General features: G+C 46.6%; 4 protein-coding genes and 1 pseudogene across 14 annotated transcripts; 2 read left to right on the top strand and 3 right to left on the bottom strand.

Annotated features, from left to right (window-relative positions):
• Positions 1 to 9421: 9421 nt before the first annotated feature.
• LOC139835512 (uncharacterized) lies at positions 9422 to 10203 on the bottom strand (annotated as a pseudogene).
• A 10501-nt stretch (positions 10204 to 20704) lies between these two features.
• LOC139835046 (uncharacterized) lies at positions 20705 to 24431 on the top strand. 11 transcript variants are annotated; one of them, XM_071825017.1, is made up of 8 exons: positions 20705 to 21055; positions 21146 to 21214; positions 21737 to 21835; positions 21941 to 22083; positions 22219 to 22378; positions 23272 to 23339; positions 23431 to 23716; positions 24235 to 24431. In XM_071825017.1, exons 1-5 carry the CDS (start codon positions 20837 to 20839, stop codon positions 22307 to 22309), a joined length of 621 nt encoding a protein of 206 aa, XP_071681118.1. In that variant the 5' UTR covers positions 20705 to 20836; the 3' UTR covers positions 22310 to 22378; positions 23272 to 23339; positions 23431 to 23716; positions 24235 to 24431. The 11 variants fall into 11 exon arrangements, 9 of the variants coding, with proteins under 9 accessions (XP_071681118.1, XP_071681117.1, XP_071681115.1 ...); XM_071825014.1 differs by having other exon boundaries at positions 20707 to 21055; positions 22203 to 22423; XM_071825015.1 differs by having other exon boundaries at positions 20707 to 21055; positions 22203 to 22378.
• A 23950-nt stretch (positions 24432 to 48381) lies between these two features.
• Positions 48382 to 49154, bottom strand: LOC127299077 (uncharacterized). Its single transcript, XM_051328972.2, has one exon. The coding sequence runs from the start codon at positions 48972 to 48974 to the stop codon at positions 48471 to 48473; it is 504 nt and encodes a 167-aa protein (XP_051184932.1). The 5' UTR covers positions 48975 to 49154; the 3' UTR covers positions 48382 to 48470.
• A 7687-nt stretch (positions 49155 to 56841) lies between these two features.
• LOC127303303 (uncharacterized) lies at positions 56842 to 57658 on the top strand. The gene is made up of 2 exons (XM_051334048.1): positions 56842 to 57258; positions 57587 to 57658. The coding sequence occupies exons 1-2, from the start codon at positions 56842 to 56844 to the stop codon at positions 57656 to 57658; spliced, it is 489 nt and encodes a 162-aa protein (XP_051190008.1).
• A 5808-nt stretch (positions 57659 to 63466) lies between these two features.
• Positions 63467 to 64315, bottom strand: LOC127299075 (uncharacterized). Its single transcript, XM_051328971.2, has one exon. The coding sequence runs from the start codon at positions 64171 to 64173 to the stop codon at positions 63667 to 63669; it is 507 nt and encodes a 168-aa protein (XP_051184931.1). The 5' UTR covers positions 64174 to 64315; the 3' UTR covers positions 63467 to 63666.
• Positions 64316 to 71463: the final 7148 nt, after the last annotated feature.

The following is a 71463-nucleotide window of genomic DNA, read 5'->3' on the forward strand; positions in this document are numbered from 1 at the left end:
TAGGCTTAGGCCGATCTGGCCAAATGGGTTCAACTACGGTCGGGGCGACGTGGTCTGGCGTCTCCTTAGATCGTCGGCACCTGCAGTCTTGTGCCTAGACTGCCCCTTTCCTCTACGGCCAACCCAACATGGAGGCAACTGGCGGCATGGGGGCCTACCGGTTTTGCGAATAATGGTGGTGGTCGTAGGGTTTATCCTCCTGTCAAGATGAAGACCTACCGGTTGCCTAACCTCACTGATCTGGCTGCAGTGGCGTGTTCCGGAAGGCTCTGTCGGCGTACACCACCGGAGATTGCTGGATCGGGTGGGACTCGGTCGTGCGCCCCCTTGTTTTTTCTGTGACCGTTTGGTTTTAGAGAGAGCACTTTGAAGCTCTGCTGACTGTTAATATCACGGGGTTGACGGAGCATGTCATGGAAGCCGAGATCTTAGTACTAACGATGGAGGTTTGACTACGGGAGACGATTAGGAATTGACTTGGTGATTCGTGACTTAAAGCAGTGACATGCTAGTGGGGGTGACTACACAAGAGAAGTTCATAGTCTTATGTTTCAGGATGAAAATCCATGGTCCGATCTTAATTGGTTGTGTCTGACAATATCTTTGTTGAAGACATTCTTTTGATAGTGAGGACTTTGTTGGGCTTTTTGTGTTGTCTCGGTGGTGTAAGTTCTGCTGCTCCAAGGATTATATCACTGTAGCTGGATTTTTCTGTAATTCTTCTCCTATTTTTGGTTGTGTGCATCGTAATGCGTCTACGGCAATACATTGTCGCAAAAGATATTAATATATGTTCTTTGTTGAAAAATATGACCTTTGACCAGTAGAGAGATAGTGTGATTGAGTAGAGGTGGGTCCTCTGGTTAGAGACGATAGAGCCCTATATATACATTCTTGCCCAAAATTGATTGAGTCGTGGATATCTCATACAAAATATGACCTTTGACCAGTAGAGATAGCGTGATTGAGTAGAGGTGGGTCCTCTGGTTAGAGACGATAGAGCCCCTATATATACATTCTTTCCCAAAATTGATTGAGTCGTGGATATCTCATACAATATCATGACTTGATTTGGTGGTCAAATTAAGCGGTGGGTCAAGTTAGTGCACGTGGTTCTCGGGAGCTACTAATCAAGGAATATTGTAACTGTAGTATAATCAGTCGAGTAACGGTGTACGCGTGGGTGGCTTATTGGTTTGCAAGTTCTTTAAGCATAATGCATAGGCAACACATGTAGTCATGTACTAGTGTTTGAAGTTCTGAATAGAAATTGATGTACGTTCCCTTTAGAAAGATTTTTTGTTTCATGAACACGTAAGTATAACGAGGACTTGACTATTCTCTACTGTGCACAGATAATGCTGAGTGAAGCGGCAAGGGAATTAAGTGACGCCAGCTAACAAAATGGTTCTTCACTAGTAGAAAACTGACCTTTCGTTCAGGTCTTTTATCCCGACCCAGTTTGAAGCCATGACAAATAGACCGGCCACGTCGCCCCGAAATCACCGGGTAGCTACGGGCCTTTTATCGCGGTTCTTTAAGGCCTTTTGTCCCGGTAGGAGCCTCAAACCGGGACAAAAGGGTCTGAGGCCTTTTGCGGCCTGCTGGCAGCCCTTTTGTCCCGGCTGGAGACACGAGCTTGGACATAAAATCCAACCATTCGTGCCTGCATGGAAACCGATTCGTCTCGCCATTACTGATCGCACACGGAAAACAGAGGACGATCGACTTAGGAAGTTGCATCGCCGCCGGTGCCATTGATCCCTGTTGGCTGGCCTTTTCGCATCCCTCCCCTATATACATGCTTTGTTCTTCCTCAGATCTCCAAAGTCACCAAAACTGCACCATTAGCCACACCTCTCTCCCAAAAAAGAGCCCAGTCGGCACCGGCCTCTCTCTGTTGAATGCTTATGCATAAAAGAGGAGTCCATTATCTGTTGTCTATGTTGTCCCGGTATGGATGTCTAAGTTGAGAATAATCAATAGCGAGAAATCCGATGCGAGCTTTCTCCTTAGACCTTTGAACAGGCGGCATAGAGGTACCCCTTTGTGACACTTGGTTAAAACATGTGCATTGCAATGATAATCCTGGTAATCCGAGCTAATTAGGACAAGGTGCGGGCACTATTAGTATACTATGCATGAGGCTTGAAACTTGTAAGATATAATTTACATAACACATATGCTTTATTACTACCGTTGACAAAATTGTTTCTTGTTTTCAAAATCAAAGCTCTAGCACAAATATAGCAATCGATGCTTTCCTCTTTGAAGGACCTTTCTTTTACTTTTATGTTGAGTCAGTTCACCTATCTCTCTCCACCTCAAGAAGCAAACACTTGTGTGAACTGTGCATTGATTCCTACATACTTGCATATTGCACTTGTTATACTACTTTACATTGACAACTATCCATGAGATATACATGTTACAAGTTGAAAGCAACCGCTGAAACTTGATCTTCCATTGTGTTGCTTCAATGCCTTTACTTTGAATTATTGCTTTATGAGTTAACTCTTATGCAAGACTTATTGATGCTTGTCCCAGAAGTACTATTCATGAAAAGTCTTTGCTTTATGATTCATTTGTTTACTCATGTCATTTACCATTGTTTTGATCGCTGCATTCATTACATATGCTTACAATAGTATGATCAAGTTTATGATGGCATGTCACTCCAGAAATTATCTTTGTTATCGTTTACCTGCTCGGGACGAGCAGAAACTAAGCTTGGGGATGCTGATACGTCTCCGACGTATCGATAATTTCTTATGTTCCATGCCACATTATTGATGATATCTACATGTTTTATGCACACTTTATGTCATATTTATGTGTTTTCCGGAACTAACCTATTGACGAGATGCCGAAGGGCCGATTCTTTGTTTTCTGCTGTTTTTGGTTTCAAAAATCCTAGTAAGGAAATATTCTCGGAATCGGACGAAATCAACGCCCAACATCTTAGAATCCCCGGAAGCATCCAGAACACCCGAGAGTCGCCAGAGTGGACCCACAGGGGGCCCAGGAGGTAGGCCGGCGCGGCCCAGGCCCTGGCCGTGCCGCCTTATGGTGACACCGCCTCTTCGACCCTCCGACGCCGCCTCTTCGCCTATAAGAAGCCCCTCGACCTAAAACCTCGATACGAAAAAGCCACGGTACGAGAAACCATCCAGAGCCGCCGCCATCGCGAAGCCAAGATCTGGGGGACAGGAGTCTCTGTTCCGGCACGCCGCCGGGACGGGAAAGTGCCCCCGGAAGGCTTCTCCATCGACACCACCGCCATCTTCATCACCGCTGCTGTCTCCCATGAGGAGGGAGTAGTTCTCCATCGAGGCTCGGGGCTGTACCGGTAGCTATGTGGTTCATCTCTCTCCCTATGTACTTCAATACAACAATCTCATGAGCTGCCTTACATGATTGAGATTCATATGATGATGCTTGTAATCTAGATGTCATTATGCTAGTCAAGTGGGTTTTACTTATGTGATCTCCGGAGACTCCTTGTCCCACGTGTGTAAAGGTGACAGTGTGTGCACCGTGTGGGTCTCTTAGGCTATATTTCACAGAATACTTATTCACTGTTATGAAGAGCATAGTGAAGTGCTTATTTATATCTCTTTATGATTGCAATGTGTTTTGTATCACAATTTATCTGTGTGCTACTCTAGTGATGTTATTAAAGTAGTTTATTCCTCCTGCACGGTGTAATGGTGACAGTGTGTGCATCGTGTAGTACTTGGCGTAGGCTATGATTGTGATCTCTTGTAGATTATGAAGTTAACTATTGCTATGATAGTATTGATGTGATCTATGCCTCCTTTCGTAGCGTGAAGGTGACAGTGTGCATGCTATGTTAGTACTTGGTTTGGTTATGTTGATCTGTCATGCACTCTAAGGTTATTTAAATATGAACATCGAATACTGTGGAGCTTGTTAACTCCGGCATTGAGGGTTCGTGTAATCCTACGCAGTTAGTGGTGTTCATCATCCAACAAGAGGGTGTAGAGTATAGCATTTATCTATTTATTCTGTTACGTGATCAATGTTGAGAGTGTCCACTAGTGAAAGTACAATCCCTAGGCCTTGTTTCAAATACTGCTATCGCTGCTTGTTTACTGTTTTACTGTGTTTCTACTGCCTGCAATATTACCACCATCAACCACACGCCAGCAAGCACTTTTCTGGCGCCGTTACTACTGCTCATATTTATTCATACCACCTGTATTTCACTATCTCTTCGCCGAACTAGTGCACCTATTAGGTGTGTTGGGGACACAAGAGACTTCTTGCTTTGTGGTTGCAGGGTTGCATGAGAGGGATATCTTTGACCTCTTCCTCCCTGAGATCGATAAACCTTGGGTGATCCACTTAAGGGAAACTTGCTGCTGTTCTACAAACCTCTGCTCTTGGAGGCCCAACACTGTCTACAAGAATAGAAGCACCAGTAGACATCACTTGCTCACACAAAGCCATATTTTTTTATGTAGACTTCTGTCTGGTTGGTCTGTAGACTTAACCAAGAATGCCATTGCCAACTGTTACTGCTATGACCTCCAATTTGTCATTGTTAACCTATTGATTACTGCATAACATGATTTTATTTTGTTGCTCAAGTATTTATTCTCTGTATCTTCAACAGGCCCTGTCGAAAACCATGAGATTCAACGTCATGAAGATCATTCCAGCTGGAACCACTGGCGGCGGGAAGAAGGCTTTCATTGCTGCCTAAGACTAGACTCTGATTCATGAGTAGTTCGTAGTCCGAAGTTTTTTGCACTTAAAAAGACCTATCAGGGTGGTGTTTCGGTATTTGGCTCCATATCATATTAACATGTTTGTGAAATCTATCTATCATTAAGAGTTTTGTTTGAATTGTACTGTGGTATTATATGCGGATATTCCACCGCTTTGCTGTGATGCTTCAACCGAAATTTACCTATGTTATTTCAACTGAATTTTCTCTATGATTAAGCAATCAGCAGCATGTTGTAACTGAAATTTGCCTGTGATTACTTGAGAAATCAGCAGCATGATGTGCATCAGTAACTACAAGCAAAGTGTGTATTCACGTTTTCGATACATATTGTTAGTTGAGTTCTTCCTTCTCCTACTTCTGTAGAAGCTACACTGATATGAGAAGTGAAAAACAAAATTGCGTAAGATCTGTGCCCGCCATTTGCTTCTACCACGTTGTGAAGTTGATTTGCTAAGCTTTGCAGGGACGAGTCTACTTTGAATTCTGAAACTTGAGAACTTTAGAGTTAATGGCTCTGTGGCTCTGTTCTATACTTTATTATTCACCTCCATTTTTTTTGCATTTCAAAATGTAGACAAGAAGAAAACACTTCTACTGATCTACATGGGCAGCATCAACTCAGAATTACAAATGCCTCAGAAGCTGGGCCGAAGTACTCACAAAAGATGCAACAGTATCTGAAACGCTAATGCTCCTGTCCATGGTCTCCAAACCTCAACTTCTTTTGTTTCCAATCGCTGTGAACCACTGCTTCTTCCGTTTGCAGTCTGATGTCACGAACCGATGCACCTAGAATGAAACCTCAGTGGGTGTATGAAATGTTAGCCTGCGGCATATCTCCACAAGGTTCTCACCGGCGTATGAGCCGAGTGGGGTAACACCAAGGAATTACCGGTCATATACAAGGGTACAGAAGGGGCCAGGAAGCCGCCAGCAACAACTATCCATCTGCTGTGGAGTCGGAGCAGCATCAGTTTGGCGGTATCAGGGGTGTCATAAGCTGCGCCATCTGCGTTCTTCGGTGGTGCGAATTCCTCTTCGCGTGACACCTGAATGTTAAGATATGCAACAGTGAGTATCTCGATCTTTTAACAGAGAAACAACAGGAAAAGGGATGAAGCGTAAGATGCATATCAAGACATGTGGCTGAGAAGTAGAACCTCCAAAAGTGTTGTGAATGGGGAGTAACTGGATGCGTTGAATAAGAAAATAAAGTATGCTGATATTTTATTGTTCTTTTTACACAGTAACGACAGACAAATATACTATTCTTCAAACCAACCAAACAAAAGAACCAGAAAGCAAAGAAAAATAACCAAAGCTCACATATCAGGTTGTCCTATTAAATTCAATAGAACTAATGTGTTAGATTAGTAAGTGCTCGGCTCTAAAGTAAATGATAGAAATAGAACTAAAAGCTACATGTATGATTATTTTACCAAACAAAATGGACAGCTACACATTATCTTGATTTGTGCATGCATATTATTTGGAAAGCATTATAGCTCAACAGAGAAGATTCATTTATCCCTTTCCTTTTTTATGTTCTCAGTCGTGTCAGGTGGAAACAAATAATCAAATATAAGGAAGTTTCACAAATTCCTCCTGCAGAAACAGGCAGAAAAATACTCTGCTGATGCCTAAGAAGCCTACAAAGCAGTATAGGTTCATCACCAAAGATTCCTCCCGCTACATGAAGTGCATCAAGCTAGAGTTTTTTTAAAGGAAATCAAGCTATTTATAAATTGTTTGTGAGCATTCGTACTAACTGAATTTCCAGCAGCAACATGTCATGTTCTAGATGGAAATCGATACAAACACTAACTGAATTTTGATAGAACATCGAGAAAACCGCAGAGGATGTTCTACTAAATTTTGGTCTGTCTTGTTCCGAGCTAGATGAGGAAGACAGCCTTACCGGAGATCTGAAGTTGCGCCGCCGCCCGCTCCTTCCTCACCTAGCTCCGTTGCCGCCCCGTGTCCTTCAAATCCAATGCTGTCGCCGACATCCCGTGTCCTTCAAATCCAACGCTGCCGCTGCTGCTGCCAAGCGCTTCTCCCAGGTCTAGCGTGCGGCACTCGATCCATGGAAGGGCTGAGCCCACCCGGACAACGGTTCACCTCCTCCAGGTCCAGCCTCGCCGAACTCGATCCCGTAGCCATCTGCCCGTCTGTGTAGAGAAGAACGGCGAGAAAACGGGGCAGCAAGAATGGGGCCACAGTGGAAGGAATCCGAATTTCATCCCTCTGCCTCCATGCTGCTCTCTCGTCACAGATATCGACAGGAGGGGATCGCCGGGAGAGAGCAGAGGATGAATGGTGAGAGAGACACTGAACGTGAGAGAGAGAGAGAGAGAGGATAATTACGTGAGACAGAGGATATGTTCAATTGCTTTCAGATTCGTGAAGTATCATCTGATGCTTCAATCACGCAAAAGAACGCTCGTTTTTTATAATTTTGGCAAAATATATTATAGGTTCCGGTCCCATAGATTTTGGTTCCGTTCCTATATTTTTAGTTTCGTCAGTGTGGTTGCGTCTATTCACCACCGTCAGATCGTAGTGGATGGACGGTTATTAAAAATGCCAATTACCGTAAAACTTGTACTTTTTTTAATGTTCTGCATGTTCTCTTCTACCTGATGATGGGCATGTTTATGTTGTTGCTCTAGACATTTTACTTTTTCAAAATCTTGTATAGTATTTTCTTTATTTATAAAATGAAACGTAAGCATATATTTCAAAGGTCAAGTTCATTAAGTGAAAACTTCAAGTTCATCCATGATGCACCATGGAATATGAACCTTTGAAGTCAAATGAGTCCTTCGTAACTCGTAAGTTACGCTAGCTCTAATTCACAAGTAAGTTATGTTACAGAAATAGAGTTTAAAAATGTGTGATCAGCATTGCCATGGTATTATTTTGGAAGTACAAATTACAAGTAAAGTTAGAGTATCATAAAATACTTTCCGAGATGAATATGCATATATGATTATCGATTTTTGAACTAAACAAAGACAATACTAACAATCAAATTTTTGATTTTTTTTTTCAACGTAGGTTCAAAACGTATATACGTGGAGATTGAGGAACCATGGCCTTTGATTTATGTTAATCCAAACAATTGGGGGGGGGGGGGTATCCAAGATTTAAAAACGAAAACTAGATAAATGAGAAAGCAGTTATGATGCCAAATCTAGGAGTGCATGGAGTAAATTCACGCAAACTCAAATGTTTGAAATTTGATTGAAGTGCATACTCGAATCAGAGGCCGGCCAAAAGACATAAAAGCTCCCATTGACCATTAATGTATAGTAAATTCCACTTTTTTTTAATCGCGCAAGGTGCATTTGTGACAACTATTACGTCATTTAGTGTAATTTCTATTGAAATATTCCATGCGGGAAACCTTGAACATGGTTTAGCATTTTGCTTTCTTTTAGATAGTACCAACATGTCACTTCGATAAGGCATGGAAAAAAGTGTAAAGATTAGAGGGCGGCATTGACAACCATGCCCAAAATTTTGCACTAGAAAACCTTGCTTAATGGTCATGCACTAGAAAACAAGGATCCAATATTCTAATAGAGGTAATCTAGTCGAATTTTCACTTGACAAGTTAACTAGTGGCCCTACAAATGCAAAACTAGAGGGAAAAAATGAAATTATTTCTTTTATTTTCAAATATCTGACAAACCCAAACACACAAGGGTCAGAAATCACAATAGGTCCAAAAGAGTGGTGAAAGGAATTAAATTGGTGGAAATCCACTTTCACTCGATGCACCCACTATCTGAGCCACATATATTATGATGCTAAAAATATCCGAAAAAAATGTCAGCTGTGTATCTAAACATTTTATGTTTGTTCGCTAATTTTCGTGTGGCATGTGCACAAAGATAACTTTTGACGCTCAAACAGCTTTTCATTTGACAACTTACTAGAATTTGTACATCCAAGGATATATTTTTGAAATTTTTCAACATTTTAATATGTATTTTTTTATAAGATGTACTTCCTCCGTTAAAAAAGTTTCTCAACTTTATCTAGATTCGTATGTATATAGATATATTTTAGTTATAGATACATCTTTATCTAGGAAAAGTTGAGAAGATTTTTTTTTGGAAAGAAGGGAGTATATCTACATGCGAGCCAAAACACTTTGCGGAGATCGGTAAACTCGGGGCATGCCCCATGGATCCATGTTGACACTTTGCAGTTAGTGGACCACAGAGTACTCGTACCGAGATGTATCAAAGACAGGCGTGACAGGCCTGACGAACTACGTAAGAGCGCACACCCATATCAATGCATCATAACCACAAGTTTCTCAACACTCAACCGACTCGTGTCGTGTCGTACTGCTATGCTTCTAGTCTTCTCTTCTAGATGAACGATACAAGTACACGACTACTGCCATTCCGCTAGTACGTACGCAGCCACGTGCATAAGTTGACAGTGAAATATCCATCAGGGATAAGAATCCCATGACGTATATATATTCTCTGTATTTGTATTGTCAAACGCATGTGTTGGAAATTCCCAAGCATTTCCAGTCAAAACACATGGTCCTGAAGTCGGACAATTCGACGTCTGATCGATACGGATGGTTATGAACGCAGCCATGGAAAAGATTACCTTGACAGTAACGTGCACAAGACCAAATGGTGGAGGCATTTGAAACTTGGGATGCCTTGGTACTACTTTGAACAGGTTGGGATTTCTCTCGTTCTTACAGCTTTACATGGGACGAACACATAGCACGGTACTACGACTGCTTAATTACTACTCCACTGAGTAATTCGTAGCAGCAATAATCTAAAGGGAAGCGAGCAAACGAACTTGAAAACCTCGCTTCAGATCGACATGCAGCTGTGCTCGTTGTTGACACAGACACGCACGGCAGTGGTACATGATGCTTAGCTAGCTAGGTTGATGACGACGCGGTTGCGGCGGTGGAGTGGAGCATGGTGGTGAGCTCCTTGGAGGCGACGATGGACTTGTAGATCTCCAAGATTCCGTTGCGGCATTTCTTCACTTTTTGTAAGCGTGCATATGACCTTTGACTTTTTGTAAGCATGCTTCCGCCTTGGTACCCGCTTGGTCCACATCCCGTCGCTAGGCATCGCCGTGACCGCCGCCTTCCTGGCCACCGTCAGCATGCCGCCCACGTACGCGTCCCGCATCCGGCACAGTAGCCGCCCGGGAATGGAGACGACTGCGCGGACAACGCGCACGCGGCGGAGGAGCAGCCCCCGCAGACGAACGCGCCACCCGCCGCTGCCTCGCCGCGCGCCACCGCCGAGGCGCTGGGTGTTGCCTCTGGTCGACCTGCCTTCGCCGTTCTCGAGGCGCTGGTACTTGCGGCGGCGCCAGTGGGAGCGGATGCCCTTGGTGAACCCTATAGGAAACGCCTCAACCTCCATGACCAGCTAGCTAGCTGCCGTTCGTCGCTCCCTTCCGGACGCTCTAGAGGCGCCCTCCCACCTCTAACCCCCGCCGCCTCCACCCCCGCCCACTAGCCGCCGCCGTTGCTCTGGCCGGCAGTGGCAGCGACACCCTCTGCGTCAAAGACGGCGGCTGGGATGGCGAGGTGCGGCCCGTCAGGGTTCCTCGGGAGATGGGAAACTCCGATAGGAGTACAGGGCGGCGCGGCTTTCCGGTCGGGGCCTGAGGCCCTCCGTCGGTGCGGCAGCGACGAGGCGGTGGTGCGTCCCTAGCGAGTTTTGGATGAGCATGGTGGCGTGCTAGATCATCGGACCGGGATCTAGGCTTAGGCCGATCTGGCCAAATGGGTTCAACTACGGTCGGGGCGACGTGGTCTGGCGTCTCCTTAGATCGTCGGCACCTGCAGTCTTGTGCCTAGACTGCCCCTTTCCTCTACGGCCAACCCAACATGGAGGCAACTGGCGGCATGGGGGCCTACCGGTTTTGCGAATAATGGTGGTGGTCGTAGGGTTTATCCTCCTGTCAAGATGAAGACCTACCGGTTGCCTAACCTCACTGATCTGGCTGCAGTGGCGTGTTCCGGAAGGCTCTGTCGGCGTACACCACCGGAGATTGCTGGATCGGGTGGGACTCGGTCGTGCGCCCCCTTGTTTTTTCTGTGACCGTTTGGTTTTAGAGAGAGCACTTTGAAGCTCTGCTGACTGTTAATATCACGGGGTTGACGGAGCATGTCATGGAAGCCGAGATCTTAGTACTAACGATGGAGGTTTGACTACGGGAGACGATTAGGAATTGACTTGGTGATTCGTGACTTAAAGCAGTGACATGCTAGTGGGGGTGACTACACAAGAGAAGTTCATAGTCTTATGTTTCAGGATGAAAATCCATGGTCCGATCTTAATTGGTTGTGTCTGACAATATCTTTGTTGAAGACATTCTTTTGATAGTGAGGACTTTGTTGGGCTTTTTGTGTTGTCTCGGTGGTGTAAGTTCTGCTGCTCCAAGGATTATATCACTGTAGCTGGATTTTTACGTAATTCTTCTCCTATTTTTGGTTGTGTGCATCGTAATGCGTCTACGGCAATACATTGTCGCAAAAGATATTAATATATGTTCTTTGTTGAAAAATATGACCTTTGACCAGTAGAGAGATAGTGTGATTGAGTAGAGGTGGGTCCTACGGTTAGAGACGATAGAGCCCTATATATACATTCTTGCCCAAAATTGATTGAGTCGTGGATATCTCATACAAAATATGACCTTTGACCAGTAGAGATAGCGTGATTGAGTAGAGGTGGGTCCTACGGTTAGAGACGATAGAGCCCCTATATATACATTCTTTCCCAAAATTGATTGAGTCGTGGATATCTCATACAATATCATGACTTGAGTTGGTGGTCAAATTAAGCGGTGGGTCAAGTTAGTGCACGTGGTTCTCGGGAGCTACTAATCAAGGAATATTGTAACTGTAGTATAATCAGTCGAGTAACGGTGTACGCGTGGGTGGCTTATTGGTTTGCAAGTTCTTTAAGCATAATGCATAGGCAACACATGTAGTCATGTACTAGTGTTTGAAGTTCTGAATAGAAATTGATGTACGTTCCCTTTAGAAAGATTTTTTGTTTCATGAACACGTAAGTATAACGAGGACTTGACTATTCTCTACGTACCTGAGATAATGCTGAGTGAAGCGGCAAGGGAATTAAGTGACGCCAGCTAACAAAATGGTTCTTCACTAGTAGAAAATCTGACCTTTCGTTCAGGTCTTTTATCCCGACCCAGTTTGAAGCCATGACAAATAGACCGGCCACGTCGCCCCGAAATCACCGGGTAGCTACGGGCCTTTTATCGCGGTTCTTTAAGGCCTTTTGTCCCGGTAGGAGCCTCAAACCGGGACAAAAGGGTCTGAGGCCTTTGCGGCCTGCTGGCAGCCCTTTTGTCCCGGCTGGAGACACGAGCTTGGACATAAAATCCAACCATTCGTGCCTGCATGGAAACCGATTCGTCTCGCCATTACTGATCGCACACGGAAAACAGAGGACGATCGACTTAGGAAGTTGCATCGCCGCCGGTGCCATTGATCCCTGTTGGCTGGCCTTTTCGCATCCCTCCCCTATATACATGCTTTGTTCTTCCTCAGATCTCCAAAGTCACCAAAACTGCACCATTAGCCACACCTCTCTCCCAAAAAAGAGCCCAGTCGGCACCGGCCTCTCTCTGTTGAATGCTTATGCATAAAAGAGGAGTCCATTATCTGTTGTCTATGTTGTCCCGGTATGGATGTCTAAGTTGAGAATAATCAATAGCGAGAAATCCGATGCGAGCTTTCTCCTTAGACCTTTGAACAGGCGGCATAGAGGTACCCCTTTGTGACACTTGGTTAAAACATGTGCATTGCAATGATAATCCTGGTAATCCGAGCTAATTAGGACAAGGTGCGGGCACTATTAGTATACTATGCATGAGGCTTGAAACTTGTAAGATATAATTTACATAACACATATGCTTTATTACTACCGTTGACAAAATTGTTTCTTGTTTTCAAAATCAAAGCTCTAGCACAAATATAGCAATCGATGCTTTCCTCTTTGAAGGACCTTTCTTTTACTTTTATGTTGAGTCAGTTCACCTATCTCTCTCCACCTCAAGAAGCAAACACTTGTGTGAACTGTGCATTGATTCCTACATACTTGCATATTGCACTTGTTATACTACTTTACATTGACAACTATCCATGAGATATACATGTTACAAGTTGAAAGCAACCGCTGAAACTTGATCTTCCATTGTGTTGCTTCAATGCCTTTACTTTGAATTATTGCTTTATGAGTTAACTCTTATGCAAGACTTATTGATGCTTGTCCCAGAAGTACTATTCATGAAAAGTCTTTGCTTTATGATTCATTTGTTTACTCATGTCATTTACCATTGTTTTGATCGCTGCATTCATTACATATGCTTACAATAGTATGATCAAGTTTATGATGGCATGTCACTCCAGAAATTATCTTTGTTATCGTTTACCTTTCGGACGAGCAGAAACTAAGCTTGGGGATGCTGATACGTCTCCGACGTATCGATAATTTCTTATGTTCCATGCCACATTATTGATGATATCTACATGTTTTATGCACACTTTATGTCATATTTATGTGTTTTCCGGAACTAACCTATTGACGAGATGCCGAAGGGCCAGTTGCTGTTTTCTGCTGTTTTTGGTTTCAAAAATCCTAGTAAGGAAATATTCTCGGAATCGGACGAAATCAACGCCCAACATCTTAGAATCCCCGGAAGCATCCAGAACACCCGAGAGTCGCCAGAGTGGACCCACAGGGGGCCCAGGAGGTAGGCCGGCGCGGCCCAGGCCCTGGCCGTGCCGCCTTATGGTGACACCGCCTCTTCGACCCTCCGACGCCGCCTCTTCGCCTATAAGAAGCCCCTCGACCTAAAACCTCGATACGAAAAAGCCACGGTACGAGAAACCATCCAGAGCCGCCGCCATCGCGAAGCCAAGATCTGGGGGACAGGGAGTCTCTGTTCCGGCACGCCGCCGGGACGGGAAAGTGCCCCCGGAAGGCTTCTCCATCGACACCACCGCCATCTTCATCACCGTTCTTGTCTCCCATGAGGAGGGAGTAGTTCTCCATCGAGGCTCGGGGCTGTACCGGTAGCTATGTGGTTCATCTCTCTCCCTATGTACTTCAATACAACAATCTCATGAGCTGCCTTACATGATTGAGATTCATATGATGATGCTTGTAATCTAGATGTCATTATGCTAGTCAAGTGGGTTTTACTTATGTGATCTCCGGAGACTCCTTGTCCCACGTGTGTAAAGGTGACAGTGTGTGCACCGTGTGGGTCTCTTAGGCTATATTTCACAGAATACTTATTCACTGTTATGAAGAGCATAGTGAAGTGCTTATTTATATCTCTTTATGATTGCAATGTGTTTTGTATCACAATTTATCTGTGTGCTACTCTAGTGATGTTATTAAAGTAGTTTATTCCTCCTGCACGGTGTAATGGTGACAGTGTGTGCATCGTGTAGTACTTGGCGTAGGCTATGATTGTGATCTCTTGTAGATTATGAAGTTAACTATTGCTATGATAGTATTGATGTGATCTATGCCTCCTTTCGTAGCGTGAAGGTGACAGTGTGCATGCTATGTTAGTACTTGGTTTGGTTATGTTGATCTGTCATGCACTCTAAGGTTATTTAAATATGAACATCGAATACTGTGGAGCTTGTTAACTCCGGCATTGAGGGTTCGTGTAATCCTACGCAGTTAGTGGTGTTCATCATCCAACAAGAGGGTGTAGAGTATAGCATTTATCTATTTATTCTGTTACGTGATCAATGTTGAGAGTGTCCACTAGTGAAAGTACAATCCCTAGGCCTTGTTTCAAATACTGCTATCGCTGCTTGTTTCTTGTTTCTTGTGTTTCTACCGCTGCAATATTACCACCATCAACCACACGCCGGCAAGCACTTTTACGGCGCCGTTACTACTGCTCATATTTATTCATACCACCTGTATTTCACTATCTCTTCGCCGAACTAGTGCACCTATTAGGTGTGTTGGGGACACAAGAGACTTCTTGCTTTGTGGTTGCAGGGTTGCATGAGAGGGATATCTTTGACCTCTTCCTCCCTGAGATCGATAAACCTTGGGTGATCCACTTAAGGGAAACTTGCTGCTGTTCTACAAACCTCTGCTCTTGGAGGCCCAACACTGTCTACAAGAATAGAAGCACCAGTAGACATCACTTGCTCACACAAAGCCATATTTTTTTATGTAGACTTCTGTCTGGTTGGTCTGTAGACTTAACCAAGAATGCCATTGCCAACTGTTACTGCTATGACCTCCAATTTGTCATTGTTAACCTATTGATTACTGCATAACATGATTTTATTTTGTTGCTCAAGTATTTATTCTCTGTATCTTCAACAGGCCCTGTCGAAAACCATGAGATTCAACGTCATGAAGATCATTCCAGCTGGAACCACTGGCGGCGGGAAGAAGGCTTTCATTGCTGCCTAAGACTAGACTCTGATTCATGAGTAGTTCGTAGTCCGAAGTTTTTTGCACTTAAAAAGACCTATCAGGGTGGTGTTTCGGTATTTGGCTCCATATCATATTAACATGTTTGTGAAATCTATCTATCATTAAGAGTTTTGTTTGAATTGTACTTTGTGGTATTATATGCGGATATTCCACCGCTTTGCCGTGATGCTTCAACCGAAATTTACCTATGTTATTTCAACTGAATTTTCTCTATGATTAAGCAATCAGCAGCATGTTGTAACTGAAATTTGCCTCGTGATTACTTGAGAAATCAGCAGCATGATGTGCATCGGTAACTACAAGCAAAGTGTGTATTCACGTTTTCGATACATATTGTTAGTTGAGTTCTTCCTTCTCCTACTTCGTAGAAGCTACAACGATATGAGAAGTGAAAAACAAAATTGCGTAAGATCTGTGCCCGCCATTTGCTTCTACCACGTTGTGAAGTTGATTTGCTAAGCTTTGCAGGGACGAGTCTACTTTGAATTCTGAAACTTGAGAACTTTAGAGTTAATGGCTACTGTGGCTCTGTTCTATACTTTATTATTCACCTCCATTTTTTTTGCATTTCAAAATGTAGACAAGAAGAAAACACTTCTCTTGATCTACATGGGCAGCATCAACTCAGAATTACAAATGCCTCGGAAGCTGGGCCGAAGTACTCACAAAAGATGCAACGATATCTGAAACGCTAATGCTCTGTCCATGGTCTCCAAACCTCAACTTCTTTTGTTTCCAATCGCTGTGAACCACCGCTTCTTCCGTTTGCAGTACCGATGTCACGAACCGATGCACCTAGAATGAAACCTCAGTGGGTGTATGAAATGTTAGCCTGCGGCATATCTCCACAAGGTTCTCACCGGCGTATGAGCCGAGTGGGGTAACACCAAGGAATTACCGGTCATATACAAGGGTACAGAAGGGGCCAGGAAGCCGCCAGCAACAACTATCCATCTGCTGTGGAGTCGGAGCAGCATCGGTTTGGCGGTATCGGGGGTGTCATAAGCTGCGCCATCTGCGTTCTTCGGTGGTGCGAATTCCTCTTCGCGTGACACCTGAATGTTAAGATATGCAACAGTGAGTATCTCGATCTTTTAACAGAGAAACAACAGGAAAAGGGATGAAGCGTAAGATGCATATCAAGACATGTGGCTGAGAAGTAGAACCTCCAAAAGTGTTGTGAATGGGGAGTAACTGGATGCGTTGAATAAGAAAATAAAGTATGCTGATATTTTATTGTTCTTTTTACACAGTAACGACAGACAAATATACTATTCTTCAAACCAACCAAACAAAAGAACCAGAAAGCAAAGAAAAATAACCAAAGCTCACATATCAGGTTGTCCTATTAAATTCAATAGAACTAATGTGTTAGATTAGTAAGTGCTCGGCTCTAAAGTAAATGATAGAAATAGAACTAAAAGCTACATGTATGATTATTTTACCAAACAAAATGGACAGCTACACATTATCTTGATTTGTGCATGCATATTATTTGGAAAGCATTATAGCTCAACAGAGAAGATTCATTTATCCCTTTCCTTTTTTATGTTCTCAGTCGTGTCGTGGAAACAAATAATCAAATATAAGGAAGTTTCACAAATTCCTCCTGCAGAAACAGGCAGAAAAATACTCGCCGATGCCTAAGAAGCCTACAAAGCAGTATAGGTTCATCACCAAAGATTCCTCCCGCTACATGAAGTGCATCAAGCTAGAGTTTTTTTAAAGGAAATCAAGCTATTTATAAATTGTTTGTGAGCATTCGTACTAACTGAATTTCCAGCAGCAACATGTCATGTTCTAGATGGAAATCGATACAAACACTAACTGAATTTTGATAGAACATCGAGAAAACCGCAGAGGATGTTCTACTAAATTTTGGTCTGTCTTGTTCCGAGCTAGATGAGGAAGACAGCCTTACCGGAGATCTGAAGTTGCGCCGCCGCCCGCTCCTTCCTCACCTAGCTCCGTTGCCGCCCCGTGTCCTTCAAATCCAATGCTGTCGCCGACATCCCGTGTCCTTCAAATCCAACGCTGCCGCTGCTGCTGCCAAGCGCTTCTCCCAGGTCTAGCGTGCGGCACTCGATCCATGGAAGGGCTGAGCCCACCCGGACAACGGTTCACCTCCTCCAGGTCCAGCCTCGCCGAACTCGATCCCGTAGCCATCTGCCCGTCTGTGTAGAGAAGAACGGCGAGAAAACGGGGCAGCAAGAATGGGGCCACAGTGGAAGGAATCCGAATTTCATCCCTCTGCCTCCATGCTGCTCTCTCGTCACAGATATCGACAGGAGGGGATCGCCGGGAGAGAGCAGAGGATGAATGGTGAGAGAGACACTGAACGTGAGAGAGAGAGAGAGAGAGGATAATTACGTGAGACAGAGGATATGTTCAATTGCTTTCAGATTCGTGAAGTATCATCTGATGCTTCAATCACGCAAAAGAACGCTCGTTTTTTATAATTTTGGCAAAATATATTATAGGTTCCGGTCCCATAGATTTTGGTTCCGTTCCTATATTTTTAGTTTCGTCAGTGTGGTTGCGTCTATTCACCACCGTCAGATCGTAGTGGATGGACGGTTATTAAAAATGCCAATTACCGTAAAACTTGTACTTTTTTTAATGTTCTGCATGTTCTCTTCTACCTGATGATGGGCATGTTTATGTTGTTGCTCTAGACATTTTACTTTTTCAAAATCTTGTATAGTATTTTCTTTATTTATAAAATGAAACGTAAGCATATATTTCAAAGGTCAAGTTCATTAAGTGAAAACTTCAAGTTCATCCATGATGCACCATGGAATATGAACCTTTGAAGTCAAATGAGTCCTTCGTAACTCGTAAGTTACGCTAGCTCTAATTCACAAGTAAGTTATGTTACAGAAATAGAGTTTAAAAATGTGTGATCAGCATTGCCATGGTATTATTTTGGAAGTACAAATTACAAGTAAAGTTAGAGTATCATAAAATACTTTCCGAGATGAATATGCATATATGATTATCGATTTTTGAACTAAACAAAGACAATACTAACAATCAAATTTTTGATTTTTTTTTTCAACGTAGGTTCAAAACGTATATACGTGGAGATTGAGGAACCATGGCCTTTGATTTATGTTAATCCAAACAATTGGGGGGGGGGGGGGTATCCAAGATTTAAAAACGAAAACTAGATAAATGAGAAAGCAGTTATGATGCCAAATCTAGGAGTGCATGGAGTAAATTCACGCAAACTCAAATGTTTGAAATTTGATTGAAGTGCATACTCGAATCAGAGGCCGGCCAAAAGACATAAAAGCTCCCATTGACCATTAATGTATAGTAAATTCCACTTTTTTTTAATCGCGCAAGGTGCATTTGTGACAACTATTACGTCATTTAGTGTAATTTCTATTGAAATATTCCATGCGGGAAACCTTGAACATGGTTTAGCATTTTGCTTTCTTTTAGATAGTACCAACATGTCACTTCGATAAGGCATGGAAAAAAGTGTAAAGATTAGAGGGCGGCATTGACAACCATGCCCAAAATTTTGCACTAGAAAACCTTGCTTAATGGTCATGCACTAGAAAACAAGGATCCAATATTCTAATAGAGGTAATCTAGTCGAATTTTCACTTGACAAGTTAACTAGTGGCCCTACAAATGCAAAACTAGAGGGAAAAAATGAAATTATTTCTTTTATTTTCAAATATCTGACAAACCCAAACACACAAGGGTCAGAAATCACAATAGGTCCAAAAGAGTGGTGAAAGGAATTAAATTGGTGGAAATCCACTTTCACTCGATGCACCCACTATCTGAGCCACATATATTATGATGCTAAAAATATCCGAAAAAAATGTCAGCTGTGTATCTAAACATTTTATGTTTGTTCGCTAATTTTCGTGTGGCATGTGCACAAAGATAACTTTTGACGCTCAAACAGCTTTTCATTTGACAACTTACTAGAATTTGTACATCCAAGGATATATTTTTGAAATTTTTCAACATTTTAATATGTATTTTTTTATAAGATGTACTTCCTCCGTTAAAAAAGTTTCTCAACTTTATCTAGATTCGTATGTATATAGATATATTTTAGTTATAGATACATCTTTATCTAGGAAAAGTTGAGAAGATTTTTTTGGAAAGAAGGGAGTATATCTACATGCGAGCCAAAACACTTTGCGGAGATCGGTAAACTCGGGGCATGCCCCATGGATCCATGTTGACACTTTGCAGTTAGTGGACCACAGAGTACTCGTACCGAGATGTATCAAAGACAGGCGTGACAGGCCTGACGAACTACGTAAGAGCGCACACCCATATCAATGCATCATAACCACAAGTTTCTCAACACTCAACCGACTCGTGTCGTGTCGTACTGCTATGCTTCTAGTCTTCTCTTCTAGATGAACGATACAAGTACACGACTACTGCCATTCCGCTAGTACGTACGCAGCCACGTGCATAAGTTGACAGTGAAATATCCATCAGGGATAAGAATCCCATGACGTATATATATTCTCTGTATTTGTATTGTCAAACGCATGTGTTGGAAATTCCCAAGCATTTCCAGTCAAAACACATGGTCCTGAAGTCGGACAATTCGACGTCTGATCGATACGGATGGTTATGAACGCAGCCATGGAAAAGATTACCTTGACAGTAACGTGCACAAGACCAAATGGTGGAGGCATTTGAAACTTGGGATGCCTTGGTACTACTTTGAACAGGTTGGGATTTCTCTCGTTCTTACAGCTTTACATGGGACGAACACATAGCACGGTACTACGACTGCTTAATTACTACTCCACTGAGTAATTCGTAGCAGCAATAATCTAAAGGGAAGCGAGCAAACGAACTTGAAAACCTCGCTTCAGATCGACATGCAGCTGTGCTCGTTGTTGACACAGACACGCACGGCAGTGGTACATGATGCTTAGCTAGCTAGGTTGATGACGACGCGGTTGCGGCGGTGGAGTGGAGCATGGTGGTGAGCTCCTTGGAGGCGACGATGGACTTGTAGATCTCCATCACCAGCCGCTTCTCGAACTCCGACGCGCCCTGTTGCGCCGCCGCCGCCCCGGGGAGCAGCAGCTTCTGGTGCTTCCGCCTTGGCACCCGCTTGGTCCACATCCCGTCGCTGGGCATCGCCGTGACCGCCGCCTTGCTGTCCTTCTCAGCGAGTGGCGCGACCCGTACCTTTGTTTGGTTTCGGTGGGTCTATCACGTGCGCGGTGGGGGAAACGGAAGCCCAAAGCCAAAGCGATCCCTGGTGCGCCTTCCTGCTGCTCACCAGACACAGACACAAACAGTCAAAACAAATCCGCGCTCTATTCTTTCTTTCTTTCTTTCTTTCTTTCTTTCAAGAAGAGGAGGGAGAAAAGAAAAGAAACGAACGAATCTCCAGAGTGCAGAGGAGTATTACTCTACGTACTGTATTATTTTCCTAACCGTCCAGTGCCATCCATCCATCCAACGCGCCTCTTTCACACACAAGGAAGGCATCCAACCCTAGCTGCTCCTCTCTACTCCCATTCTCTCCACCGCCCGCGCCGCCGCTCTCCCACCCACCACATCCATGGATCCACCTCCAACTCGGCGGACCATACACCAGTCGCCGCCCTCGATGCTCGTCGACGGCACTCTCCCCGCGGCCGCCGCCATGGAGGCCAGGGCTTCGACCGGCCCAAGGGAACAAGGGGACGCCGACGCGGCCGGCGCACGCGTCCACCCCCTTCGACTACCTCGCCGTCCGCGGAAACTAGAGCTCCGGCGACCATCTCCACACAAGCTGATGGTATGAACCGATTCTCCCCTTGCAAAATTTCTTCTCTTTTTTTCCCCAAATTATTACGGGACTCAAATATGCTGCCTCTTTCTTCACCAGCCGGACGACCACGACTCCTTCTGCACCACCAGCACATTCTTCTGCTCCGACAAGGCCGTCCTCATCAAGGTCCTTCCTTCCTTCCTGCACCTCTCCATGCCTCCACTAATTTCTTTAGCCTATCTGCACCTCAATACTCTTGTTCTTTTTGCTCACACCGAAAACTCAACCATCATCTATCCTGCCTTGCACGGTTGATGCAAATCTCGCAATTAAATCGGGGAATACATCCGTCTACTCTAAATGCTCTACCTCTAATTTGTACTACATAACTTGACCTTGCTGTGTCTGTATATGTCGCTGACCATGACGTCAACTTCTCTGTAAAATGCTCTACCAATTAATTAGTAGTACCACGATACGATACAAGTTACCTTGTGTGGTAAATACCTTCCTACCTCAGCCTTTGAATTGTTCAGCTTTTACATTGCTTCTGTTGCACGGTTGATGCAAATTTCCTTAATTAAGGAAACTACGTAATTCAGGGAAGAATACATCCATCTCTTGCATAACTTGACCATTAATTATATCTTTCTTGCTGTTGCTTATGCATACATATACTTGAGCATGACATCAACTTTTCCATCTCAGACACTGCTTGCATCAAGGACTGCAAATGCTTCCAGTTTCTCCAAAACATCAGTGTCGTTGCTGGGAACCTCTGAAGGACCTGCAGTACCATTGATTCTGGTAAATACCCTTCCGACCTCAACCTTGAATTAATGCTTCAGCTTTTACATTGCTTGTCTTTCTTGCCCTCACCACCCTTTCCATCCTCCCTTTTTCTGCATGAAGAAACAGACACCATTCAAGCAGCCCTGCAATGGGTTCGTTCATGTCACTACTTGGAATCATCTAATTTCCATCCTTCTTGTCTGTATCCTTCTCGTGGAGGACGGGTGGTGGCCCATGGAGACGCCGTTGAGCCCCCGCAAAAGGTCCGTTTCCCACCTCGTGTGCCCCGTAATTCACCCAGCTGCAAATATATCTACTGTACATCGTGTGTCCGCATCCTGCTTATTAGCTGACCCGTGGTAATACTCGTGTTTCTATGCAGCACCATGTGTGTTCAGCAACTTAAACAAACATGTTTGTTGCTGCTGCTGCTGCCAAGCCCCGACAAGGGCATCCAGGTCTCAGTCAAGAGCAGCGCCAACTCATTGAGTACCTCGCCCAGTTCTTGCCTCGACTCCGGGTACACTGCGCCGCAACGTTGCCTCCAAATACCCTCTGGTGAGCTCCAGTCCACTACCCACTCTGCTCGCCTACTCGTGGTTGGTAAGAGTTACTTGCGTTCTCCGTGTCAGCCGGTTGTCGTGTTCATTCTCTCGTGCAGCGATGCCATCTGCAGCTTCCTCTTACTGCTTATTACCATTTTTGAGTGTTGTTTTCCCAGCGGGATGCAGTTGGTCGTGATCTGCTCCTATTGCTTGTTATTCGTTCTGTAACTGCGTACTGTTTCAGGGAGGTACCGTCAGTTGGTGCAACAAGCCTCTGATGGTCTCCCTTTTATTGCATCTTGAGCTTACAGCTCCTTAGAAGTTGTGTTATATTTTGTCAAAGCCGAAGGCCACAAGATGACTCTTAGTCACTTTGATGTGTTCATTGCAGTGTTGTGCTGTATTGCTTGCTTTTCTACTGATTGCAAAAAAGCACAGACTGTAGGTACTCGTGATCTGCAGGTCCTTCTTATTTTGGAAGCGAGAAAGGATTTTTCAACTGCTACTTGCTGATTAGGTAGAGGGGGGTGCTGTTACTGTGTTGTGCTCCAGATCAATCGAACTTACATTTTGTAACCATTTGTCACTTCTCCTGCTTGCCACATCTTGTGCTCAAGCTCAAACTTGTACTCTTATTTTTGTGCGAATCGTTGGGGGGAAGTTGTACTCTTTGTTGCAAAAGTTCGGAAATGATATACATTGGTTTGGCACCATGCCTTGTTTGGGATTTGAATTTGGCCAATTCTGTATTTGTGCCGATGAGTGATATCTTGGAAAACAATGTGCCTATGAGTTTAGCACCATGCCTTGTTTGGCACTTGAATTTGGCCATTTCTGAATTTGTGCCATCTTGGAGAACATGGTGATATCTAAAACTTTTTGGCTTGCTTTCTCTTGACTTGATAGGGCCATGATTTGGTGGTCGAGCGGATGTCATCCACTGGTTCCACTCAGCAGTGCAGGCCAGATATAAGGTAAACTATACTATGCTTTTAGAGGCCATAAGATCCTCCGATTTTTTGGACTGCGTCTGATAGCTGAGTTCATATCATGTGTTGGTTGCAGTTTGGGGACGAGCAAAACGGTGCGACGGTGGCGCTCGGCAATGACAGGAGGGAGGCTGTAGTAGTTCGCCGCGGCACAGGAATGTTGGTGGTAGGCACGAAGGGAGAGCTGGTGGTTGCCTGCCTGAGCTGCAGCTGCCCACCACTTATCCAGGGACATGTGCAAGGCTGGCTAGGATAGCTTCAGCATTGGAGCCAGGGGTGGCAAGGTGTCTACCTCACATGACCAAGCCCATTCCAGATTGCGATGCTTGCGGTTGCAGATACATTGCAGAACAAGCAAAAAAGTATTTTTTTTTTTTTGGCTTTGCTTCACTTCATTTTTCAACTGAATGACTGATTGAGCGTAGAGACTACTGTAGCATTTACTTGATTGGTTGACTGCAGTAGCAGAATAGGACTAATTCCGGTGGTGTGGGGGCACTGACTGTAGTAGTTTTCCCGATCTACATGTGTTGCTTCTTTTGAAATCGGATAGTATTTTCAGTTGCTACTTGCTAGAGGGAAGGATCTCTGTGGCAGACTTTATGACTATGTGGGTGCATATGTGATCTTTTCTGTTTGCTCCCCCGATTTTGCATTATTATGCTTTATGAGAAGAATAGTAAGCTAGCCTGCAAGCTCCTTCATGCTTAGAAGCTCAATTAGAACTATCATCTCTACTTGTGGTTATAATTATAGCTATACTATGATCTGTTTTTGTTTCATGCTTTGAAATCACTTCTACTTGTGATATTGATTTAATTTTTAATGCTACGACATTTCCTTTCTTGTACTACTCATACTTCATGTTTCTTAATTGCAGGTTTAGAAGCCTGTGAGCATAGGAGGATGCTGTCTGGTTCATGACTTAAGGGTGGAAGAACGGGAAATGGAAGCTGAACTCTGCCAGTTTGCGTTTCGAGTTTATGTTTGAAGGTTTAGCTTCGTTTGTATTGGTGGTGGACCTGTTATTTTGGACTCATATCCTGGACTGTTAATGATCTATTGTGATTTTTGAAATCTGGAGTCTAAATCTTAAGTTGAAATCTGCTATATATGCCTTAATATCGTTTTGATGATGAATTGATCGTGCTATATTATTTGCTATCTGTCTAAAGATTTGCGAAGGGAATTTTTTAACACTCTAGCTACTAACAATTAAGATGAACTGCTCATTCTGGAATCAACAATTCTTTACTTTTCTCAAAGATCTTTTTTCCTGCTACGTAATTCTCTTTCATTAATATTTGGGAATTGCAGAGGAGCATATGGGTGCTCCCTTCACTGCCGTCTCTGCATCACATCTGTCCCGGGACAACTACAATAATTTGGTATTGATCTTTCAATGTTTGTCGTGCCATTTGGCTCGTATTTTTAGGCTAGTATTTTTCCCAGGCTCATTCTTAAGGCTCGTAATTTTTCAGCCTCCGTACCATTTGGCCCAGAGCTTTCAATGTTCTGTGCTATCGATTGGTGAAATGGTCAATATGGCAGTCGGAGGTAGCTGTTTTGGCATAGTTCTTTATTCTAGCTGCCATCCTTCTTCATTATTTCAAGCGACATGATATCTTCTTTATTCTAGCTGCCATCCTTCTTCATTATTTCAAGCGACATGATAAACCCTGCGTCTGATTTTGAAGCTGCTAATCTTGTTTGTGCTTGTTAATTTAGCTGCTGCTCGTGATAGCGTTTGCTAATTTAATACTAGTAGTTCTTCTTATTGCACATCTGGTAGTAGTGCTCCTTGTCTAGCACCAGATAAAATGGTGTTGCACTATTAATGCTCATGACTAGTACGGGTCCTAATTCCACATCAGCTCCTAGATACTGCCCGTAATCTCATATCCAAGTGTTCCTCGTAATCGTGGACTACTAGTGCCTAGAACATGCATTCGTCCTGTGGTTTCTTGCTTGATTGCATCGCCGCGTGTGTCGCTTGGCCGTGTGAAGCTTGAGACACACGCTAACGCATCGGTGGGAGTAGTGGGACCAACCCTATAATGCAAGCTCAGGTATGTGGAGACGTTATTGCCATGTATCTATATACCTAATAATAAAGGAGCTAAGGTTTCTTGGTTTCGTCCGTTGTTTGCGCTTTCGTCCACGTGATTAGGCGCCTTTGACCAATCCGTCGTGAGTTGTCTTAGCTCCGATGTTAGGGATTACGAAAATAAAACTACTGAACCGGGCCGAGTATGGAGTCGAGTCCAGCTGAAACCCGATCAAGCGTTCTCAAATAGCTAACCATTGTATCGTAAAGCACGTACACGGCAGGACTCAAACTTCGTTTGCCTCAGCGTATCTCCCCAGTCCCTCGATTCGACTACTACACACAAGCGTCGAACGAGGACGTGGTCGGGCTGCTCGACGAGTCCAAGCCGGCGGTGGTTCGCGCGCCATGGCTTGATAGCCAACCACAATGTTCTTTACGTCGAGATTGGAGACGTCCAAATATCTCGGATCAGAGCGCGCCTCTGCCGGGTCGAGCTGGCGCCGGCGTTGGCTTGCTGATCTTGCCTCGTAAGGAATAGGAAGCGGCCAAGGCGGCCTTGCCGTATGTCCAGCACCGTAAGGCCATACCACAACATCCCTAGCGGTGACGTCCGGACGAGGTACGGCAGAACAAGACATGGCCTCGGTTGGGAGGATCCTGACGCTGTGCAGCTCCTGTGTTGACGGCCGCGGCGAGGCCAGCAAACGGCGGCGTCGCTGGTGTAGCATGACGTGTTTCTTAATTCTTATCGTGTGGAAAGTTCACATGTCATCCTGCTCACGCTGACTCCTTCAGCATGCAGGTCATGGTCACGGGCGCGACGACGAACTCCGGCCACGGTACAGGTCATGTTCACCGGCGCCACCAACTATCCAGTGCTTGGGCCGATTCGATGAGGAGATGGACATGGGTTGCAACTTGCAAGCTTTTGCTGGAACGGATTGGAGCAACTTTTAACCCGTTCATTGGAAGGCTACGGAAGCGGACGACAAGCTGGTACCAAAAGAAGCAATTAGGAGAGAGATGCAGCTGGATATAGTTGTCCTAGAAGCAGTTTAATTTTCAGTCGGAAAGATGGTACCATCGACTGCATGTCTCATTTGGCAAGTTTACGGCGGGCATGTTTCAGAGGACATGCAGCACTATGCTTGCGGCAGATTTGTAAAGCTACATGCTGCACACCCGGCGTAGGATATAAATCCAATGATCACTGAAATATGGTAACGTTCCTATGTACAAATTTGATGCCCATCAAGCTTTGTCTGCACTGAAAATTTTATTATTCATTCACCTAAGAGGAAGAAAGAAAAAGACACAGAATATCAATTCAACCGGGAAAAAGAGTTACTACGTGTGTACATGGTTGACTCCTAAGTCTCACAATCGTTTTAGAGGAATACATCAATTCATGTAGATATGAGTTGTTGCTGACAAACGATCTATGCATTTTCTTGATAATTTTAAAATAAATCTAGAGCTTCGAAGCATCAAGTAATTTTTAAAACTAAATCAATTTATCAATTTGAAATTTTCAGGAATGCTTTCCGGGACTAATATCCTCTCATTTGTTAGAGTTCTTTGCATGATTTTGATTTGTTTGATAATATGTGAACCCAGATTGCTTATGTTTTTTTTACCTCTGTAAAAGATAGCATGCATACTTTTATCTTAAGGCCGCCTTTGTTCCCGTTAACAACGCTCATCCAGTTAATAAAACTGATTTTTGATAGTGAAAGTCAACCGTAGCAAGCTCGGGTATAGTTATGATATTACATCTTTTGGTATATTTTTGTGATATCACCATGATGCTGCATTCTGTATTTCTCTCCTGGTGCAACGCACCGGCATTTTTCCTAGTTGTGAATAAAATCATTTTTTGCCAATTTGTTATTGTTTTAGTAGGCCCATCTCAAGGCATTCTTGGGCCGTTGATTTATCGGAGAGGGTAGCAACCGTGAGCCAAAAGTTCGGGTTAATGAATATTTGCCGTTTTAAAGCCATTTGGTTTACCGTAGTAGGCATGCATGCATAATTGATTATAGCATGTAAATGTCATGGCATGATTTACGTGATGCCTGAACCGTTTACTTTGAAGCCACCAGCATTTGTCTGTTGCATGTACCTTTTTTTTGAGAGAATATGACACTTTATTGATCAAATAACATCATTACATAGTTCACCCCGACTGTAACCCGGAATCACACCTACCGGAATATTAGAAACCAGGGGCTCAGCAGATCGAGCAATTTATGTGCCACTACATTCAGTCCACGACGAGTGAATTTAAACGTACATGATTCGAAATCCGACGCTAGAGATTTGATGTCAGCTATTATCGTACCAAGAGTAGAACGATCAGGTTGTCTTGAGGCAATGCGCTGTATCAGAGAGAGGCAGTCCGAGACCAAAACAGCCCTGGAGACACCATGTTCCTTGGATATGGTTAGTGCCCTCCTTACCGCCAACGCCTCGGCCCCGCAGCCCATCCGACGCTCTCCCGGAAACAAAGCAGTGTCGATGTTGATGCAGATAACACCCTCAGGCGGAGCAGCCCACCGGAGGCCGGACATACGTGGTCGCCCTTGGTGTCTCGTTCGGCTTGCCCATATGTGTGAGAACCATATCCACGTTCGGCTTGCTCATATGTGTGAGAACCATATCCACATACGATAACACCTATGTTGCCACTCTGGATGGAATAGCCATGGTGCCATTATTCCGGCTAGCTTGAACTCTGTGTCTGTCTCAGCGATAGGCTAGCTCGCCAAGCGGACGGGACGACGTGTGAGCAACAAGAATGTTTCCTGAGTCGCCCGTGTCCCGCACGCTGCAGATCAAGCATAGGCGATAAAGGCGACTCATTGCACTGACTACCCGACGGTTGGAGTAGATGAAAACAACACCACGTCATAACAAACATGCTACTCTCGCCATCGGTCGAAGCCATCTTAGAGCATCTCTAGTCGCATCCCCTAAATCGCGTCGGCCGATCGAGCGTTTGGGGCACGTTGTTGCTTGGTGCCACGTTTGGAGCGCTGCTGCCACCGCGTTTAGAGGCCTCAAATCAATAAAGATGCATGAAAATAAAAATATTCATTCAAATTTGATTATATTTTACAAGTTTGAATGAAAACGGCTAGATCATCTAACCCTAGCCTACTAGCCGCCCGGCGGTGCATTCGACGACCTCATCGCCTCCCCTCCGCCGCTGCTCATGCGCCGCCTACCGCCTCTCCCTACAGAGCATGACGAGAAGACGCCGGTGTTCGTTCGTCGTTTCGTCGCCTTCCCTCTGGGGTTGCTCCTTCCGGAGGGAGTGTTCGACGCCATGGTGAACCCACGCATCGTTGTCCTCCTCGCGGGAAGGAGCGTCATCCTGCAGCTTATTCTGCGATTCAAACAACTCGACGATCGCCCATCGCCACGCCGCCACCTCCTCCGGGTCTGGCCCATCGTCGTCGGGCCAGTCGAAGTCGTCGTCGTCCTCCTCCTCCACTTGCGCCACCGCTGCCGCCAACGCCTCCGCCTCCTAGGCCGCGGCTTCCGCTGCCACCGCCTCCTCCCCTAGCTGCTGGTCAGCTCCAGCAGCCACAGCCGCTCCTGTAGGTCCTCATTGTGCCGCAGCTCCTACAGCTCGTCCGCACGTCGCCGCAGCTCCAGCTCGTCTGCACGCCGCCACCGCTGGAGCTGCTCTGCATGCCTCCGCTCACCCATCTCCTCTGCCGGGCGGAGGCGCGTCTCCTCCTTCGTGGTGGCGTTGAACTCCTCTATGGTGGCCGCTAGCGCCGCCTCCTCCCACGCTTTGTTGTCCGCCAGCTCTGGGTCGACGTCGAACTCCGGTGGTGGTGGAGATGGAGGTGGAGGTGGAGACGGTTGTGGAGGCAATTGGCCATCGATGGCGCGGCTCATCATTGTGTAGGTGGTGTGCGGGCGACGAGGCATGTGTCGCGGCGGATAGAGGGATGCCATCGGCTGTGGTGGCGTCCATTGAGCGAAGGAGGCCTTTTATAGGCACCGACGAGGCGAGAAGAGGCTGAAAGAAAGCGCGGGAAGAGGCCAGAAGCCGCGGGAAGAAAGAGCGGGAACGCGCGGTGGCGCACGAATGGCGGCGACGTGTGGAGGAGGCGCAGCGCCAACGTGACGTCTCATCTGCCACTCCGTCACCATTAAGACAAAGTTGCGACGCTTCTTTCGTGTGTCAATGAAGTGTCGGGCCCGTCACTCCCCGCCTCGCTTCGCGCTCTGTCCAGCGCGCCCGAAGCGTTCCCTATGAAGCGGGGATGGGCTCAGGGCACCGGACAGCGAATTGGACTGCGCCGGGCGGAAAGGGCCTTTGGGGCGCGCGACTACGGCCAATAAAATGTCCGGCGCACGAAAAATCTTTGGGGGCCTTTTTTGGGGACGCGACTGGAGATGCTCTTAGACCCCATTACCCTCCTAGGCATCGTCTTGACCTATGTATATGCCCCCATATACTAGGCTCTCAAACGGGACTAAATTCGTGTAAATATTAACCCTTAGTTCATGTGCCGTTTCGCTGCCACACATTATTATTTCATGCTAGGAGATAGTTATTACATATCATTAAATACACCATTTCGTTACCACGCCATTCTTCTATGCCATAAGAGCGAGTTATTAACTACCTGTAATTGTTTTATACTATTAGTGATAGTTTTTATGCTACGACGAGATTCATATTGTTAGGGTCTTTATTTTATGCTACGAGATTCATATTGTTAACTTTTGCACAGGAGCTCCGATCAAGTCGATTCCGGAGGTGCTTGAAACCTCTCAGGGAGTTAGGTTGTGAAAGACTTCACTTTAGCATTCCATCTAAAATTTTAGTGAAAACCTACTCCTTTTTTGACAATAGACGTTTTTATTACCCCTCATTCCATGCATGCACCCATTTTGACAATAGACGTTTTGAAAACTACTCGTAATATCACATATATGTTTTAGTGAAAACAAACGTTAATCATACTGGGATGGCAAAGGCCACACATCAAAATATATCAGAAAAATGACACATAAACTAGTGTATGACAAGCTGCACCACAAGATAGGCCGTAGTACACCTATTAGCACAGGCATGTGGTTGAGCACGTCCTGGTTGCACAGATAAACATAGCTAGCTAGCTTTACCAGAGAGAGAGAGAGAGAGAGTAGAATGGATGGACACAAATTGTATATCGATCCTAGAAATTGGAGTATTGGTCCGTCAAAGGAAGTTGAAATTCACCCAGCTTCTTCTCCATCCATCCAGCAACCAAGGTAGTCGCTGACATTTCCCCTGACCTTACAAATCAACGGTCGAGCTCAGACAATGAATTGCATCAGTTTATCACTCTTTGGGAGATGATTCAGAACATCAACCTATCTGAAGATTCAGATTCTATACGTTGGACCTTAACTGTTGATGGACATTATTCTGCTTCCTCTGCATATGCCTGTCAATTCATTGGACGTACCCCGAAGCCACAACTTAAATCAGTTTGGAAGACTAAGATTGAAGGCAAAGTAAAATTCTATATGTGGTTGCTTCCGCAAAATCGAAATTGGACAGCGGATAGATTGCTCCAAAGAGGGTGGCCTTGCGCTGTCACCTGTTGCATGTGCGATCAAGATCCGGAAACTGCAGCCCACCGCCCACATTGCCTTGCTGTGTCCATACGCTAAGCAGGTATGGTCCCTCGTCGCTAGTTCCAATGCCGACATTGCGAGCGTCGCTCAGACTGCCACTTCCCTGAAATCCTGGTGGGTCAAGACCCAAAAATGTGTTCCCAAGCAAGCTCGGAAAACAGCGATGATGCTTGCCTGCTATGTCGTTTGGAATCTTTGGAAGGAGAAAGGCAGAACTCGCGACGAACTAGCAGCCTCCATGGCTCCATCTTGTCGTCTCAGCCTCTCAGGCTGTGTCCCTGTTCTCGATGGCATGGAGGTCGCCGGCCATGAGCATCCCGATGGCACATTGGCCCTCAGCGTCGAGGAGGATGTAGGCAGACGTACTTGCATACGAGACATGTATTAAGACGGTATTTGTGACTTTTTTTGCTACATAGAAAGGGATAGGTGGGGGAGCAAAAGAAACGGAACCGTTGGATGATTAGGGAACGATCGCACCGCACGGATGGGGGCATGAGCAGGGTTGTGCGCACTGTCTTACCATTTATGCCATGCATGCACTTGCGTACGTGCATGAAAGACCAATGAGTCACATGTGTTTTGCAAGAGGAGAAGCTATCTACTCTCTCTGTCCGGAACTATGCCACTTGGATTTATCTAGATTCACATGTATCTAGACGCACTTTAGAGCATCTTCACTCATTGGCGCCTCCCCGGGCCGAAATCTGGCGCTATTTAGCGCCGGATGGATGAAACTTTCGGTCTGGAGATAGAACGCCGTGTAGTTGCCGCCACCGCTGTCATCCTTCGACGGTGTCGCATGCGACTAACAGCTGTTGCCATGGCCTGGGGCCTCGACGCGCCGAGGCGGAGGCGATGGCGCTCCCCCATCATCGTCGTTGTCGTCGATGACGACGACGCGGCGGGCGCGGCGCTGCCTCCTCGAGCAGCCGCTGTTGGCGCTCCGCCTCCTCCTTCTCCCACTCTGCCTTCGACCAGGAGAGTGCCGCATCAAGCGGCACCTGGAGGTCGGCGGAGGCGATGAGCACCTCTCGAGGATGGCGCCATCCTCAGCGTCGAGGGAGGTCGCCAGCGTGGGCTCCTTCTTCTGCAAGCTCGCGCTTGACGTGGATGAAACGGACGCGCGGAGGCGACGGGCACCTCTCGCGGAGCAGGGTTGTTGGCGTTGCTTGCGGCGCAGAGCCCGTGGAGCGCGAGCGCGACACCGACCCGTAGGACGAAGAGGTGGACACCATCCGTCGTGGCATCCAGGAGGAGCTCCCGTGGCGCCGGGAGAAGGATGACAGAGTCCGCGGTGGCATCTCCAGGACGGCGGCGAGGTTGTGGCCTGGGGCGCTCCACAAGCAGCACATGCCCTCGGAGTTCTTCCTCGCGGGCGGCGGAGGCCCCTCGTATGACGCGAGCTCCCACTCGTATCGCTCGCGGAAGTAGGCCTCCCATGCGGTGTAGTTCTCCGGGTACCGCTCCGGCAGGGCCTGCTCCTCGTCTGTCAGTACGGAGAGGGTGACCTGGATCTCCTCTTCGAGCATGGCGTGGCCCACCGATGTCAGAGGGATGTAGAAGCTGCCGATGATAAGCCTCCATGATGGCGGCCCGCGAAAATCGGGCGGCACCGAGTAGTTCGCCTCGTATAGGAGACACACCTCCCAGTCATGCAGGGAATGGAGGCCGAACCCGCTCGCCGCCGTCGGGGAATCTTTCGGCCATGTGATCGTTGAAAGAGTGGAGTGCGGTGGAGGTGAGGGAGTGGGCGCTCTGTCGGCGGATCATTGAGGAAGAAGAAGGGGGAACGGGAGAATATATATCTTCGGCAAGTAGTGGCCGTGTGGTGCGCAGAAGTTGAGTTGGCGCCTCGAAGCTGAGGAGATGACGGTGGACCGCGCTGCGTGCCCACTGGCCTGCCGCTCCGGTGAGTAATGACGCGAAATAGCTGAGTTGGCGTGTTGAATCCGAGGAGACGACGGTTAACCATGCTGTGTGTCACTGACCGGACGGGGCCACTGGCAAGGCGGGTTTGAAAGTATAGAGATGGTAAACCTAGAGGGGGGGGTGAATAGGTTTCTACAAATTTTAATTCTTTCTTTGCAATATTAGGCTTTGCGGAATATAAAGATGAGCCTAATGCAAACTAGGTGAAGCAACCTATATGAGAATACAACTAACTCGAGCACGAAGGCTCTCACAGGCAGTTAAATCACAAGTAAGGAGTTCGGTTAGAGATAACCGATAGCACGCGGAGACGAGGATGTATTCCCGTGTTCCCTTGCTTTGCAACAAGGTACGTCACGTTTGGAGGAGTGGAGGTCCCACGAAGGATTCCCCGCGCCACGAAGGCTCACCCTATTCTCCGGAGCCTATCCCACGAAGGAATAGCTCACTCACTTGTGGTAGACTTTGAGGTAGCCTCCAAACCTTCACAATCTTGCCCGGAGCAAATCCACAGCCCGGATGCTTCCGGACTCCTCTTGCCTACCTAGGGTTTCCTAGGAACCCTAGGAAGCAAGCTTCTCAATGAATACAAGGGGGAATGAGATTTGGCTTGGTAGAACGGTAGATCGGGTCCTCCTCTAATGATTCCCCGGAGGGATTTGAGTTTGGGTGGAGGAGGAGGGAGATCTGAGGCTTTTGGTGTTTCTAGCAATGGAGTATGAGAGAGAGAGCTCAAGAACAGCTTGTAGTGTAGTGCCTAACTGTTCAGAGGTAGGAGAAGACCTATTTATAGTGTTCTTCTAAATACGGCCGTTGGTCACTTGCCACATCAGCAGATTCTTCGAGAAACCCGGTCAACCGGATTTTGCGCCGGACAAGCCGGTCCACAGCCAGTCGGCCGACCGGGCCACGGCGGCCGGCCGGTTTCCAACCGGAGCTGGGACCGGGACATGACCGGGCAGACTTCTGGGCTTACTGGATGTGGCCCGGATGTCACAGGCGCAGAACCCGGTTGCTGACCGGGCCGCTCGGTCAGGCGCCCGGTCAGACCGGGCCGTGGACCGGAGCAGCCGGTCCGAAACCGGGCTGGTGACCGGACGCGCGCCGGATGGCTTCGTTTCTTTACTGGATGTCGCCCGGATGGCACCGGTTCAGGGTCCGGTTGGCGACCGGGCTGCCCGGTGCCAGGGCCGGTCCAACCGGATCTGTGACCGGCCTGGCTCAGAAAAACTAGCTGATTTTTCGTCGAATTGGGGGGGTCTCCCGTTGCCTTTTGTTCCATTGCAACACCATCATACCTCTTTGGCTAATACCTGAAAGTCATCTTGTAGGCATGTATTAGTCCAAATACTCTAGCACGGTGTCATAGATACCAAAATAATGGATAAGGGTAAAATACCCTTACAATCTCCCCCTTTTTGGTATACGATGACAAACCGAGCTAGAGTAACACATAGATATTATGATAAGCTCTAAACCTTGATTCCATAGAAGATATTACGACAGCTCCCCCATAATGTGTGCACTTGGAGAGTTTGCGTTTGAATGCAAAGTGCACCATTTGTGGAATATGAGAAGCTCCCCCAATATCTTTAGGAAACAAGCATGGTATGGACAAGTATATCAACATATATAAGCATAAAGCATGATTATCCATAAAGCATAATTATCCTAACATAGAGTAGCACACATAATAGTCGTCCATACATATCCATACATGAATCATTCAAAGTAGCAAATGGTTCTTGAGAAATCAAAGCAAATACGCACAAGCCATATAAAATCCAAATAAAGCAACTCCCATGGCTTGTAACAACGAAAGAACCCCGTAATTCTAGACTCTACTCTCTTCTCCCCCTTTGGCATCGGAACACCAAAAAGGCGAAGAAAAGAGGAGAGATGCTAGCGTCCCATCAATAGAAGTGGGGCACGGCAGATGGAGAGTTGCCATCACCATCCCCATCGTCATCCTCGTCATCATCATCCTCATCATCATCCTCTTCATCATCATCCTCATTACCGTCATCATCCTCTTCATCATCATCAGCAGGGGGTGCATGAGCAAATCTACCACCAAAGTACAGAGAAGGATCAAAGTTCTGGAACATCTCATCAGTGAGAGGAGGCATCTCCCAGTCTTGTGCATGGACAGGCTCCAACTCAGGGCCAGGAGGAGGGATAGGCACATTCCTAGCAGCCATGAACTCATTTTGGCGCCTCCTTGTCTCTTGGTTCAAAGCGAGACTTTGATGTGCAACATCATGTGTAGTTTTGCACATACGCCATAAGCGAGAGAAGAACCGTGCGACACCACGCTGTGGGCGACGAGAGGAGCTGGAGCTAGCATGGTCATGGCGTGCCTTGGACCGGCGCTCAGAAGGCATCATTTCCGGAACATCCGGGTTATCACCTTGGGCCGGGATTTTGAATGCTTCCATCCTGACCCGCTCACCTAAAACATTGAGAGGTGCGGGCACAACCTTGTTGATGAGCAGCTGAACGCATCTTGGGCAAGGTTAGGAGTCAACCTCTCGCGAACACAGCGCCGTAACTCGCAGTAGATGAGATCACAGCCATCAATAGGTTGCCGGTGCTCGGGAGACAGTAGTACATCAAGTTCAGATGGTATGCACGGCATTCACTTGTATCGCCGGACTTGCTGATGAGAGTCTCACGGAAGAGCTTGGCAAGTAAGAGGTAGGAGTAGTACATCCCGGATATGGTGGGAGGTCCAGGTGTGGGCTCCGGCGGATAGCAGCCAGCAATGTCCCCACGGTTGAACTTCTGCTGAGAATATATCTTGAAGCCAGAAGTACGCCCTCCACCAAACCCCAAGGCTTCACAGAAATCAAGATAGTTGCAAGTGTATTGCTGTTTGCCCGTCATCCAAGTCATAGTCCGAGCTGCATCATCATGGAAAAGACTGTGCAGTGGAACTGTCTCACCAAGGTTGGACAATAGCACCCATCAGTAGGTGTCAAGCACATAAGATCATACAACCCCATCCGCCTCAAGGTCGCAACCACAAAGCGGAACTTGGTGGCTTCATACATTCCAATGACATCCTTGATGGCCTTGGGCATAACAATGGTGCCTTTCTTCATGTACTCGCGGGAGTCATAGAATTCTTCCCACATGACTTGCTGTGTGTTGGTCCAGAAGAATTGATCTCCCCCTGTGTAAGTGGGTTCCGCAAAGCGATAGGGGTTGGACTCTCTGAGTCTTCTCCATGCCCCAATATGCACACTGCCAACATGGAAATCTGGCAGTACCTCATCACCATCCTGTGCTGCCTCTTTATCTTTCCTCTTATTGGCAGATTTCTTGATTCGGCCTCCAGTTGAGCTGCCACCCCTAGTCAGAGGAGCACGACCAGTAGAGCGCCGGGGTGGAACCCCGGAGCTCCTCCCTCTCTTGGCAACATGGCCAGGGTTCGCTTCAGTCCATTCATCACCTGTGAATCAGCATAATAGGGAGAGGATAGCAAAGAGGTAAGTGTACATGTCATCAGCATATGTGAGGAAGCCAAAAGCATAGCCTAGGTTCAAGTGTCTCGACGAGATCATGCGAAAAAGCTGAGCGAGCCGGCGCAGGAGCCGGTCCGACCGGACGACAGACCGGACGAGCCGGTTGGCCATCCGGTTTGACCGGGCTGTGCGCCGGACCAGCCGGTCGAGAGGCCGGTCGACCGGGCTGTGAACCGGGTCATGCTGAGTTGTAACGTTTTGCCCAGAAATTCGACATAAAATCATGCAAAACTCACAAACTTGAACATAGATTATACCAGGAGAGTGAACAATGTGCATAGGAGGGGTGTGACACTCTAGGTGGCATGAGGACTTACTAACCCTAACCCTAACCCTAATTTTTCTCAACTTTCCTCAAAAATGAGCAATGTGGGAGGGAAAGCAAGAGGGAGGGGGATAGGGAGAAGGATTTACCCGAAGACATTGTCCTCTTGGCCCAAATGAGCAAGAGGAACTCGTGAAGAAGGCTTGAGGACCAAATCCCCACGATCTCCCAAACTAGCTTGAGAGGGACCAAATGCTTTGGTGAAGATGCTTGCGAGATCCCGATCTATGTTTGTGTGAAGTTTGGGGAGAATCTAGTGGTGGGAAGTGCCTAGGATGTGGTGGAGATGGTGGAGGCGGCGGCCATGGAGGTTTGAGAGGTGGGGGATAATGAGGAAGAAGATCCCCAAGGGGTATCCTCTTCAAAACATAACAGCCCGCACGGCCGGTCGGGCACCCGGTCGACCGGGCCAGTGACCGGACGACCCGGCGCACAGGCCGGTCCGACCGGGCCAGTGACCGGCCAGAGACAATTTTCCCAAAAATGTGTCATTTTGCCTCGTTTTGCCCCTATTCTTTGTGTAAATGTGTGTGAGTGCTCATATGATGACATGTACATATAGATAGATAGATAATGATGAGATGAGCATAGACATGGGGTTGGAAGCACAAAGTTCTCTAGGCATACCCATTGGAGAGAAAATCCAAACAAGATGTGAATAGCAACAATGGGCATGATTCGAAGTATATCAAGAATCATAAGAGCATTTTGAAATAGTTTTTGCAATAAGATCATTTGGCCTTATGTAGTCAAATCAAGTTGTAATGAAGGCTCAATGAGGGGCGGGGGATTACTCCCCCTATGTGAAAAGCGCAAATGTCATGAGACCTCGAAGAGACATGCTTGGGTCCATATAATGACATTGGATCTATTTATGTTGCACACATAGGTATGCATCATACCAAGACATGGTAAGATGACTATCCCCACATGTGCTATTCCTCTAAGCTAGATAGCAAGATAAATGCAAGAATATAGTGCAAGAAGTTAATCAATCCAAGTTTTTAGGATCAAGAATACCAAGTTCTCCTCTCAAGTTAACAAAGCGGGCTTCATCCAAAGGCTTAGTGAAAATATCCGCCAATTGGTAGGTTGTTCCCACATGAGTGAGATCAATATCCTTATTGGCAACATGATCACGTAGGAAGTGATGGCGAATGTCAATATGTTTGGTGCGACAATGTTGAACCGGGTTGTTGGCGATCTTTATTGCACTTTCATTGTCACAAAGAAGAGGCACCGTACCAAGAGACACACCATAGTCTTTCAAGGTTTGCTTCATCCATAACAATTGAGTGCAACAAGATGCCGCGGATATGTATTCGGCTTCGGCGGTGGATAGGGCGGTGGAGTTTTGTTTCTTGGATGACCAACTCACCAATGACCGGCCAATAAATTGGCAAGCCCCGGAGGTAGACTTCCGATCAACCTTATCACCGGCCCAATCGGAATCCGAATAGCCAATGAGTTCAAAGGTTGACCCCTTTGGATACCATAGCCCGAGAGTAGGAGTGAGAACAAGGTATCTTAGTATCCGTTTGACCGCCACTAAATGGCTCTCCTTGGGAGCGGATTGAAAACGAGCACACATCCCTACACTTAGCATGATATCCGGCCTAGAGGCACAAAGGTAGAGCAAGGATCCTATCATGGAGCGGTATACCTTTATGTCCACATCCTTCTCACCGTCACATGAACCAAGTTGCCCCTTTACGGGCATGGGTGTCTTCATTGGACTTGCATTGGTCATGTTGAATTTCTTGAGCATGTCCTTCACATACTTTTCTTGAGAGATGAAGGTGCCTTTTGCAAGTTGCCTCACTTGGAAGCCTAGAAAGAACTTCAACTCTCCCATCATGGACATCTCAAATTTCCTAGTCATCAATTGCTCAAAAGCTTTGTTATGATTGGGGTTAGTTCCACCAAAAATAATATCATCAACATATATTTGACATATAAATAGGCCACCCCCTTTAACCCGCTTGGTGAAAAGGGTGGAATCGACCGTACCCATGCAAAACCCATCATGTAGTAAGAAATCCCTAAGGAACTCATACCAAGCACGTGGAGCTTGCTTGAGACCGTAGAGTGCCTTATGGAGTAAATACACGTGGTTGGGTCGGCATGGGTCTTCGAAACCCGGGGGTTGAGCCACATATGCGGTTTCTTTTAGGGGACCATTCAAAAATGCACTTTTCACATCCATTTGATATAATTTGAAATTGTGGAAAGATGCAAATGCAAGCAAAAGACGAATAGCTTCAAGACGGGCTACCGGCGCAAAGGTATCCTCAAAGTCCATACCTTCTATTTGGGCAAACCCTTGCGCCACTAACCTTGCTTTGTTTCGTATAACAATGCCATTCTCATCTTGCTTGTTCTTGAATACCCATTTGGTCCCAATGACATTGATGCGATGATCCTTGGGTCTCTCAACTAGAGACCATACTTCATTACGAGTGAAACACTCCAATTCTTCTTGCATGGCAATTACCCAATCCGGATCAACCAAGGCTTCATGTACCTTAAGTGGTTCAAAACTAGACACAAAAGCATGATGTTGACAATAAGTGATAAGTAATGCATGGTGTCTACGAGTTACCACTCCTCTTGAGATGCTACCAAGGACTTGATCCACTTTCATGTCACTAGCCCTTGTAGCGGCCTTGATCTTCCGAATGGTTCCTTCATGATCAATGAATTCATCTCTTGCAAGCACTTGATCATGAGGGACCACTTGAGCTAGATCATGAGTAGAGGATGTTTCTTGATCGTCATCATGATCTTGCTCCATGGAATGAGGATCTTCTTCTTGTTCTTCGGATTGAGACTCATCTTGAGTGGAGGATGGTTCTTGAGTTGCACTTGATGGTTCGGCTTGAGTTGAGCTAGGCTCTACTTGTGGCGTGCTTGAGACATCTACTCCATCATCTTGATCATCGTTATGAACCTCCATGGGCCGGATGTGTCCAATGCCCATATGCTTGATGGCACTAGATGGATCAACATCATTACCTGCAACACATGGAACAACTTGCTCCACTTGGGAGCCATTATCCTCCAAGAACACCACGTCACAAGATACTTCAATAGTCCCGGAGGACCGGTTGTAGTATCTATAGGCGTGAGAGTTCTCCGCATATCCAACAAATATACCCTCTATGGTTCTAGTTTCAAATTTACCGAGCTTTCCTTTGTTGTTCTTAACAAGGCATTTGCATCCAAAGACACGAATATACATGACATTAGGCTTGTTACCGGTAAGGAGCTCGTATGGGGTTTTGTTGTGGAGGGGACGGAGGAAGAGCCGGTTGGAGTAGTGGACGGCCGTAGAGATGGCTTCTCCCCAAAAGTTGTGGGGTGAGTTGAATTCACTCAACATGGTTCTTGCCATCTCAATGATAGTCCGGTTCTTCCTTTCAACAACACCATTTTGTTGAGGGGTGTATGGCGCCGAAAACTCATGCTTGATGCCCTCATCATCCACAAACTCTTGCATAGTGTAGTTCTTGAACTCGGTGCCATTGTCGGTCCTAATTGCCTTGATCTCGGATTCATACATACGTTGAGCTTTCTTGGCGAAGGTGATGAACTCTCTATGGGTCTCGTCCTTAGACTTAAGGAGAAAGACCCAAGAGTATCTTGAGTAATCATCAACAATGACAAGTCCATACTTGCTTCCACCAAGAGTATCATAGTGTGATGGCCCAAAGAGGTCCAAATGAAGGAGCTCCAAAGGCCTAGATGTGGTAACAATACTCTTGATGGGATGCTTCTTCTTGAGTTGCTTTCCGGCTACACATGCACTACAAACACGATCTTTCTCAAAAGAAACACCGGTTAGTCCCACAATATGCTCACCCTTTAGGAGTTGTTTAAGATTCCTCATGTTAACATGACCAAGGCGGCGATGCCACAACCATCCTTCGTCATGCTTGGCCGCCATTAGACATGTGGAGAAGGAGGGACTCTCTTTCGAGAGGTCAACCACATAAAGGTTGTTCTCCACAAATCCAACAAGGACCAATTTGAGATTGTCACTCCTAAAGACTTGCACATAATATTTAGTGAAATATGAATTGTAACCGCATCGGCAAGATGATATATAGAAAGTAAGTTATAGCCAAGGTGTTCAACAAGCATAACCGTCTCAAGGCACAAGTCCTTAGAGATTGCTACCTTGCCATACCCAAGTACCTTTCCCTTTGAGTTGTCACCAAAGGTAATGCTTGACTTCTTGTGGATATCTTCAATGAATTGATCAAGCACACCTTTTCCTCCGGTCATATGATTGGTGCATCCACTATCAAACACCCATTTTGGACCACCTGAGGAATACCCCTACAAGATCAAGTAGAGGATTTAGGAACCCATCGATTAATGGGTTCCTTTGCAATGGCAACAATATCTTTTGGTACCCAAATTGAGTACTCTCTATAAGCATAGCCATTAGGAGGGCCAACATAGTTAGCATAGACATCACCATAATAATCAACAAATAATGCATAGTGATCGTTTGGCCCCGTGTGGGCACCACTAGTGGCTTTGCCCTTTGAGGCTTTGCCATTGTTAGTGACCTTCTTGTTCTTATCTTGAGCGGGTTTCTCCTTCTTGTAGTTGTTCTTCTTGTGAGACTTGGGAGTATATCCAAGTCCATACTTTTGATTGTTTGACCTTTGCTTACTCAAGAGGTCATCCAATCCCATCTTGTTCTTGGCGGTGGTGAACTTTGCAAGTTCCTTTGTTAGCCTAACATTTTCCTCAAGAATAGATGCTTGCTCACAAGAAGATTCATTAGGATGATAGTCAAGACCATATTTGGTCACCAAGGACTCAAGATATGCATTGGTCTCAACATGCAAAGAAAGTTCCTCTTGTAAACGAACATGTTCCTCAACAAGTTTAGCATGCTCACTAGTAAAGGAAATGGAGGAACAAGCAAGCTTTTCAACATCAAAGGGATCCTTCATTGATCCAAGAGCCTTTTTGTAGGATTCTTGAAGTAGATCATGATTCTCTCCAAGTTTCTTGAGCTCATCCTTGACAAGCTTGTTAGCTCTTTCAAGGTGGTCAAGATCCCTAGTGAGAGAAGCATGAGCAACTTCAAGTTCCTCCTTTGAAGCATTGAGCTCTTGGGTCAATAATTGAGCCCTATCAATAGTTTCTAGGTCCTTAACTTTATCAAGTTCATAAGTTTCAATTTGTTGCTTAAGGCCTTGAGATATGCACCTTTCGGTTTTTAGCTCTTGTCTTAGGAGATTGAATCTCCGTTCCTTCTCATTCAATTGATATTCTAATTCCTCAATGGACTCATCCTTCTCTTTGAGTGAGTCCATCAAGAAATCAAACTTGACAAGAGCTTCACCACGAAGGGTGCATCTAACATCATAGAGTTCCTTAAGCATAGTTAATTCTTCTTGATCTTCGTTTTCATCATCAAGAACACTAGATAGGGAAGGTGGAGGTTCCATTACCTTGGTTTCCCTTGCCATAAGACAAGAGCCAATGATTGAAGAGGAGGGAGAGTCATCGGAGTCATCATCTTGAGTTGTTCTTGCCATGAAGGAAGAGCCAACATCATTCTCCGTGGAGTAATCTTTGGAGTAGTCATATGTGAAGAGTGACCCGGGCTTAGAGTATGCTAAACCGGCCACTCCCGCCTCCTTCTCCTCATCTTCCTCTTCTTCATCGGACAAGTACTCGGCCCCAACAAAAGCTCTTCCCTTGTTCTTCTTGTACCGATCGTTGATTGGGTTCGGCTTCAATCTTGGTTTGACCCCTTTGATGAACTTTGGCTTGTCTACCCTTTTCTCATAAGGGCACTCATTTGCAAAGTGGTTATCTTCATCACAATTGTAGCAAGTTCTCTTCTTCTTCTTGTCATTGAGGAGCATTGGGAACTTTGCCTTGTACTTCTTGGCAAAGAAAGCAAAGTCGGTAGCAATGTCACTAGTTGAAGTCATCTCTTCATCTTCTTCAATCTCATAGTCTTCGTTGCTTTCATGGTCGGCTCTAGCTTTGAGAGCAAGGTTGTGTGACGCTTCATGGTTGTGTGAGGCTTCATCAACACGGTTCATTGCCTTGAGCCTCTTCCCGGCTTTGGCCATGCTTTCATTGGCGGCCACATAGGAGACTAGATCATCGGAGTTGAGATCGGCACTCTTGGTCATGATTTGCAAGTTGAGTCCAAGGTTGGTGTCTTCTTGTTTGACGGCAATCATAGCAATGACCTTGGATTTTATGAAGGCTTCGTTCATCTCAAATCCGTCATTGTACTTCTCAACACCAAGTCCCTTGACCCTTACTTTGAGCACCAAGCCTAGCATAGGCATCAAATATGGATTCTCCATCCCGAATCATGAATTGGTAGGCCTCTTGCTTTGCGGTCTCATAGAGAGCTGATTGGATCAAATCGGTTCCCTCTTGTAGTACTACGATCCGATCCCACAACTCTTTAGCGGAGACAATGTCATCGACTTGATCAAGAAGCTTGCGGTTGATGCCACTTCTAATCTTGTCACGTGCGGATGCATTGAGTTGACGGTTGTAGAACTCGGTGGATGTCAACCGAGTGGGATCTTGTGTATCAGCATATCCATGAACAAAGAGCTCCCATAGATCCACACTGCACTGCGAATATGAGATTCCATAGCAGATTTCCAATGTGGAAAGTGAGTTCCATCGTAATGGGGAACGGTCCCACTATGGTTTATATGAGGCATGGGTGAAGTGTTTCTAGGATAGTTATAGTTAACATCATGGTAGGACTCCTTAGAGACCGAAGCCCCACTAGAAGTTCCACCCGCAGTTAGGTTCTTAAGCATGGCAGTCATTTCTGCCATTTGGTTTTGTAGCTCATCCTCCTTTTTCTTCTTCTCGGCCTCATATGCCAAGAATCTAGATTTCATCTCTTTAACCGAAAGGTTAGAGTCTTCATCTAGACCCTCGAAGAGTTTATCCATCTCACTCTTAAGGCGGTGAAGCCCTTAATAAGAGTCCAGGCTCGATACCAATTGAAAGTATAGAGATGGTAAACCTAGAGGGGGGGGTGAATAGGTTTCTACAAATTTTAATTCTTTCTTTGCAATATTAGGCTTTGCGGAATATAAAGATGAGCCTAATGCAAACTAGGTGAAGCAACCTATATGAGAATACAACTAACTCGAGCACGAAGGCTCTCACGAGCGATTAAATCACAAGTAAGGAGTTCGGTTAGAGATAACCGATAGCACGCGGAGACGAGGATGTATTCCCGTGTTCCCTTGCTTTGCAACAAGGTACGTCACGTTTGGAGGAGTGGAGGTCCCACGAAGGATTCCCAGCGCCACGAAGGCTCACCCTATTCTCCGGAGCCTATCCCACGAAGGAATAGCTCACTCACTTGTGGTAGACTTTGAGGTAGCCTCCAAACCTTCACAATCTTGCCCGGAGCAAATCCACAGCCCGGATGCTTCCGGACTCCTCTTGCCTACCTAGGGTTTCCTAGGAACCCTAGGAAGCAAGCTTCTCAATGAATACAAGGGGGAATGAGATTTGACTTGGTAGAACGGTAGATCGGGTCCTCCTCTAATGATTCCCCGGAGGGATTTGAGTTTGGGTGGAGGAGGAGGGAGATCTGAGGCTTTTGGTGTTTCTAGCAATGGAGTATGAGAGAGAGAGCTCAAGAACAGCTTGTAGTGTAGTGCCTAACTGTTCAGAGGTAGGAGAAGACCTATTTATAGTGTTCTTCTAAATACGGCCGTTGGTCACTTGCCACATCAGCAGATTCTTCGAGAAACCCGGTCAACCGGATTTTGCGCCGGACAAGCCGGTCCACAGCCCGGTCAGACCGGGCCACAGACCGGGCCGGCCGGTTTCCAACCGGAGCTGGGACCGGGACATGACCGGGCAGACTTCTGGGCTTACTGGATGTGGCCCGGATGTCACAGGCGCAGAACCCGGTTGCTGACCGGGCCGCTCGGTCAGCGCCGGTCGAGCCAGACCGTGGACCGGAGCAGCCGGTCCGAAACCGGGCTGGTGACCGGACGCGCGCCGGATGGCTTCGTTTCTTTACTGGATGTCGCCCGGATGGCACCGGTTCAGGGTCCGGTTGGCGACCGGGCTGCCCGGTGCCAGGGCCGGTCCAACCGGATCTGTGACCGGCCTGGCTCAGAAAAACTAGCTGATTTTTCGTCGAATTGGGGGGGTCTCCCGTTGCCTTTTGTTCCATTGCAACACCATCATACCTCTTTGGCTAATACCTGAAAGTCATCTTGTAGGCATGTATTAGTCCAAATACTCTAGCACGGTGTCATAGATACCAAAATAATGGATAAGGGTAAAATACCCTTACAGGGTTTCTTCACGCGTCTTCTCGTCGATTCACGCCCTTTTCTCTCCATCCGGCGCTCGGAGGCGCTCCCCGGGTAGTTGGGTTTGGCCTGGGATCGCCGGATGAAAAAAAACGGCCCAATCCGGCGAATTATGGGCTTCTAGGTCCGCGGTGGGAGTTTTAGATGAATCCGACGATAAAATTCGGCCTGGCGAGATGGTGCTGGGGAGCCGAGTGGAGATGCTCTTAGTGTTGATGCATACAAATCTAGATAAATCTGAATCACATATTACCGAACGGCAGAGGAAATATTTTATCTGGTTGCGGACCGCTCTCGTTGAAAGCTGCCCAATATATGCTCATGCAAAGAAAGATTTTTGCGTATTCACGATGAAAGAGTGAGAGGAGAAGTATTCCCATCCAATACAAGGACGCAATTTCGATCAATACACCATAATTTTATGATAGGATATAGCTATTGCCTATAATTTCATGTGTTGCATTCTTGCCTTGCTGCATGTTATCATTTTATGTTACTATTTTGTGACTGAGCGGAGCACGATAAGTCCATCTGCAGTAAAGACCTCAAAGGGACAAATTAAGTCCGCTTTTGTTCCTGGACGTAAAAATGAGTCCCAACCGTAGGTAGCAAACCGACATCGCTCCTCTTTTTTTTGTCCGTTTGACCCCATACCGGGACCATTTGACATGTATGCGCGCACGTCCGCATTGCCTCTCCAACCACACCTGTCACCAACACCTCTTCTCTCCTTTCTTTTTAATTTTTCCCACGCGCCGCCCCTGCTCCTGGGATCCTTTTTTTAGATAAAAGGCACTCAAGTGCCCAACTTTGAATTAACAAAGCCACCAACGGCGAGAACGATACAAAGTGCTGAACCCAGCTTACAGAACGACACCACACACCCACACGAACTACCGAAGAAACTACAACCGGAAGCGCGACCAACAAGCTCAGCCAAAGCGCCTACGAGGACTCGGAGTAGAGCTGGAGTCTACAGTGTCGGGCCGGAACTCACCCGAGAGCGAGCCATTTTTCACGCGCGCCTCAACACCCCTCCTCCATCGCAGAAACGCCACCGGAAGCCGACCACCACCAGGGACCGACCCACGTTGCTCACAAACCAAACAGCAGCGCCAAGGAAGCTCGACAAGGGAAGGGCACGGAGCAAGCCTTGCCGAGGATCGCCGAAGAATCACCTCCGTCACCACCATCGGTGAGCCTCGCACTGTGGGCTCCAAGACGGTGTCTTCAAGAAGAGCACGACACCGGAGTGCCGCCACACCGCCCGATCCGAGGATCTTGGGTTTTCACCCGGACGAAGTAGAGGGACGGAGATTGGCCTCACGGTGCCTTCAACAAGGGAACGCCGTCCGCGGACGCCGCCGCCATGGCCCGAGGGGCAAAGGTTTCCCTTTGGCACCATCACCGCCATCTACACCCCACAACACTCAACTCGCCGACCACCACGCCGCCCTCACGACCGTGGTCACCGGCCAGCACCAGAGTCATTGGCTCGCCCGCCAACCAACATGACTCCCACCTTCCAGGGCCGCAACCCCGGCTTCCCAACTCGACACCGGACGGAAAGGAAAAGGAGGAGGAGCGTCACATCGAGGCCGCCGGACGCCGAACGAGGGGCAGGCCGGCCATCTCCCCGACACCGCAACCGGGGATCACCACCTGCAGCCCCCATGGCTGCCGGAGATAAGCAGATCTGGGCGAAGATGGGCTCGAAATGGGCCCGGGGCCCCTGCCCCGACCCGGACTCGAGGCGGCCAGATCCCTCTAGGCCGCCGCACCCACCACGCCGGAGCTCCACCGCGCCAGGCCGGACGGGCGCCGCGCCGCTACACGCCGTGCCAGGCACTTACCCGCGTCGCCCTCGTCTTCCTCCGCCCGCCCAAGCCGGAGCTCGCGCCGCCCGCCACCATGGCCGCTCCGGGGAACAGCCGCCGTCGCGAGCGCGCCCAGTCGATGGTGTCTCCGCGCCGCCGCCGCAGGGGCCACGCCGTCGCGCCCACTAGCCAACGCGATGCCCTCGCCGGCCGCGGGGGCCGGCGCCGCCACCTCCGCGCGGATAGCGGACTAGGAAGTACAATCCATCTTTTTTTTGTTCCAGTTTGTACAACCGTGATAAATCATCTATTTTTTTAGTAAACGCTGCAGAAAATTATATTTATCATTCACATGTATCAAAGAGCTATGATATATATGTCATATATTACAAAAACTTGGGTCACACAAAATATGACCTAATTACGTTTCAGAAATATAGTTTTTCTATCACAAATATAATATCATACGCAATTGATATTTGAGATATTTGAGAAATATAATTTGTGCTTGTTAATTTAGCTGCTGCTCGTGATAGCGTTTGCTAATTTAATACTAGTAGTTCTTCTTATTGCACATCTGGTAGTAGTGCTCCTTGTCTAGCACCAGATAAAATGGTGTTGCACTATTAATGCTCATGACTAGTACGGGTCCTAATTCCACATCAGCTCCTAGATACTGCCCGTAATCTCATATCCAAGTGTTCCTCGTAATCGTGGACTACTAGTGCCTAGAACATGCATTCGTCCTGTGGTTTCTTGCTTGATTGCATCGCCGCGTGTGTCGCTTGGCCGTGTGAAGCTTGAGACACACGCTAACGCATCGGTGGGAGTAGTGGGACCAACCCTATAATGCAAGCTCAGGTATGTGGAGACGTTATTGCCATGTATCTATATACCTAATAATAAAGGAGCTAAGGTTTCTTGGTTTCGTCCGTTGTTTGCGCTTTCGTCCACGTGATTAGGCGCCTTTGACCAATCCGTCGTGAGTTGTCTTAGCTCCGATGTTAGGGATTACGAAAATAAAACTACTGAACCGGGCCGAGTATGGAGTCGAGTCCAGCTGAAACCCGATCAAGCGTTCTCAAATAGCTAACCATTGTATCGTAAAGCACGTACACGGCAGGACTCAAACTTCGTTTGCCTCAGCGTATCTCCCCAGTCCCTCGATTCGACTACTACACACAAGCGTCGAACGAGGACGTGGTCGGGCTGCTCGACGAGTCCAAGCCGGCGGTGGTTCGCGCGCCATGGCTTGATAGCCAACCACAATGTTCTTTACGTCGAGATTGGAGACGTCCAAATATCTCGGATCAGAGCGCGCCTCTGCCGGGTCGAGCTGGCGCCGGCGTTGGCAATAATCTAAAGGGAAGCGAGCAAACGAACTTGAAAACCTCGCTTCAGATCGACATGCAGCTGTGCTCGTTGTTGACACAGACACGCACGGCAGTGGTACATGATGCTTAGCTAGCTAGGTTGATGACGACGCGGTTGCGGCGGTGGAGTGGAGCATGGTGGTGAGCTCCTTGGAGGCGACGATGGACTTGTATATCTCCATCACCAGCCGCTTCTCGAACTCCGACGCGCCCTGTTGCGCCGCCGCCGCCCCGGGGAGCAGCAGCTTCTGGTGCTTCCGCCTTGGTACCCGCTTGGTCCACATCCCGTCGCTAGGCATCGCCGTGACCGCCGCCTTCCTGGCCACCGTCAGCATGCCGCCCACGTACGCGTCCCGCATCCGGCACAGTAGCCGCCCGGGAATGGAGACGACTGCGCGGACAACGCGCACGCGGCGGAGGAGCAGCCCCCGCAGACGAACGCGCCACCCGCCGCTGCCTCGCCGCGCGCCACCGCCGAGGCGCTGGGTGTTGCCTCTGGTCGACCTGCCTTCGCCGTTCTCGAGGCGCTGGTACTTGCGGCGGCGCCAGTGGGAGCGGATGCCCTTGGTGAACCCTATCGGAAACGCCTCAACCTCCATGACCAGCTAGCTAGCTGCCGTTCGTCGGCGCCGGTCGGCTCGGCCGGGGTATCTCGGAGTCTGGTGGCGAGGTGTTGAAGCTTTGGCAAGCGTACCGCTGCTCGGGGATTGGAGTTTGGTGGTGAGTTGCAGGTGCAGCTTGGCTGCTCGGGGAAGTTTGGTGTGGAATGGCGCTACCGGGTCTTGCCTTTTATGCAGAGCCATGGCCGTGGATGGTTGGTGGTTGACGTGACAAAAATCATGGGTTTCGATGCCGTTTCGCGGCAGGTGGCACTATGGCCGACGCCACGTTGAACCGCACACCGGTCGTTCCCGGCAGTCGTTTTCTTTCGCCACATGACTCTCGTGCATGGCTATTTGCCTATTTCTCCTCTTTTATTTTCGGCAAATTCGTGGATGATTATGTTGCACGAGTGGGATTAGGGTCTAGGGTAACGAAATACAATATGTATGTGTACGTTGAACGTCTAGAAGGTGACCGGGATTAATTAAGTGGCGGCTTGGACGAGTAAACTGGTTGAAGATTCCGTTGCGGCGTTTCTTCACTTTTTGTAAGCGTGCATGACCTTTGACATTTGACCACTCCCGAGTCGCTCCCTCCCGGGCGGCTCTGGAGGCGTCCTCCCAACTCTAACCCCCGCCGCCTCTACCTCCGCCGCCTAGCCGCCGCTGTTGCTTTGGCCGGCAGTGGTAGCGACACCCTCTGCGTTAAAGACGGCGGCTGGGATGGCGAGGTGCGGCTCGTCAGGGTTCCTCGGGAGATGGGGACTCCGATAGGAGTACAGGGCGGCGCGGCTTTCCGGTCGGGGCCTGAGGCCCTCCGTCGGTGCGGCAGCGACGAGGCGGTGGTGCGTCCCTAGCGAGTTTTGGACGAGCATGGTGGCATGCTAGATCATCGGACCGGGATATAGGCTTAGGCCGATCTGGCCAAATGGGTTCAACCACGGTCGGGGTGACGTGGTCTGGCGTCTCCTTAGATCGTCGGCACCTGCAGTCTTGTGCCTAGACTGCCCCTTTCCTCTACGGCCAACCCAACATGGAGGCAACTGTCGGCATGGGGGCCTACCGGTTTCGCGAATAATGGTGGTGGTCATAGGGTTTATCCTCCTATCAATATGAAGACCTACCGGTTGCCTAACCTCATTGATCTGGCTGCAGTGGCGTGTTCCGGAAGGCTCTGTCGGCGTACACCACCGGAGATTGCTGGATCGGGTGGGACTCGGTCGTGCGCCCCCTTGTTTTTTCTGTGACCGTTTGGTTTTAGAGAGAGCACTTTGAAGCTCTGCTGACTGTTAATATCACGGGGTTGACGGAGCATGTCATGGAAGCCGAGATCTTAGTACTAACGATGGAGGTTTGACTACGGGAGACGATTAGGAATTGACTTGGTGATTCGTGACTTAAAGCAGTGACATGCTAGTGGGGGTGACTACACAAGAGAAGTTCATAGTCTTATGTTTCAGGATGAAAATCCATGGTCCGATCTTAATTGGTTGTGTCTGACAATATCTTTGTTGAAGACATTCTTTTGATAGTGAGGACTTTGTTGGGCTTTTTGTGTTGTCTCGGTGGTGTAAGTTCTGCTGCTCCAAGGATTATATCACTGTAGCTGGATTTTTCTGTAATTCTTCTCCTATTTTTGGTTGTGTGCATCGTAATGCGTCTACGGCAATACATTGTCGCAAAAGATATTAATATATGTTCTTTGTTGAAAAATATGACCTTTGACCAGTAGAGAGATAGTGTGATTGAGTAGAGGTGGGTCCTCTGGTTAGAGACGATAGAGCCCTATATATACATTCTTGCCCAAAATTGATTGAGTCGTGGATATCTCATACAAAATATGACCTTTGACCAGTAGAGATAGCGTGATTGAGTAGAGGTGGGTCCTCTGGTTAGAGACGATAGAGCCCCTATATATACATTCTTTCCCAAAATTGATTGAGTCGTGGATATCTCATACAATATCATGACTTGATTTGGTGGTCAAATTAAGCGGTGGGTCAAGTTAGTGCACGTGGTTCTCGGGAGCTACTAATCAAGGAATATTGTAACTGTAGTATAATCAGTCGAGTAACGGTGTACGCGTGGGTGGCTTATTGGTTTGCAAGTTCTTTAAGCATAATGCATAGGCAACACATGTAGTCATGTACTAGTGTTTGAAGTTCTGAATAGAAATTGATGTACGTTCCCTTTAGAAAGATTTTTTGTTTCATGAACACGTAAGTATAACGAGGACTTGACTATTCTCTACTGTGCACAGATAATGCTGAGTGAAGCGGCAAGGGAATTAAGTGACGCCAGCTAACAGAATGGTTCTTCACTAGTAGAAAACTGACCTTTCGTTCAGGTCTTTTATCCCGACCCAGTTTGAAGCCATGACAAATAGACCGGCCACGTCGCCCCGAAATCACCGGGTAGCTACGGGCCTTTTATCGCGGTTCTTTAAGGCCTTTTGTCCCGGTAGGAGCCTCAAACCGGGACAAAAGGGTCTGAGGCCTTTTGCGGCCTGCTGGCAGCCCTTGTGTCCCGGCTGGAGACACGAGCTTGGACATAAAATCCAACCATTCGTGCCTGCATGGAAACCGATTCGTCTCGCCATTACTGATCGCACACGGAAAACAGAGGACGATCGACTTAGGAAGTTGCATCGCCGCCGGTGCCATTGATCCCTGTTGGCTGGCCTTTTCACATCCCTCCCCTATATACATGCTTTGTTTTTCCTCAGATCTCCAAAGTCACCAAAACTGCACCATTAGCCACACCTCTCTCCCAAAAAAGAGCCCAGTCGGCACCGGCCTCTCTCTCCGCGCCCCGGCTGGCCCTCTCTCGAGTCTCTCATGGATCCAAAAATGGTGAAGCTCGAGCGCGCCCTCGACTTCCCTCGATCTGAAGTCTACTACGATGTCATCGAAAAGATGAATTTCAAGGTCACGTACACCCTCCATGTGAAGAGTGTGGAGAGGTGGATCCGCGTCGTGAAGAGGGATTTCCTCGATGCCACATAAATCAAGATCGTGGGCTTGGACTGCGAGTTCACCGACCCTCGCGAGGGTAGAGCTAATCAACGTGCCGCCATCCTTCAACTCTCCGTCGCGCAAGAGACTTTGGTATTCCAAATTTTTCATGCCGATGAAGTGCCACAACTTCTCATCGATTTCCTTGCGGACAAGAACATAAGATTATGTGGCGCGGAAATCCACAATGATGTGAAGAGAGTGGATTCTGTGACCGGGTGTATACGTGAGCACGCGTTCGTTACCGTTGGATGCATATCAGCACCGTTGGATCAACTAACATCCGTTAAACGTCCGTCTGTTATCACGTCCTCCTCCACAGCCCACGCCACCGCGCTCCACATGACCAGCGCTAGCTCCCTAAAAAAAAAAACATGAACAGTGCCAGACACCGGAGCGCCATGGCCAACACCTCGTCCTTGGATTCCATCCGTGACCAGCTAGCGCACGGTGATGCCGAGGCGGCGGAGGTAGATGAGCGCCCTGTATTTCCGCCGCCGCCCTTCCTAATCCCACCGCCGCCATGCCCCGCGAGACGTCGCCGCCTCGCCGGCCTGCAAGCCGCCGCACCCGCCGTTGACTTGTAGGTGGGTGGATAGAGGCGCTATTGCGGCCGCGCTGAAGAGGAAATTCAGCCGCGCCGATGGATAGAGCCCGTTCTCTCCAAATCCGTTCATGGCAGAGACGCTCGCGTCGATGTGCTGCGGTTGGTGGTAGCGTGAGCGCGTGGTGTTGTTGATGCTCGCGCGGGCAGGATGCTGTAGGCCGGTGCGGTGACCGGTGAGTGGGATGGGGCGGCGGGGAAGATGGGGTTAGGTGGCGTGATTCATCTTCCGCGTCGTGCTCCATGGCGATTTCGATTTGTGAATCAACCGATCCCCAAATCGAGCGCCCATCTCTGCAACCACATCACCGCCATCCGCTCCGGGGTCGATGCACCCTCGTCCCCATCAACGGGGCTCGCCCACCGCGACGACGCCAGGCTCGCCTCGGCCATGCGCTATCTCCGCCGCGCCGAGAAGGATCTCGCGCGCCTCGCTGCGTCCGCCCCTCGACGCGAGCCCCTCGGCCGCCGCGACGGCCGCGGCCACCACATCCTCGACGCCGCCGTTCGCGGCCACCAAATCCTCGACGCCGGCCCTGTGGCCTGTGACGGTCGGCATGGGCAGCGAGGAGGCCCCGGAAGCCCTCGCCCATGGAGGCTTGCAGGTGCCGCCGCTGCTCCGCTTCATCAACCGCACAAAGGGATCTGTCGAGGCCGCCGAGCTCTGGCAGTCCGGCGCCGCGTCGAGGATCACCATTGGCAGCTCCATCCAGAGATTGGGTCAGTGGTGGCTGGAGCCTCGCTCCTCCTCAACGGATCCGTCCTCTGTGAGCGCCTCGAGGTCGATTGCTACCCAGGGGCACCGCGTTCGTGCTTGCCTCGCCCGCGGCGGAGAACTGGCAGGATACGCTCCAGTGCCGCTGCCGGACCCTCAGCTCGCCCCAAATGAGAGCCCAATATTTTCCTCCCTCTAATTCCGCTCGTGACAGAGCTGCTCAATGGAGCCAATATGCGATGGAGAAGAAATTGGTTGAGGGAAAGATGCGATGGGATTTGGAACCAGTCAAAGGAATCAGAAGAAATCGTTTTAAATACTAGTACATCACCTCATGGACAGTAAACGCCGTCAGATACGTGTCACTCAGTTACCGCGTGCTCACGTATACACCCAGTCACCAGGCTTCATCCGACCCGCCTGCGATCAACCTCCAGCAGATCCTCCGGAACCCCGTCCAAAATAAGCAGACTCTGAGTTTGTTTGATTTGGCAAATTATTATATTGGGACGGGTCTCGAGCAGAAGAAGAAGGTTAATAAGAAGAACAAGCCGTTGAACACCACCGGGAATTAGCAGAAGAAGAGGCACTGATTTTTGGATGGGGCGTTTTCCCCTGAGCCATAAGAAACTGCAGTATGCCGCTCTTGACGCTCGCCTCGGCTTCGAGCTATGGTGTGGTGTGTGGTGTTGTGTGTGTCTTCTATGTGTGAATATATGAATCATCGCGATCAATACATTAAATATTTCTCTGATATTGTTATTTAAATTCCTCACATTTTTCTAATAATAACGGACATATTATGTGTCCAAATATGATTTACATATTCAAAGATATTACCTATGCCATATTATATGAATAATGGATATATTATTTAATAAAGGACGTACCCAGTGCTGAGAGCTCCCGCACTGTGCGGGGTCTGGGGAAGGTGTTAGTGACAAGCCTTACCCTCACGAAGTGCAATGTGAGGAGACCGCGACTCGAACCTGGGACCTCTCGGTCACAGGCGGTGAGGCTCTACCGCTACACCAGACCCGCCCTTCGGATATATTATTTAATAATAGTAATAAAAATAAATAAATAAATAAGTTCATATTTAAATTCCTCACATTTTTCTAATAATAATGGACACATTATTTGTTCAAATATGATTTACAGATTCAAAGATATTAACTATGCCATATTATTATATGAATAATGGATATATTATTTAATAATAGTAATAAATAATAAATTAGTTCATATATAAATTCCTCACATTTTTCTCATAATAATGGACATATTATTTGTCCAAATAATAGATTCAAAGATATTAACTATGCCATATTATAGGAATAATGGATTTTAATAATAGTAATAAAAATAAATAAAAAATAAATTAGTTCATATTTAAATTCTTCATATTTAACTAATAATAATGGGCATATTATTTGTCCAAATGCGATTTACATATTCAAAGATATTAACTATGCCATATTATATGAATAATGGATATATTATTTAATAAAATAGTTTTATTACTTATTTTACTTTCATTAGAATTTAATATTATTATCTTATCTATTATTGTTTACATAAATAATTTTTTTGTTTTTTTTTCAAAAAATACATTTAAGTGACACAATGGTATAAGAGTTTATAAGATTTATATGGTAGTATTGACAACAAGGTACAATCAGCTCTGACCGGGAAGTGTGACCAAGACTTGTATTTAACTAAAGATTAAGTGTAATTAGTGTTAATAATGGTCCAAGTAAGAGACTAACGAGTCAAAAAATTTAAAAAAAATGTGATAAAAAATTAGATTCAAAAAGAAAAGACAAAATAAATTGAAAAACAGTTGAAAAACACTAAACCCTACCCTAGCAAAAATTGAAAAACAATTTCGAAAAATAATCTATAGTTGTCCAGCTTCCAAACCCGTGGTGGACTTTATGTCCCAGCTGGTAAGCCGCCCAGGACAAAAGGTCACCCCTTTTGTCCCCGCCTCCTTTGTCCCGATGCAAACCCGGGAAAAAAGCCCCTAGCAGCCTGCGACAAATGATTCAGTCTCCGCTAGTGCCTGGTCAAGGCCACATACGGTAGGTTTGACATTTCATTTGCAGCTCCAATGTGTTTTTCTAATAAAAGGCACTCGGTATTTTTAATCCGGTTGTTAAGGCACCCACTATCCGACATGTTTTGGCTCTCTCCATATCTAAGGTATCTAAGACTAGCCACAATGGGAGTATCATAAGTAGTACCATGCATGCCATGTTGGTAAAAATCTGATGTGGCGCACCAATTAATGAGGTGAGAGATAGGAGTAGTATCATAATATGATACCGTATCATAGCACGTAAAACTGAAAAACGTAATGGCAAACACATCATGTACACAAATTTACACTGAGATTCTACAAAACATTAAATATGATGATCCTACGCGGAAATTCAATTCGGCTCCCGGGTGTGTATGCTCCCTCTACCAGAAAATCATATTTTGAAATGTTGAAAAAATTTAACAATTTTTTTTTACATGTACATCTTCATAATATATGTCCGTTCGTCAAGTTTCACGAAAAACCAATATTTTTTGTGGTCTATGTAAAAAAGAGAAAACTTATCTTGTGAAAAGCATTATTTTTAGAACTGAGTTTTGTCTTTTTTACACAAGTCACATGATAAGTCGATTTTTTATGAAACAACTTTGTGAGCGCGTAGCACGAGGAGATGTACATGCGAATTTTTTGTTTCATTTTTTAAAATTCAAAATATGTGTAAGATGCATTTCAAAATAGAGGGAGTATATGCTCCCATGTTCCAAAACACCACACCAGATCCTATGATACTATCTTATGATACTATGCATTATGGGAGTAGTATCATAAACTAGTATCATGTGCATGATACTAGTGTATGATATTTCTCATTATGACTAATCTAAAGGATGGAGTTTATGTCCCCTAGATATCAAAACACGTTCTTACACGGTGTTCTTGAAAATGATGTGTATGTATTACAACCTCATGGGTTTACGAACTCTCGTTTTCCGTGTCATATTCATAAACTTGATAAGGCTCTTTATGTCTTAAAATAGGCTCTTCATTCTTATAATATCATATTTGTGCTATTTCCAGATCCAAGATAAGTACTCTCAGTTAAGGGTAATTTATTAGTAGGGAGTTCTCTCTTATCAGTTTGGAGTTAATCGGGCTTGGATTTATTCCTTCCAATGTGAATATATACATATCTCTTTCTAGACAACAAGAGCCAGGTATCATTATCTTTATTCTTATTTACATTGATAAGTTTATTGTGATAAGCTCTTCAGACCAAGCTATTTCTATCCTTCTACCTCAATTGGGTGAAAAAAATTCGCTCAATGTTTTGGATGATCTCCTTACTTCTTGGGTATTGAAGTTACTCCCTTCCCGAAAGGACTTGTCGTTGATGTTGGTATATGTGGGAGGCACGTAATGATGCGAGAAATAATCGAGGCCACCCTGATCCAACCAGAACGAGTGTGAAAATCCTCGCATACATCGACATGATCATTCAGCAATGCTTCAAGGCGAAACCTGGCACTAGGCGTGAGACTGATGTAGCTCCACGATGGTCTCCGCCGCCTCCAGGTGTTGTCCTTGTTAACTCTGATGTTGCGCTATTCGCGGACTGCAGGCGGATGGCCATGGGAGCAGTTCTTCGCGACTCCGAGGGGAAGTGCTTGGCTGCGGCAAGCTTACCCCTCCATGCTTTTACATCTCTAGAAATGGGCGAGGCACTAGCTCTACGCGGTGCGGTGATGATTGCATGCGACAAGGGCTTCAACAAAGTGATCTTTGTCTCTGATTGTTTGTCTTTGATCCAGAGGCTCAACTCTCCAGCACCAGATCGCTCCGAGGTTGGTTCAGTGGTGAAGGACATCAAGACCTTGGTGGCACGCTTCTCCACTGCTAGTTTTCGGGTGAAACGTTGTCTGAACGAAGCGGCACATATTTTAGCTAAAACTTGTAATTTAGCTTCACTAGGTTTTGTTTCGACTTCTGTCCCGGAATGCATTCGGAAGACTTTTTGTATTGATGTGTGTTGATCAATAAAGTGCCGCTTTCCTGTAAAAAAAAAAGGACGTGTCTTGACCCAGGCGAAGTATGCTGCGGATTGATTAGTCAAAGTTTCTTGTTTCAAAAAAATTAGTCAAAGTTCATATGACTAGAGGTACACCACAACTCTTACACCTATGTCCACTATCGATAAGTTATCCTTAACTGATTGTATTTTTCTGAGACCTGTAGATAGCACAAACAGAGAAGCATTATTGGTGCTCTTCATTATTTAACATTGGCAATACCGGACTTGACGTTTAGTTCATCTTAGGAGTTGCTATGTGTAAAACAGGGTTTGGGAACGCTCAACCCCCAATAGGGTTGGCGTAGGGTTTATATTTATAGTGTACAACATGTACAATGTTACAGGTATAATACACAGAAACTCTATGTATATGTACAGTCTAACACCCTCCCTCAATCTCAACTCTTTTATCTAACATCTAACAAGTTGAGATTGCGCCGACAGCCTTGAAACAAGGGCAAGGACAGTGGCTTTGTGAAGATGTCAGCAAGTTGATCTTTGGAGGAGATAAACCTGATCTGAAGAAGCTTCCGTGCAACACGTTCCCTCACAAAATGATAGTCAACTTCGATGTGCTTGGTTCGAGCATGAAATACAGGATTAGATGACAGATATGTCGCCCCAATGTTGTCACACCAAAGAACAGGAGGACGAGCTTGCGGTATGCGCAACTCTCGTAACAATGACTGCACCCAGATGATTTCAGCAGTAGCATTTGCCACAGCTTTATACTCAGCTTCAGTACTGCTCCGAGACACTGTAGCTTGCTTGCGAGCACTCCAGGCGATCAAATTAGGACCAAAGAATACTGCATATCCCCCCGTGGATCGCCTATCATCAGGACTACCAGCCCAGTCTGCATCAGAGAACGCAGACAGCAAGGCTGAAGGAGCAGAATGAAGACGAAGTCCATAGGACGGTGTATGGCGAATATAGCGCAGAATGCGCTTCACAGCAGCCCAATGAGGATCTCTGGGTGAGTGCAAATACTGACAGACGCGGTTAACCGCATAAGATATATCAGGCCTGGTAATAGTGAGATACTGAAGACCACCAACAACACTGCGATACTCCGTCGCATCCTCAGAAGACAAGAGCACACCATCGGCAGCTGTAAGGACATCCGCGGTGGACATAGGAGTCATAGCAGGCTTACTGTCTAGCATGCCAGCACGACGAAGCAGATCCTGAGAATATTTCTTCTGAGTGAGAGACAGTCCAGTATCATCATGAGTCACCCCAAGACCAAGGAAATAGTGCAGTTTCCCAAGGTCTTTCACAGCAAAAGTAGCCCCAAGAGAAGCAACCAGACGATCAGTAGCAGTAGCAGAGGAGCTGACCAGGATAATATCATCAACATAGACCAAGAGATACATAGTGACCTCTGGACGCTGAAGCAGAAACAGGGACGTGTCAGCTGTAGAGGGAACAAAACCATGAGCACGAAGAGCAGCTCCAAGGCGTGCATGCCAGGCACGAGGAGCTTGCTTAAGGCCATACAAGGCCTTCACCAAGTGACAGACATGGTCAGGACGAGAAGGATCAGCAAACCCAGGTGGCTGACGCATGTAAACCTCCTCATCAAGAACTCCATGAAGGAAAGCATTCTGAACGTCCAGCTGGCGGAGAGACCACCCACGAGTAACAACCACAGAAAGCAGAATACGAATGGTGGTTGGCTTGACAACAGGACTGAATGTATCCTCATAATCAATACCATACCGCTGTTTGAATCCCTTTGCCACCAAGCGAGCCTTATAGCGCTCAATGGTACCGTCTGCATGTTTCTTCACCTTAAACACCCATTTGCAGTCAATAACATTGAGACCTGACCGTGGCGGAACCAAGGACCATGTTTTATTCTTGAGAAGAGCCTGATACTCAAGGTCCATAGCTTGACGCCAATGAGGAATCTGCATGGCTGCAGAGTAGTGACGAGGCTCAGTAGTAGGATCCGCAACCGCTTGAGACAGACACGCGGCAAGCCAAGCAACAGTCCCATCAGTGCGCTCTTTAGGTCGAGAGATGCCACTCCGACTGCGAGTGTGAGGGAGAGATGGCACAGAGACAGCCACGGTGGAAGGAGGAACCGTGGTCACAGGGGGCGAGGCAGCCGGTGACTCAGTCGCAGGTGACGAGGCAGCCGGTGACGGTGGCGCGGGCAACAGGGGCGGTGACGAGCACGGTGGCCCAGTCGGCGATGGAGGCGGCCCAGCTGAGGAGGCAGGCGACGAGGCAGCAGGCGTCGCCGCGGGCGACCCAGGCGTGGGCGACGGCCCAGGCGGGGGCGACGCAGGGCGCTCCTCAGCAGCAGGCGAGGACGTGCCAGGCGCGGCAGTGGGCTGAGGCACATGCGCGGGCAGCAGCACGGCGACCGAGGACGGTGCATGGGCCATGCAAGGCGCCACCGGATCGACGTGAACAGGGACAGCAGGAGAAGCCAGAGGGGAATCATCCAGAAGCTCAAGGCGAGCACCTCGTCCAACACCTGCACCATGGTTAGGAAGCAAAACAGGAGAATATGCAACATCATCAAATTGACCAGGCAAAGTAGGAGTAGACACCAAGGGCTGATTATTGGACACGGGTGGAACTGGGGGAGCAAACGGGAACAGGTTTTCATCAAAGACGACATAACGGGAGATATAGACACGATTGGATGGAATGTGGAGACACTTGTACCCTTTGTGCATGGAACTATAGCCAAGGAAAACACACTGTTTGGAACGGAACTCCAGCTTGCGACTGTTGTAGGGACGTAGGTGTGGCCAACACGCACAACCAAATACTTTGAGAAAGGTGTAGTCTGGAGGTTCATGAAATAAGAGCTCAACAGGTGTTTTCATATTGAGAAGTCTAGTGGGAAGCCTGTTAATGAGAAAACAAGCTGTAACGAACGCATCACTCCAAAAACGAAAAGGAACAGATGCATGCGCAAGAAGAGTTATGCCAGTTTCAACAATGTGACGGTGTTTACGCTCAGCTACGCCATTCTGTTGGTGAGTATGAGGACAAGCTACACGATGAGCAATGCCATGCTTCTGAAAGAAAGAACTAAGATTACGATACTCACCCCCCCCAATCGGACTGAACATAAACAATTTTCTCCTTGAGGAGCCGCTCTACATGACGTTGGAATTGCAGGAAGACATCAAACACATCAGATTTGCGTTTCAGCAGATAAATCCATGTAAAGCGACTATAAGCATCGATAAAACTGACATAATAGTTATGACCACTAACAGAAGTTTGGGCATGGCCCCACACATCTGAATAAATAAGCTCAAGAGGAGTTTTGGCTACATAGTTTGACACTGAAAAGGGTAACTGATGACTCTTGCCTTGCTGACAGGCATCACAGACTGCAGGTTCTTTATTACTAGACACAAATGGAAGATCATGACGACGAAGCACATGACGAACAATGGGAGTGGCAGGATGACCAAGGCGAGAGTGCCAATGTGATGACGAAGCTCGCACGGCACTGAGAGCGTGGGGGGCGGCAGGCACATCAAGGGAGTAAAGACCATGGCGACTCCAACCTCTAAGAAGAACGTCCCGCGTGACCCGGTCCTTGACAAAAAAATGAAAAGGGTGAAACTCAACAAAGACATCATTATCAAGAGTGAGCTTTTTAACAGACAGTAAATTGCGAGTGACCGAGGGAACACGAAGAACATTACGAAGATGGATGGACTTGGATGTACGGGTAAGAAGGGATGCCTGGCCAACATGGGAGATGTGCATACCTGACCCGTCAGCGGTGCGAACCTGGTCGTGGCCGGTGTAGGACTCCCGCGAGGTGAGGTGAGAGAGATCAGATGATCAGTAGCGCCAGTGTCCATGTACCACGTGGGATCAACAGGGTAGGACGAAGTAGACCCCTGGGTCGCGAGAGCCGCTTGTTTCTCATTACCGCGGCCATCATTCGCAATACAAAGAAAGTCCTGCTTGAAGCGTCGATGGCACCGAGAAGCAAGATGGCCCTCAATGCCGCAAAGTTGACAGGGGACCTTGGTGCCATAGCCCGGACACTGCCAGGCACGGCCGCGGCCAGCAGTGTTGCTGTTGGGGCGGGGCGGTGGGGCTGGCTGGCGGGGCTGAGGCGGAGGCCCACCTGGCGTGCGCGGCTGCTGCTGAGGGCCACGTCCACCACCGCGGTAGGCCGCGTTGGCTGCGGCATCAGAGGGACCATCAGGACGCATCTTCAGGCGACGTTGCTCAGTATTGAGAAGGCGAGCATAGAGCTCGCGAGGCGGAAGGGGAGTGTCCCGACCGTTGATGTTCTCCACAAGGGCCTCATAGTCTTCATCAAGTCCGTTGAGAAGGAAGGAGGTGAACTCCTCATCGCGGAGAGGCTGCCCAATAGAAGAAAGGATGTCCGCCATCTCCTTAACCTTATTGTAATAGGTGGACATGGAGGAGTCCAGCTTCTTGATTTCACCAAGTTTGGTGCGGATCGCCATAGACCGAGCCATCGACTGCGAGGAGAAACTAGAGTCCAGCGTGGCCCAAGCGTCGCGCGAGGACGTAGCAAAGACAACCATGCCCGCCACCGAGGGAGTGAGCGAGGACTGGATAGCGCCAAGGATGGCTTGGTCCTGAGCAACCCAAAGGTGATGCGCCGGGTTAGTGATAACCATCGGAGCACCGTCAGCCATTGTAACCTGAATCACAGCCGGAGGGCACGGCAGTGTCCCATCAACGAAGCCCTCGAGATAGTGGCTGCGCAGAAGAGGCATAACTTGGGCGCGCCACAGGAGATAGTTGTCGGCGTTGAGCTTGACCGTCAGAAGATGGGCGAAGTGGAACAGAGCAGCATGTATAGCCTGGCCAGCATCCGGTAAAGCAGCAGGCACAGCGGCAGGGATGGCAACAGGCGTCGTGTCCACGACGGGTGGAGGCGGCGGCGGAGAGTGCGGCCCATAGGAGAGGGGCGGCATGCCATAGAACAAGGGCTGGCCGTATAGGCCAGCACCATAGGGCACCAGGGGCGCCGACGCGGCTTGCGACGGCAGCGAAGCAGCGGCGCCAGGGACGCCAGAAGGAGCCGTGATCGGCGTGGGTGCAGGGGCAGCCGGGGCCGGCGTGTAATACGCAGGCGAGGGAGCCATGGGCGGTGCCGAGGGGGCTGGCGCAGGAGGCGGCGCCGATGGTGGCGATGGCGCCTGGGCTAGCGGGGAGACTAGGGTGGAGAGGGGCCACCCGGCGCCGTTGGCGAAGATCGAACCCGCCGCACGCGTGGAGATCGGCGGCGGAACAAGGGGCGAAGGAGCGGTCCCGGCGAGAAGCGCCGCGAGGAACGGCGACACCGACGCGGTGGTCGAGGCAGATTGCATCGCGGGAGTAGACGACGTGGTCGACGCGATGGAAACCGAGGCGGTCGACGCTGGCAGGGCAGCGACAGCCGACGCGGGACAGGAGGCGCCCGACGACGCCGCAGAGGTGGCCAGCGTGCTCGAGGCGGAAGGAACCGAGGTGATGGCGGCCGGCGAGGCGGCGGCGGCCGATGCGGTGGAGAGGGCGGCGGAAGTCATTGGATCGGATTAGGTCTTGATACCATGTTAAGCTTCACGCACTAACCAACTATTCCAAAAGACCGATCTTATGGAAAGAGTTAGGCAATCCACTTATAGTTTAACATCCCCCCTCACGTGTGACGCGGCGGAGTCAAGTCAACACGTGTAAACAAAGGCGTATAGCCCTAGAAGCCAGGAGGGGGAGTAACAACAATTTATAGAATAAATTGTGAAAACCAGGACTCGAATTCGAGACCCTGGCTCTGATACCATGTTAAACAGGGTTTGGGAACGCTCAACCCCCAATAGGGTTGGCGTAGGGTTTATATTTATAGTGTACAACATGTACAATGTTACAGGTATAATACACAGAAGCTCTACGTATATGTACAGTCTAACACTATGTTATATTTTTACTTGGATTAAATTAATTCCGAGACTGTTAACTATTTGAACAACCATTTCCCTAAGGATAAGACCAGAGATCATTATCATCATCATCATCTATATGGAGGCAATACGAAGTAAGTCAATGAAACTCTGTATATACAATTTCGATGATGTGCAGGTGAAACAGATAAGACAGGGATTCAGTGAAGAGGATCAGCAACGCCGCAGAAAAACTTTGAGCTTTGACGGGAAGAGTGGCCGGCTGAACCATCAAGCCAAGCCTCTCCAAGACCGCATCGACCACATAAGGGCCTGACCTGCCTGGCTACTCAGTCTCATGCTGCGTTTGTGGGGAGGTGCGCGGTGGAGGAGTGGAGCATGGTGGTGAGCTCCTTGGAGGCGACGATGGACTTGTAGATCTCCATGACCAGCCGCTTCTCGAACTCCGACGGGCCCTGCGCCGCCGCCGCAGCCCCGGGAAGCAGCAGCTTATGGTGCTTCCGCCTTGGCACGCGCTTCGTCCACATCCCGTCGCTAGGTATCGCCGTGACCACCGCCTTCCTGGCTACAGTGAGCATTCCGCTCACGTACGCGTCCCGCAGCCGGCACAGCAGCCGCCCGGGCAACGCGACGACCGCCCGGACGACGCGCACACGGCGCAGAATCAGACCGCGCAGCCGCACGCGCCACCCGCCGCTGCCGCGCCGCGCGCCGCCGCCGAGGCGCTGCGTGCTCTTGGTCCTGCTGCCGCCTTCGCCGTTCTCCAGGCGCTGGTACTTGCGGCGGCGCCAGTGGGAGCGGATGCCCTTGGTGAAACCTATCGGGAACGCCTCAACCTCCATCGGTCAACAGGGGTTTCGAGTCTCGTGGTGAGGTGGTGAAGCTTTGGCAAGCGCAGCTGCTCGATCGGGGAAATGAGTTTGTTGCTGAGGTGCAGGTGTTGTTTGGCTTTTGCTTTTGCAGGTGTAGTTTGGTGTGGAATGGCGATGCGGCGGCGTCCCTTTTATAGTTGGTGGGTGCTAGCTCCTACACCCGGACCTTCGATGCCGTTTCGCGGTGCCGCCATGGCCGACGCCCGACGCCACGTTGAACCGCACACCTGGTGGTGACTTTGCTGCTGGACCGGTCGTTCCCAGCCGTCGTTTTCTTACGCCACAGGAGCCCCATGCATGGCTATTTCATTTCCTTTTGGGCAAATTCGTGGCTAATCAAGTTGCACGAATTAATGGGAGACTAGCTAGGGTAACCAACGGCAGCACCTACGTGTACGTTGAACGTCTAGAAGGTGACCGGGGATTAGTTAAGTTGCGGTTTGGATGGTTGAAGATTCCGTTGCTTCACTTTTTTGTAAGCTTGCATATGACCCTTGACCAGTACTACGTACTAGCTGGATCACTGGGATTGAGTAGAGGGTTTGTGTTGCTGGTCAGAGACGATGGAAAGTGTCTGGATCCTACCATGCATGAATATAATGTTCCTTCAAATATGGAGTCTTGGATATCATAGCTTGTTTTGGTGGTCAAATTTAGCGGCAGGTGACGTGGTATCGGGAGATATTGAAGTCGAGGATTCACATACCGCTCCACGTTATCTACAAAACAAAATAAATATACGGATTTGCTACAAATCAGTCGACTGATTTGCTTTTCACTGTCAGTCGAATTTTGAGCCGTTCGTTTCGCGCTTTACGATTCGTGTAGCGTTTTGGTCTGCCTGGCTGACGTTCGTGTCCCGCGTCCGTACCCGACCCGGGTTTCCTGGTTTTTTCCGGTTTGGTTTTTCTCGGTTTTTACTTTTCCCTTTTCGATTTCATAAGTTTTCCATTCCCCCTTTTCTGCTGTGTTCTTCATTTGGGCGGAGGGGGAGAGGTGGGTGGAAGGCGATTTGGGGGGAGGGCGGCACGATCCCGCGGTGCCTCGGTGGGAAGGGAGGCGGCACGGTGCCGCGGTGCGTCGGCGGGAAGGGAGGCGGCGCGGTGCCGCGGTGCGTCGGCGGGAAGGGAGGTTGCGCGGTGCCGCCGTGCGTCGGCGGGAAGGAGGAGGTGAGTTGATTTCGTCGGTGTGCTTTGTGGTGTAGTACCAGTACATGGAGGCGGAGCTGATTTTTTTGGTGTTGTCCTTGATTGTTCGTCGTAGAAGGCGTCCGCGGCTACGGCGGAGGTTTGGTGGAGCCAGTGAGGGGCGTTGAGGTTGCGGAGGTTTGTGTGGTGATTTTGTTGCTGATTTCGTCGGAGAGGGCGTGGCTACTCGAGTGGGGCGGCTACTGCGAAGGGGGCTGGTAAGCTGGTTTGATGGATGCGTGCTGATTTTTTGTGTTCATGGCTATCGGGCGGTGTTTTGTTCATGGATGTTTCCGCTATGTTGGCTCTGCATACACTGCCGAATAGGCTTTTCATGGATGTTGACTCTGCATACAGCCGTAGGCTCGTCAAGGATGTTAGCTTGATTGTGCTAGTTCGTTAATTATGGTCCCATGTTAGCTTGATTGTGCTAGTTTGTTTAGTTTTCTGTGTTGTTTTTTGTCTGAATTAGTGTGCAAAATCTGAAGTATATGTGGTCAGACCAAAATGCATCTGACTCGAGTAGACCAAAATGCATAATGAGCATAGTATAAGAGGTCTCATGTTGTTATGGGATCCAGGAGATTTTTTTGTAGACCATCTTACAAGCTGCAATAGTGTGAAGTATTTTGGGCAAGTTACACGCATTATGGTGTTCTTGTGTGGTCGGCCCGTCTTAGCTATGTTTTCATCAGCTGTAAGTTATGTTCATCTTCATGTGCAGGGTGTCCTTTTGTTTGTGGTAATGGATTTTTTATTGGAAGCATATGGACATGATTCTGATACACCTCCAGGATCTGACAAGCATAATGTGAAATTCTATGAAGATGTGCTCACCGATGGTGACAGTGATGAGTTTTCAAAGGTAAACATAAGTTTCATATGAGTGGGGTAAGCATGTTTTTGCGAGTGTCGTAGGTTTTTACCAAAGGACACAACAACCTCCTATTCAATTGTTTTTTCTTTTTTCTGAATTGCATTTGAATTTTTCCAGGAGAAAGCTTTAAAGGATGCGAAGTTTGATGAAGCACTGCTCAAGTTTTATATTAGCAATGTAGGGTTTCTTATCTACATTTTATATTTTTTCTGGCTTGTAGTGTACAAGCCTATGTAGTCATGGGTTTCTCTGATGTGTTTGTTTTTATGCAGAAAGTAAAACAATTGAAGAGGAGGTTGACTGCTAGTCGTATTGACAAGGTTCAACTCAGTCAGGCCTTGAATTTTTTGAACATGTGCTGGAGTGGACTGTTTATCTTTTTTTTCATTCTTTTTGTTTTTGAAACACCATTTTTCTGTGCTTATCTCTCTGTAGTTCAAGAAGCAAAAAACAGAGAGTCATGAGCAAACTGTTTTCACTCGTTACTCGGGCAAATATTTCAGTACTGTTGCTAAGTCTTTAACACCTCATCAAGTAGCTGTTATTGACAAATATGGCGCTGGTTGTTTTTTGAAGTTTGAGAAAACTGATGTTCCGCTCAGATTTGTTAAGTGGATTGCTGGTAAATTTGATACAAGGACATCAGAAATCCAGTTGCGAAGCAATTTCATTCCTGTCACCAAAGATACAGTTCACAATATTCTTGAGATTCCAAATAGTGGTTTGGAAGTTGTGCCTGATCGGGAAGCAGGGCGGAGTTTCATCTTGTCTCATTTCAATGTCACATCGATTCCTCAAGTATCATATTTTGGGAAGAAGCTGAAGTCTGAAGAAAATTTGTCTGATGAGGATATTTTAATTTGTTTCATGATTGTTCTGTTTCAAAGTTTCCTTTGCCTAAATTCTAGCTTACAACCCAGCACAGAGTACTTGCACCTGTTCAGAGATGTTGCTAATATCATGAAGTATGATCTATGCAAATTTGTGTATGATTGGCTTGTGAGCAGTATCAAAAAATTCCGCAAAGCAGTAAAAGTTTCTGCAAAGAGACAAATCACACTTGGAGGAAATCACTACATCCTTGCTGTAAGTAATTTTTTTAGTCTCACTATATTTTCTTTTTCTTTTTATTGATCATCATCTTGATGTGTTTCTTGTTTTTGTGTGTTATGAATGTTTTCTTCCAGGTTGCGTACCTTGACAGAGTTGATTTTGGATTGAAGTCACTACCAGATGTTGTGCCTCGAGTTCTTGTGTGGAAAGGAACCAGAATAAGAGACTATGCAGATTTGGATAAGTGTAGTGGGAATTCTTTTGGGAAGAGACCATTGAAGCATGTGTCTTATGCAAGTAAAGTTCAGGTTATTTTATATCTTCTTTGCCCTATATTTTTTATTCTATTAGTTTTGTTTTCTTTTTACGTAGTTCCTTCAGTAAAACTTTTCATTTTGGTTTGGTTGTTGCAGTCAAAAGAAACTCAGTATTCACAAAGTACATTGCCATATTTACATGATTCTAGTGGAAGGAGACAATTCAAGCATGTGTCTTATGCAAGTAAAGTTCAGGTTATATCTTGTTTTTGTTCTACTCTCTTTTATTTTTTAATTTCTTCTAGTTCTTTACAGTAAGAAAATTTGTTTGTTTTTGGTTGTTGCAGCCAGATGAACCTGAACATTCTCAACATAGAGTGTCACAAAATTTTCGTTCCAATATTCAAACTGCACAACCATCTTTCATTGATAAACTTTCCTCTTTACTTGGACCATGCTTGGATACCAAGGTATTTTTTTTACCCTTTTCATGGTGTTTTTATTGTTTCCCGTCTGTATGCAAATGGGTCTTAATATGTTGAAACTATTTATTCATTTTGCAGCAACTAAAAACTATAGCAGAGGTTATTAAATTGAATACTGTTGGAAATCCAGTAGAGATTGAACAAAAGTGTGAAGAGATTGTTTGTCAGGTGCTCAAAGGTTTGTATGTGGGCAACCTGAACATCGACCTTCATACTTCTACTAACAAGGCAGTACCAAACGCAACCAGTAAATGTTCCGAACCATTAATTAGCAGTCCTAGTTTCAAGATTGATCCTGATGATAAGGCTTTGAGCAACAAAGATGAAACAGGTGAAAATGTTCTCCCTACTTTTTCACTTTAATTCTGATCTTACTTGTTAGTTCTTATTGTTTTTTTGTTCACTGGTATATGGGGTTATATACTAGTCTTCTATTTTTTTTCATTTTTCAAATTTGTTCTCACTCAAATTAAACTTTATTAATTTGCAGATTTCGACTTCAGTATCAGTAGAGGCAAGCTTGCTTCAGGCAAATATCAAGAGTTAGCTAAAAGATTGAATGCAAGGGGCAATGTTTTTCAAGCAGCGGACAACTTCGATTTTTCCAATAGTGGTACTTGCTACAAATCGAATTATTGTTCCAACGAAGTTCAACATGTTCCCAATGTCCAGACTGTGAAAAATGATGGAAACACACAAAGTATGTTTTTGTTTGAAGCAGTGCTAATTTTATTTTCATATTTTTATATTATATTTTTACTAATTTCTTTTTTTACCATGTCTATTTTAATGCAGCCATTTCAAATACTATTCCACCTTGTCACCTTGATATTCTAGACTCACAAGAGTTAGCAACAGGTTTATTTTTCTAATTTTTTTTCATCACTTTTACTTTTCCAGTACATTTTTCCAGTAACTTTGTTTTTTTGTTTCCCAATGTTTATTTCTTTTTTTTGGATTGTTAAACTAGACCCCAAGATCAAGGACAATTTCATCATCCTTGATGCATCCAATTCACCAATCTCCGATGCTGTAATGAAACAACCTTCTGGGAATGAAACAACCTTTCAATCTCCAATAATTGTCTTTAGTGAACAGGTTCAAACTGACATCTAATTGTGCTCTCTAGTCTTCACCTTTACTTTTCTATTTTTTATTTATCGTGTTTTTGGTTACTTGTGTTGTTTCCATACAGAAGTCAAAACTAAAAGCCAAGACTTCCTTTGGAATTCCTTCTAAGTGTGCAAGCAATTTGTTTCTGCTAAAGAAGAGCTCAATTGATTTGACATCTCCAGTATGCTCCAATAGTAACGTCGTGCTTCTAGATGATGTATTAATCTACACCTTTTATCTAAAATATTTCTCTGTATGATTTATAGTTTTGCAACAACACATTAAATTTGACAGTTTGTTTTTTTTATCCCAGTCTCCTGGTCCATTAGCTTGTCAAATTACCGGCCAAAAATATTTCAAAGATAGATGCAATACACTGTCAAAGGAAGCCAATGATGCGTATAATAAGCTTGTTTCTGTAACAAACTTAGATAAAGCAGATAATACAAATGGTCATTCACAAGTTCAAGAAACTATCCAAATTTCACAGTCACCTGAGGTTAGCAGTTTCTTTTTCTCATATGATTTTTTATATGATTTTTTATGTAAATACATTCGAAAAGGTTATGTAAGTTCGAGAATTACATGTTTTTTCCTACATGCTGCATGATATGTAAGTAGATCAACTTTATGTAAATATTTTCCAAAAGGTTATGTAAGTTAGAGATTTACATGTTTTCCTACATGCTGCATGATATGTAAGTAGAGCAACTTTATGTAAATACTTTCCAAAAGGTTATGTAATTTCGAGAATTACATGTTTTCCTACATGCTGCATGATATGTAAATACTTTCCAAAAGGTTTTGTAAGTATGACTACTTTTTACATGATTAGCAGTCCTGTAAATATGGTAATGTGGATTTAGTAAATTGCGTTTTTTACATAGTTGTATTCCTAGTTCTACATAATTAGTAATCCTGTAAATACATAATGTGGGATCTGTAAATCAAGTGTTTCCCTTGAGATTTAGTTTTTTACATAACCTAAACTCGCTGTTTTTTTACCTCATTTTACATAATTGGTGTCTTTTTTTTCTCAGTTACTGTATGTAGGATTTTTGATGTTTTTCTGTTCATATATCAGGGGAAACAAGTTGATACTGACTTGAGCACACAAGTAAGGCCTAGTGCCCAAAATCTTGGATTAAATCAAGTTGATACTAACATACCAGGATCATCTAGCAAGAGTAACAACTATTTTGTACCCACAAGGCGCATTGTACCGGGTAGATACAACTCAGACCCATTTGTCTCAACTCAATCTACACGTTACCCTCTCTTACCATCTGAGAGGCGATATTATAGCGCTATTTGCTACATAGGGAACCACAATGAATGGAAAAAGTAAGTAGATCAACTTTCCAATGTTTTTTACATGTAGTACAATAAGATTTCTGTAAAATTAAACATTCTTTTTAATGTTTTCGAATTTGTACAGGTTAGAAGCAGTAAAATATGAAAAGTCTTTCTGTTCTTTCCAATCTTTAGCAACACTGCAACCATATGGTCACGTTGATAACTACCTAGTGCTAGTTTATTGCCGCAAGCTATTCATGGATCATCACCCAAGATACTCAAAGAAACATACCTTCTTTTCATATGTCGGGGTAAGGGTACAATTATACCTTCTTTTCCATAATCTTTTTTTTCTTTTTTTACTTTTGTTTTATGAGTGTTTTTTTACAGGAAGCAATTTACAAATACAATGAAAAGAACGGAGATGTCGTGCAACATGCCTTTCAAGGAGCAAACAGTGCATACCCTATGTGGCGCTCCAACCAGATTCGTGTCTGGAACTTTTTTTGATTTTTCTTAACTTCTTTTATATATCTTTTTCTTTGTTTAATTCTTTTCTTACATTTTATCCAGCTATCATTCCCTTTATGCATTGGTGGCCACTGGTTTGTTTTTGTTGTCTGCTTCAAAGAAAAAATGTTCGCTTTCTGCGACTCACTTTACACAGAGAATTCAAGTTACCATCAGACAATTGATCATGTTTTGGTAACATTTTACATAATTTTTTCCTTTTTCATTTTTGTAGTTGTTTTGATTTACTGCTAACTGTTCATATTTTCTGATTTTTCTAGTTGGAAAAGTTTGTTCACCTATGGGACATAATTGTCACTCCTATAATGCCTTACCAAATCAATTTCAATGAATACCAAATAGTTTATCCACATGTTCCGAGACAAACTAATCCGTAAGTACTGATTTATTGACATTTTTTTTACAAATAAACTGATATACAAATTGGTGTTCACTGTAATGATCTAAAAAAATGGTGTCTG

Source organism: Lolium perenne, chromosome 1 (assembly GCF_019359855.2).
Source record: "Lolium perenne isolate Kyuss_39 chromosome 1, Kyuss_2.0, whole genome shotgun sequence".
In the NCBI taxonomy this organism is placed as follows: domain Eukaryota; kingdom Viridiplantae; phylum Streptophyta; class Magnoliopsida; order Poales; family Poaceae; genus Lolium; species Lolium perenne.

Coding starts and splice junctions, on each gene's coding strand:
- LOC127299077 (XM_051328972.2), bottom strand. CDS start 48,974: ATGGAGGTTGAGGCGTTTCCGATAGGGTTCACCAAGGGCATCCGCTCC.
- LOC139835046 (XM_071825009.1), top strand. CDS start 20,837: ATGGATCCACCTCCAACTCGGCGGACCATACACCAGTCGCCGCCCTCG. Junction 21,056..21,145: donor CATCTCCACACAAGCTGATG/GTATGAACCGAT, acceptor TTTCTTCACCAG/CCGGACGACCACGACTCCTT. Junction 22,084..22,202: donor CCGTTGAGCCCCCGCAAAAG/GTCCGTTTCCCA, acceptor GTTTCTATGCAG/CACCATGTGTGTTCAGCAAC.
- LOC127303303 (XM_051334048.1), top strand. CDS start 56,842: ATGATCATTCAGCAATGCTTCAAGGCGAAACCTGGCACTAGGCGTGAG. Junction 57,259..57,586: donor TCTCCACTGCTAGTTTTCGG/GTGAAACGTTGT, acceptor TGAGACCTGTAG/ATAGCACAAACAGAGAAGCA.
- LOC127299075 (XM_051328971.2), bottom strand. CDS start 64,173: ATGGAGGTTGAGGCGTTCCCGATAGGTTTCACCAAGGGCATCCGCTCC.